The sequence below is a fragment of the Triticum aestivum genome, chromosome 2A (genome assembly GCF_018294505.1).
Source record: "Triticum aestivum cultivar Chinese Spring chromosome 2A, IWGSC CS RefSeq v2.1, whole genome shotgun sequence".
Taxonomy (NCBI): Eukaryota; Viridiplantae; Streptophyta; class Magnoliopsida; order Poales; family Poaceae; genus Triticum; species Triticum aestivum.
Window position 1 is genome coordinate 91,363,262 of NC_057797.1, and position 72,089 is coordinate 91,435,350.

General features: G+C 46.9%; 1 long non-coding RNA gene across 1 annotated transcript; it reads right to left on the bottom strand.

Moving 5' to 3' along the window:
* Positions 1-19,666: 19,666 nt before the first annotated feature.
* LOC123184879 (uncharacterized) lies at positions 19,667-38,808 on the bottom strand. Its single transcript, XR_006493103.1, has 3 exons — positions 38,629-38,808; positions 19,995-20,068; positions 19,667-19,912 (listed from the first exon to the last, which is right to left on the bottom strand). It is a non-coding gene; the product is annotated as an uncharacterized lncRNA (long non-coding RNA).
* Between the last annotated feature and the right edge of the window lie 33,281 nt (positions 38,809-72,089).

Here is a 72,089-nt window from a genome sequence, read left to right on the forward strand (position 1 = left end):
TCAACGTGTAATCCTACCGAATTACAAATAGTTCAGTTGTCTGCTTTGCTGTATTGCTTGATTCGAATGCTTATTTGTTGTTACGCTATACCTGAGTTGGCCAATATGTCAGCAGTGCCTGCTGTACTATCGTAAAGAAATGCATGCCTATTTCATTTGAGTCCTTAACTTTTCCTCTCAACTTCATCACAAGACTGTCTTCGTAGTTTATATGAGGCCACACTGTTAAGTGCTTTCTCAGATTATTTCAACTGCTTAGATGCCTTGGCAACTTAAATATAGCGGTTGTACACTCCCTTTCAACTAGGGATGTCAACTGGGTCCCGTTTAATCCCGATTAAAGTCCACTAGTGGTATGATAGTTCAAAAGAGTTTTTGTTTTTTGAGGAAAATGAACTAGGGAGGTAGCAAAAACTAACTAGATGGGACTGGCGGATGTCGTTTATTTGCCACTTACATCCCTAGTTTCATCTTACCATTTTAATTTCTTTTCGGCTGATGCTGCTTCGAACCATTTAAATATAGTTTGCCATGCTCGGCAATAATTCGTCCGTCGTTTACCATGTAAGCTTACTGCCTGGATCATACGATAACTATCTCTTACTGATGTCCAGCGGAAACCTTTCAGGATGCCGTTCACACTAGGACACAATGTACAACCCCGGAATCTATTTGTGGAAGCAGTGCGCCATCCATGTTACCAGATGGTAGCAGTTCAGAGGCAACACCGCCGGAGAGCAGTCTAAGCATAGATATTATAGTGCTTGAGGCTCTACTAGAGGCAGAAAGAGATGGTGTGGCTGCCATGAATGAGGTAATCTTTATCTTGAGGCTGGAAATTACGGAATTAGCGGCACGCATTATGCAAGCAACCCAAGAATTGGAGGAAGTAAGAATGTTGCATTTGAAGACGGAGGAGGTCCTGCTGTTTCTGCTATCTGAAGCCCAAGGTAATCCCGGTTATTCTTTAGATACCAGTTGAAATTGACATTAGATTGTTGTACTTTCATGTTGTGTCATGTCTCCAAATGGATTATGTTGCAAGACCCCCTATGTTGTCCATGTGTTGTAATGATCCGAATTTTTTAGGCGAGGTAATCCTCAGTACTTGTATGATTGACATAAGGTGAACTGTTTTTCGTGTGAGCATATTGTATTGGATGAAATAACTGTTTGACTCGGAGTGTATCCAACCTACTGAATTCGAAGATCACGGCATTTCTAAATCATAATCATATAAAAAGGTGGAATAAATCTTTGTTGTGGTTTTGAAAAAATAAATAACAAAATGTATAATTATCTGTGGATATCCGTAATCGAATACAAACTGGATTTGAATTTAGTTTGCCAGGTCCCAGGGCAAACGTGAATGCTAATTCTCCCAAGTTTTGAACGAAGCGGCTAAACACCCACTATAATTTGCGAGATGGAAATTATTGTCTACCCCTAACACTTGACATCCTTATCGACTGGATTTACACTGCTGTCGATAGGGGTAGAGTAGTAACTTCAATCAAACGTGACACGATGGCCTCTGAGCCCATTCAGACACGGTGGGTGCCAAACATGGGTGGAAAAACAAATTTGATTCAAGCTCGCCCGAAAGACATGTGTCTCTTCCTCCATTTCCCATTCATACACGGTGGGCGGCAAAACAAACTCTCCTCGTCCGAAATCGATGTAGGCTAATATTTTAAATAGGGGCAAATGTGTAACTTCCATCAGACGTGACACAACCGCCCTACCTGTCAGCCCCGTTCATACACCGTGGGCGCCAAGCGTGGGCGGCAAAACACCCTCTCCTCGCCCTAAATAGTTATCGGCAAATATTTGGGAGATGCGAGATTACCGTCCTATCCCCAACCGATGCGATGTCCGAAATTTTCAATGGGGGATAAGTTCTTAACTTTCCCCCATTTCAGAGAAGTGCATCCCAAAGTTTGAGATCCCCCTCCCCTCCATTTCCCCATTCATACACCGTCGGCGGCACGACAACCTCCGCACTGCGGCCAGCCTCCTTCGTCCGCCACCCCATCCTCCACCTTGCCGGAGCCGCTACCCCTACCCCGTCGTCCACTGCAAGAGATGGACGTCTCTCATCCACGGCACTGGACCAGGATCCTTTCATCGCCTCCTCTTGCTTCATCAGCGCCGTCGTCCACCTTGCCGTTGCCGCTCCTACGACCGCCTCGTCCACGGCAATAGGATATATCCCCCGACCCGGCCGTGTGCCATCTAAAGTCTTCTTCTCTGCCGCTGACAGCCATCGCACCCGCAGCACCCTCAACGTATCAGCATAGGCCTACACGGCGTCGCAAGAGAGGGGGTACTCTTCCATATGTGCTTAAGTTATTGTTCTCACTCGGAAAATAGATCGTAATTTGTTTACTGTACTTTTCTTGTCCATACCAAATCGTAGTGGCTAGTTGAAAGCAAACATTGGTTGTGAAGTAGCTTTGTCTGGTTTGCACCTTCAGATCCGCCATGGCACGGGCACTATACTCGTAAAGCTTATGGTTCCCCCCTTTATATTCACTACCATCATCGTAGGTGCTTCGTGTCGTGCTAGCACTGCTCCTCAAGACCTCAACCCAAAGCTTACGTGTTGAAATACGAATCTGATATGATGCTCATATCACTAAAACAGAGAATGTTTAATTGGTCACCTAATGTTCCTATATTCATTTCGAAAAGCATGTGCACCACCCACTGGTCCAGCTAGTTCCACTTTCCTGATTTTTCTCTTGATGCTTAGGGTTTTCCCCTTTTATCTACTCTACTATGATCTGTGTAAGTGCTTTCTGTCGTACTAGCATTACTCCACCCTTCAAGCTAAACAACACAACACTCAGAATTCGAAAGCTTAGTTGTTCAAATATGATTGTGATATGATACTGATATTAGTTAACCGACACATTTAATTGGTTATCTAAAGGTCCCACTTGAGTTTCCAAATGCATGTCGCGACATATAGAGAGACAGCATAATTGCATTTCTTTGTCACTTGTTGACCGTACTTTCTTGTCCATACCAAATCTTAGTTGTTATTTCAAAGAAAACATCAGTTGCTAACTGTCACATCCCTAGTTTCTGGCATTGCTCTAGGCTAGCTTCATGTGTGCATCATGTCTATATTTTTGAAACTTGAATTGAGGAATATTGGAAGCCTCAAAACCCTAAATAAAAGAGGGGCAAAAACCCTAGAAATCTCATTCATTGCTCCAAAAGGCTCTTCTTAAATGTTTGATAATTTTTGGTAAGGGTTCTGGTCCCAACCAAAATATTGAACATTTTTAAGGATTTATTTTTGGGACTTTGGATTTAATTCATTAGCTATTTGAATTTGAATTATATTCATATAATTAGAATATAATTTCAAATACCCCCTGAAATATTTTATAAGCTTTTGGAAAAGTCCATCTAGCAATATAAAATATTCAGAGGAGCTTTGGCATTGTTTGAATTATTATTTTAATTCAAAACAGTGGCAAAAGAATTAAAAAAAAGAAAACAGAACTGAAATAGAAATAAAAGAGAGAGAGAGAAGGAAGTACCTGGGCCACTTACCTGTAGCCGGCCCAGCTCCCCCCCCCCACCTGGCCGGCCCAGCCCACCTCCTCCCCCTTGTCTTCTTCCTCCCCTCGCACCGAAGCAGCTCGGTGGCGAGCGCCGATGCCGCCTCGGCCACCTCCTGCTTCCACCGAGGCGTTCCCGAGCCTCCCCCTCACGCCACGGAGACGCCCTCGCCCCCTGCACCTCCCCTCTCTCCCCCTGGACCCCATTCCCTCCTCTGTTTCCCTCTCGCGCACAGCACCGAGCGGAGCTCGCCGCCATCGTCGCCGTACCCATGGCCACCGGCCACCCCTAGCCTCACCGACGCCCCAGGAAGCTCCGCCGGTCCTCCCTCGACCTCCTCGCCGTGTCACGCGACCAGAAGAGCCCCGGAACGCCACCCCCGACGTTTTCCCCTCGCCGGCCGCCGAGGATCTTCTCCGTCGATTCGGCCACTCCGGCGCGCCCCCGAGCCGGCTAACCATCCCTACGGCACCGCTGTGAGCTCCTACGCCTCCCCTCCCTCTTTCCCCCTTCGATTGCGCCCTATAGCCGCCGCCCCACGAGCACCGAAGCCGCCGTCCGCCATGGCCGGTGAGCTCCGTGCTCCCGAGCTTCTCCGCCTGCGTTCGTTGCCTCCGGGTGTTCCTGGTGACCCCAGCATCCCGTAGAGCCCATCGGCCGCGCCCGCCGTGCCGTGTAACGCCGAAACCGAGCACGCCCGAGCTCCGGCCACCGCTGCCGAGCTCGAGGCCATCGTCTCCGGCCGCCCTAGCTGCTGCTGCTTGCTGAAATGGGCGCGGGTGAGCTCCAGCTCCCCGTAGCCGCTCTCCTCCGTCCATTTGGACGCCGGAGGAGCGAGCCCGCGCCCTCCGCCGCGCCTGTTGCCACCGGCGACGAGCCGCCGGCGGGTTAGGCCCTGCTGACCAGGGGTTTGACCCCCCCTGGGTCGATGACAGGTGGGGCCAGCCCCCCTGTTAATTAGTTAGTTTATTTTAATTTAATTACCCCCCTGCTGACACTGACATGTGGGCCCTAGTGTCTTAATCCTTAATTAAACTAAAATACCCCCCCCTGACGCTGACCAGTGGGCCCGACCCCCCCCCCTAACCTTTTAATTAAACTAAATAAACCCCTGTTAACCCCCTGTCACTGACGTGTGGGTCCCACACGTCAGGTTTGACCCGGACCAGCCCGTTGACCTGCTGACGTCACTATGACGTCAGGCTGGCGCATTAATTCAATTACTGGATTTATTAATAATCAGGAAATTCCAGAAAATTGTATAAACTTCAATAATTCATAGAAAATTAACCGTAACTCCAAATTAAATAATTTATATATGAAAAATTATCAGAAAAATTCAAGGAATCCATCTGTACCATTTTCATGCATGTTAGAACAACTTATAGCTGCTGTTTAGCACAAATCAATTAAATGGCATTTGAATAATCACATATGGAGTTTAAATTTGAATCTTGTATTCAAACCAACTTCATTTAATCTGTTGCTAGTTGCATTAGCTCAAAACACATTCATTTTGCCATGTCATGATCATGCATCATATTGTGCATTGCATTGATTGTGTTCCCTTCTGTGTTGCCGGTATTTGTCCCCTCTCGATAGACATGATACCGATGATGTGATCGTTGACACTGATGAAGACTCAATGTTATCTTCAGAAGTGCCAGGCAAGCAAAACCCCCTTGTTCATTCCGATACAATCCTACTCTCTCGCTCCTGCTCTCTTTTACTGCATTAGGACAACAACGATTCATCTGTTACTTGCTGCGGTAGCTGAACCCCTTTATCCTTTGCATGACCTGTCATTCCACAGTAAATAGATGAAACCCACTAGTATGAGTAGGAATTGTTTGAGCCCTGTTGTGCCTACTCATTCATGCTTGTTTGTCATGCCTGCTACTGCTTAGAGTTGAGTCAGGTCTGATTCATCGGGGATGAATCAGAGGCGTGTGAACATGTCCTACTGTGTGTGAGCTAAGTGTGTGAACACGATTTGGTAAAGGTAGCGGTGAGAGGCCATGTAGGAGTACATGGTGGGTTGTCTCATTGCAGCCGTCCTCAGGAACTGAGTTCTGTGTTTGTGATCCATGATTCAGCTACTACCATACATTGGGCCCTGAAATATGACCCCGCTCGACTTCTTATTCACCCTAGTCCTCTGTCCAGGAGTTGCAAGTAGTTTCTGGTGTTTGTAGCTTGCTGGAGGCCGTGGACAGCGCTGACCGTAGGGGTGGGCTGTGATGCGGTAGGCACGTGGCCGGGTAACCGGGCGCCCGTTTGGTGTCACGGAACCCTGTTCACATCGTTTGGGGCTGTGAGCGAAACTCCGGCCGGATCTCCTCATGGATGGAACCCGAATAGGCGATAAACCTGGACTAGAGACTTGAGTGTTTAGGTAGGTCGTGGTCTACACCCACGTCGGCTTTCGCTTGAAGTCTGCCGAGCACATGTCGTGTGCAGACGCTAAGTGGTGGAAACATGTATGAAGAAGTACACCCCTGCAGGGTTAACATCATCTATTCGAATAGCCGTGTCCGCGGAAAAGGACTTCTGGGTTGCTTATATCAGTTCATAGACAAGTGAAAGTGGATACTTTAAAATGCGCAAGATAAGCGTGAGTGCTATGGATGGCGTTCTCGTAGGGAGACGGGAGCGGATCCATAGTGGTGTATTGATATGGTGAATATGTGGACTCGTGTGCGCCACCTCAAAAGAGTCGCTTGCAGTCGTAGTTTAGGATAGCCACCGAGTCAAAGCTGGCTTGCTGCAGTTAAACCCCACCATCCCCTTTGTTGAAAATGATGCATATGTAGTTAGTTCTGATGTAAGTCTTGCTGGGTACATTTGTACTCACGTTTGCCTATTTTATGTTTTTGCAGAGAGACTTCAGTCTCACTAGTAGTTCCACGTGGACTTCGACGTTTAGCTTGTTACCTCAGCTACGATCTTGTGCCCTCGGCAGGATCTGATAGATAGTCAGGCTTCTCAGCCTTTTTCATTTATAGATGTCTGTACCCAGACATGATAGCTTCCGCTTGTGCTTTGACTTGTATGCTCTGATTGTTGGGTCGTGAGACCCATGTTTGTAATATCTCGCTCCTCGGAGCCTATTGATTAAATACTTGAGTTGTAGAGTCATGTTGTGATGCCATGTTGTATTTGCACATATCGAGCATATTGTGTGTATGTTATTGAAATGCTTGGTATGTGTGGGATCTGACAATCTAGTTGTTTATCCTTTAGTAGCCTCTCTTACCGGGAAATGTCTCCTAGTGTTTCCACCGAGCCATGGTAGCTTGCTACTGCTCCGGAACACTTAGGCTGGCCGGCATGTGTCCTTCTTCGTTCCTGTGTCTGTCCCTTCGGGGAAATGTCACGCGATGAATACCGGAGTCCTGTTAGCCCGCTACAGCCCGGTTCACCGGAGTCCTGCTAGCCCAGTGCTACAGCCTGGATTCACTCGCTGATGACCGACACGTTCGATGCTGGGTCATGGATGCCTGTCCCTGTAAGTCTGTGCCACTTTGGGTTTACGACTAGCCATGTCAGCCCGGGCTCCTTATCATATGGATGCTAGCGACACTGTCATATACGTGTGCCAAAAGGCGCAAACGGTCCCGGGCAAAGGTAAGGCGACACCCGTGGGAATACCGTGCGTGAGGCCGCAAAGTGATATGAGGTGTTACATGCTAGATCGATGTGGCATTGAGTCGGGGTCCTGACAGCGTTGGTATCAGAGCTTGACTGCCTGTAGGATTACCAAGCCAAACTGGTCGAAGTTGAGTCTAGAAATTCTTTAGTTATATAAGGGAATTGATTGTGGGATGGAACGTAAGGCTCTTTTTACTCCTTATACCTCATGCCTTCTGATCTGAGTCATCATCTTCTCTTCTGCGGGGATTAAGAACTAGGCTATCTCTTCTTTCTATTAGGATCACGTGTTACTAATCCGTAGACTTATAAGATTGTTGGATTAAGCCTCAGTTCAGTTTCTACTACTTCCGTATGTTAATTGTTGATCTCGAGATCTTGATATTGTGCTTCTGAGTGGTTATGCCACCATTTTTGTGAATGTCTCAAGTCTTTTCTGAGCATTTACAGCCGTTATGCTGTCCGAGTCATCCCAGGTTTCTAAATAGTCTGAAGCATTTGCAAAATCCCTTCCTCCCGTTCCGATGTTCTTTTGGGCCAGATTAACCACACTAATCGGTGAGTTGAGGTACTTTGTTACCTCGGCGTATATGTTGGAGATATTATTATGACCCTAGGTGTCTTAGGGGATCATCTAGTAATTTAGCCATGATTTGTGTTCCCAGTGTGATGATTCTGGCCATCATTCTCGAATGCATCCCGTGATGCTACTTAGTAGTAGGTATTCTGTTCCTGGGTTCTTGAACCCGAGATCCACCCTACTTACTTCATATTGATAGTAATTGCTAGCTCCCTTAGGTTATTAGTAACCTTTGCGATAGTCCTTGAAGTCCGTGGTATCTTCTTCTTCCAAATACCATGAACTACTTATGGCAGAAGTTCCTCGTTGAACTGAAATATCACAACAGGATTATTCTTGAGGAGTTCTCCATTCATAAATCGTGACTCTGCCAGTTCTACCTTTCTGCATGGGTTATCCGGAAGAAATATGTTGAACTTGGTTCGACATACTAATCTATGCATCCACAACTCAGAAAATTATATGTTCCTTTGAATTGCTCTCTTTAGTTGCATTTTGACCCTCGTCTATCAATTGATAGTCAAGAGTATGCGTGCGTTCGTTCATCGATGCCTATGACTCTTGTGGTCTGTCAAGCCATTCTATTCCGGAATGACTAGGAGAAACAAACTCCAGTACCTCTTCCATATCTAGGATTGGGTCAAAGTAGTTGTATTCCGCAGATCAAATGCCAATCCAGCTTTTGGTTCTGCTCTACCTTGGAGTATTACATATTTTATATCGAGATTGTTATAGGAATTGCACACCATCCCATGAACTCTTGGTACAGTGATACTTCTTGCCATCACTGTTCATTCCTCGGCCCTCGTGTTGATGCAACCGGAATACCGACAAATGAATTGTGATGTGTGAAATCAATACTGCTAGCAACTCTGTTGCTTGGTAGTTAAAGGATAATAATTTCATTCTTAGTATGTTGGTTTTCGAATCATCCTTCTAAGACTGATCGTGCTACCTAGTCCTTATTTCGGTGCACCCTTCGATTGATGAGTTAGGATCTTGTCAAGTCCTCACTCATTTGATCATATCGTCTTGCCCTCAAAAGCAAGATTGTTCTCGAGCTTAGTAACATACCGGTGGTTCGTGACTTTCCAAATATCTTCTTGGAGGTGTTACCGGGTTGTCACCTGACCGCTATGTTGAGTTCGTGATCAAGTTGGTTTCTTGTGAACCACCTTCTCTCCAAGAATCGGTGTTAGATATCCCTGAGCTAGTTGGTTAAGCTAAACGACAACTTGGAGGGTTGGAAGATAAAAGCTTGCCTGACTTAGTTCGTTCCAAAGGGATATTCTTGTGTAGTGTGTGTTGAAGAAAGATGATATCTTCATCGATTGGTCCTTGTGATCAGTTGCTGGACCTATTGTCTTATCAATCCTTTGATTTGAGTGTGGGCTATCGTCAAATCAAGTCGGAACCAACGATGTTCGTAATGTTGTCTTACTCGTGGTTGATCCCTCGAGCATACACCATTATATCCTTTGGGTCTGACCAATGCTATCACCGTGTTCACTTAACTATGGAATTCCTTTTAAAAGGAAACCTAGATGAATTGTTGTTGAGCCCATTGACAACATCCTTGTCTTCTCCATAATTTTGCTGAACATTAAGCTAGTGTTGGAAACTTTTGAAAGCATTTGTTCATGCTAGCTCATGAAGCATATGTTTGGATGAAGGTAGTGACTTCCTTTAATTCATGTGCATCTGATGCAAGTTGCCGCCGTGGATTCGAGAAAGTCAATGTTGCTTTCTTTGGAATCATTCCAAATCAGTCATGCACACGTGCGAAGAATGCTGTGGTTTGAAGACTTGCAACCTTCAATCTATATGTATCCCTAGCACACCAAGCCACTGATTGATTTGTTCAAGGAGAAGGAGTTCCTTCATAAGAGCTAATCCGGACTTATGAAAGAACTTCGATACCCTCGTTGATGGTTCCCCCTCCTGAACTCGGTAGTGTTTTATTATAAGACTACCACGTGGTCATGCTTGTCTGGGACAACGTGTTCACATGTTTGTAGCAGAACCAGCTCATGTTTTGGAGCTTGCTATCGTAGTTCATCTCCCGAGAATCCCGCAACGTCATCTCGTCGATTTGTGTTGCAAACTTTCATTTTTCTTCCTAAGACTCGATGAGCCTGGAATATCCTAACACCAACCAGAGCTGAATCTCAGGCAGATATGATGGTTGGAACATTTCCCTAAGAACTATAATATTGGTCTCTCGATAACCGGTAAGGTGGATGTCGTGGCCAACACACCCATCCGGTAGACCTATTATTATAGTATCTTGTTTGAGGAAGTTGGCCACCCCCCCCATAGGGATTTCGTAGGATTTACTCCCTAGTTGCCCCTATGGATTTTTGTGTTCCCGAAGTCCGACCTTTTACTTGATGTTTTAGATATCAAACCATATCTATGAATGGGTTATACTAGCACATCAAGGAGAACATTAGAAGCGGAGTGCTAAATGTCTCTCGGTCGATCATCCAGATTTTATTTGCTTGGCCTCGCTAAGGTGAAATCTGAGAAAGTGTTATCCTCCTTCGCATCTGCATCGTCCATCGCTATTCATCATGGTAGTATGTTGTGTTGTCAGCACCCTTGACGCGGTTGTTGATAAAACCTTGATGATTATGGAAATGCTCAAGTTCTTGAGAGCACGCACAAGCGCTACGTGTTATCATCGCTCTAACTGGGATTCCTCTCAGTTTCCTCGGCAAATGCTATGACCTTTCAAACAGTGAATTCACTCTCTATTGTTGGGTTCTTCCCCAGTTACCAGAATCATTCCCAGCATTTGCATTTTGTTCCTAGCTTGCACCGCCAATGTGCCATTCTACCATGGGTCTCTTCCATTTCCGGGGGTAAGCAAATTCATCCATTACGTTGTCTTCAACAAGGTAATCCACATCATCCAAGTCCGAGTATGCCATTCTACCGACCCCCTCCAAACGATCGTTGTGAATTGCCTTAGGCTGGTATGAAGAGTTTTCAATGATCTCTGAATCAAAGGTAATTCTTTTTGCCACTTAAGGAAATAATCTACGAATCACCCTCCTCCAGGATGTTTCGTCGTGGTTTCATGGCAACTAAACTCCTCGCTACGTGGACAATCGTTCACCACCTTCTTAGGTGTGGAATTGTGGTCTACCTAGTGAACCTTCGTCATCCGTCTCTTTCCACCCCTCTTGATGTGCTTCGTCTCTCAGCTCGAGAGATGCTGTTATGTCTCATTCCGGGAGTTAATCCTGAGTTGATCGATCTTCGAGAAGACCGATCCTTCCAGAGTTCTCCTTTCCTCTTCTTGTCATGATTAGTTGGAGTTCTCAGAGCAAGACTTCAAGACAATAATGGTGTTCAAATCAACGTTCATTTGAAGTGCACCCTGGATCGTGAAGATTATACTAGTTTGCGTTTCCCCTTCATCCTACCGTACGCTTGAATCTCGAGACGAGATTCTTGTTTAGCGGGGGTGAGTTGTCACATCCCTAGTTTCTGGCATTGCTCTAGGCTAGCTTCATGTGTGCATCATGTCTATATTTTTGAAACTTGAATTGAGGAATATTGGAAGCCTCAAAACCCTAAATAAAAGAGGGGCAAAAACCCTAGAAATCTCATTCATTGCTCCAAAAGGCTCTTCTTAAATGTTTGATAATTTTTGGTAAGGGTTCTGGTCCCAACCAAAATATTGAACATTTTTAAGGATTTATTTTTGGGACTTTGGATTTAATTCATTAGCTATTTGAATTTGAATTATATTCATATAATTAGAATATAATTTCAAATACCCCCTGAAATATTTTATAAGCTTTTGGAAAAGTCCATCTAGCAATATAAAATATTCAGAGGAGCTTTGGCATTGTTTGAATTATTATTTTAATTCAAAACAGTGGCAAAAGAATTAAAAAAAAGAAAACAGAACTGAAATAGAAATAAAAGAGAGAGAGAGAAGGAAGTACCTGGGCCACTTACCTGTAGCCGGCCCAGCTCCCCCCCCCCCCACCTGGCCGGCCCAGCCCACCTCCTCCCCCTTGTCTTCTTCCTCCCCTCGCACCGAAGCAGCTCGGTGGCGAGCGCCGATGCCGCCTCGGCCACCTCCTGCTTCCACCGAGGCGTTCCCGAGCCTCCCCCTCACGCCACGGAGACGCCCTCGCCCCCTGCACCTCCCCTCTCTCCCCCTGGACCCCATTCCCTCCTCTGTTTCCCTCTCGCGCACAGCACCGAGCGGAGCTCGCCGCCATCGTCGCCGTACCCATGGCCACCGGCCACCCCTAGCCTCACCGACGCCCCAGGAAGCTCCGCCGGTCCTCCCTCGACCTCCTCGCCGTGTCACGCGACCAGAAGAGCCCCGGAACGCCACCCCCGACGTTTTCCCCTCGCCGGCCGCCGAGGATCTTCTCCGTCGATTCGGCCACTCCGGCGCGCCCCCGAGCCGGCTAACCATCCCTACGGCACCGCTGTGAGCTCCTACGCCTCCCCTCCCTCTTTCCCCCTTCGATTGCGCCCTATAGCCGCCGCCCCACGAGCACCGAAGCCGCCGTCCGCCATGGCCGGTGAGCTCCGTGCTCCCGAGCTTCTCCGCCTGCGTTCGTTGCCTCCGGGTGTTCCTGGTGACCCCAGCATCCCGTAGAGCCCATCGGCCGCGCCCGCCGTGCCGTGTAACGCCGAAACCGAGCACGCCCGAGCTCCGGCCACCGCTGCCGAGCTCGAGGCCATCGTCTCCGGCCGCCCTAGCTGCTGCTGCTTGCTGAAATGGGCGCGGGTGAGCTCCAGCTCCCCGTAGCCGCTCTCCTCCGTCCATTTGGACGCCGGAGGAGCGAGCCCGCGCCCTCCGCCGCGCCTGTTGCCACCGGCGACGAGCCGCCGGCGGGTTAGGCCCTGCTGACCAGGGGTTTGACCCCCCTGGGTCGATGACAGGTGGGGCCAGCCCCCCTGTTAATTAGTTAGTTTATTTTAATTTAATTACCCCCCTGCTGACACTGACATGTGGGCCCTAGTGTCTTAATCCTTAATTAAACTAAAATAAACCCCCCCTGACGCTGACCAGTGGGCCCGACCCCCCCCCTAACCTTTTAATTAAACTAAATAAACCCCTGTTAACCCCCTGTCACTGACGTGTGGGTCCCACACGTCAGGTTTGACCCGGACCAGCCCGTTGACCTGCTGACGTCACTATGACGTCAGGCTGGCGCATTAATTCAATTACTGGATTTATTAATAATCAGGAAATTCCAGAAAATTGTATAAACTTCAATAATTCATAGAAAATTAACCGTAATTCCAAATTAAATAATTTATATATGAAAAATTATCAGAAAAATTCAAGGAATCCATCTGTACCATTTTCATGCATGTTAGAACAACTTATAGCTGCTGTTTAGCACAAATCAATTAAATGGCATTTGAATAATCACATATGGAGTTTAAATTTGAATCTTGTATTCAAACCAACTTCATTTAATCTGTTGCTAGTTGCATTAGCTCAAAACACATTCATTTTGCCATGTCATGATCATGCATCATATTGTGCATTGCATTGATTGTGTTCCCTTCTGTGTTGCCGGTATTTGTCCCCTCTCGATAGACATGATACCGATGATGTGATCGTTGACACTGATGAAGACTCAATGTTATCTTCAGAAGTGCCAGGCAAGCAAAACCCCCTTGTTCATTCCGATACAATCCTACTCTCTCGCTCCTGCTCTCTTTTACTGCATTAGGACAACAACGATTCATCTGTTACTTGCTGCGGTAGCTGAACCCCTTTATCCTTTGCATGACCTGTCATTCCACAGTAAATAGATGAAACCCACTAGTATGAGTAGGAATTGTTTGAGCCCTGTTGTGCCTACTCATTCATGCTTGTTTGTCATGCCTGCTACTGCTTAGAGTTGAGTCAGGTCTGATTCATCGGGGATGAATCAGAGGCGTGTGAACATGTCCTACTGTGTGTGAGCTAAGTGTGTGAACACGATTTGGTAAAGGTAGCGGTGAGAGGCCATGTAGGAGTACATGGTGGGTTGTCTCATTGCAGCCGTCCTCAGGAACTGAGTTCTGTGTTTGTGATCCATGATTCAGCTACTACCATACATTGGGCCCTGAAATATGACCCCGCTCGACTTCTTATTCACCCTAGTCCTCTGTCCAGGAGTTGCAAGTAGTTTCTGATGTTTGTAGCTTGCTGGAGGCCGTGGACAGCGCTGACCGTAGGGGTGGGCTGTGATGCGGTAGGCACGTGGCCGGGTAACCGGGCGCCCGTTTGGTGTCACGGAACCCTGTTCACATCGTTTGGGGCTGTGAGCGAAACTCCGGCCGGATCTCCTCATGGATGGAACCCGAATAGGCGATAAACCTGGACTAGAGACTTGAGTGTTTAGGTAGGTCGTGGTCTACACCCACGTCGGCTTTCGCTTGAAGTCTGCCGAGCACATGTCGTGTGCAGACGCTAAGTGGTGGAAACATGTATGAAGAAGTACACCCCTGCAGGGTTAACATCATCTATTCGAATAGCCGTGTCCGCGGAAAAGGACTTCTGGGTTGCTTATATCAGTTCATAGACAAGTGAAAGTGGATACTTTAAAATGCGCAAGATAAGCGTGAGTGCTATGGATGGCGTTCTCGTAGGGAGACGGGAGCGGATCCATAGTGGTGTATTGATATGGTGAATATGTGGACTCGTGTGCGCCACCTCAAAAGAGTCGCTTGCAGTCGTAGTTTAGGATAGCCACCGAGTCAAAGCTGGCTTGCTGCAGTTAAACCCCACCATCCCCTTTGTTGAAAATGATGCATATGTAGTTAGTTCTGATGTAAGTCTTGCTGGGTACATTTGTACTCACGTTTGCCTATTTTATGTTTTTGCAGAGAGACTTCAGTCTCACTAGTAGTTCCACGTGGACTTCGACGTTTAGCTTGTTACCTCAGCTACGATCTTGTGCCCTCGGCAGGATCTGATAGATAGTCAGGCTTCTCGGCCTTTTTCATTTATAGATGTCTGTACCCAGACATGATAGCTTCCGCTTGTGCTTTGACTTGTATGCTCTGATTGTTGGGTCGTGAGACCCATGTTTGTAATATCTCGCTCCTCGGAGCCTATTGATTAAATACTTGAGTTGTAGAGTCATGTTGTGATGCCATGTTGTATTTGCACATATCGAGCATATTGTGTGTATGTTATTGAAATGCTTGGTATGTGTGGGATCTGACAACCTAGTTGTTTATCCTTAGTAGCCTCTCTTACCGGGAAATGTCTCCTAGTGTTTCCACCGAGCCATGGTAGCTTGCTACTGCTCCGGAACACTTAGGCTGGCCGGCATGTGTCCTTCTTCGTTCCTGTGTCTGTCCCTTCGGGGAAATGTCACGCGATGAATACCGGAGTCCTGTTAGCCCGCTACAGCCCGGTTCACCGGAGTCCTGCTAGCCCAGTGCTACAGCCTGGATTCACTCGCTGATGACCGACACGTTCGATGCTGGGTCATGGATGCCTGTCCCTGTAAGTTTGTGCCACTTTGGGTTTACGACTAGCCATGTCAGCCCGGGCTCCTTATCATATGGATGCTAGCGACACTGTCATATACGTGTGCCAAAAGGCGCAAACGGTCCCGGGTAAAGGTAAGGCGACACCCGTGGGAATACCGTGCGTGAGGCCGCAAAGTGATATGAAGTGTTACATGCTAGATCTATGTGGCATTGAGTCGGGGTCCTGACACTAACTACCCTTTGCGAGGTTTGCAGCTTCAGATCTGCCATCCCACTGCCACGGTCAACACTGTACTTGTCATGCTTATGTTTTCCCCATTTTATGATGACCACAATCAGCCTACATGGATCGTGTCATAATAGCACTGCTCCACCCATCGAGCTAAACAAGCTTAGTTGTACAAATTCATATCTGATATTATTGCTGATATTAATAAAACTGAGAGATGTTTAATTGGTTAGCTAAATGTTCCTACTTTAGTTTCGAAATGCATGTGAGCCACATATGGAGAGACTGGAAAGAATAGTATTTCTCTGTGCGCTCTGGTTCATCATGGGTGGACAACCGACATCGTATTGAAAGACTTGTAATATCTTCCATCTGCTTGCTCTTCTGCTCTTCTTTAAGATGATACTCTTCTCTTGCGGTCGACTGGTCTGGTCGAGTTCTTCTCCCTTAGTATATTTTGAATCTGTCAGGTCAGGTCGACTTGTTCTTCTTTACTATATGTTGAAGCTATCATCTGCGAAGTGTCATCACTTCTGGAGCTCTCATATTTTGAGCAGTAGGCCACATTATATTAATGCACACAACAAATTACAGCATGCATGACATCTTTTAAAAGAATTGCAGAGATAGCACAAAGGGGTTTACAGGGAGGCAGTATTGGATTAGAACTAGTTGTTGGGTCCCGCCATTGCGGGCCTCCTGAGTGTGTGTTTGTGGCGCACTTGCTTGGCTGAAGCACCTCATTGCACCTTTCGTGCATCCATTTTCACACGAATTCACAAACATTTGTTCTCCCGTGACAATGAACTAATGATTGTTAGGCTCAATTTTTCTTGACAAGGACAAAGAGCCACCATCAGTTAGCACAACACCACAATATTTCAGCATTAGAGATCCTCGGATATCAGAACCAAGCAACACAATCAATCCTAGTGTCCCAAGGTTTTGCAAAGCAATGTTGTGGACACTAAAGGATTCAATCTTGCGCCATCTAAGCAGCAAGATGAGAATTAGCTAAACATCAACCTAATATTTAGAAGCGACTGACATGATCTTGAAATATCAACATGTAAATTCTAAAAATCAAATTCACAGTTAAGAATAGCTGCACAAAATAAGAATTATAGATTCATTTTTTTTACGGGTGAGAATTATAGATTCTTACATGGATGATATATATTCTAATTAACATCTAGTTAGCATAAGGATGAAAATCCATTTGTCTGACAAGTATTTCTAGACTATAATACCTGTAGATACATCCATTTCTCCGACAAGTATTTCCGGACGGAGGAAGTATATTCTAACATCCAATTAGGATAAGTTCTATAGCGAAAATATCCATCACAAGAGGTGGACACCCTTTTAATTGCCAGCTTCTGTAAGTACTAACAATAATGCTTCATGCAAATAGCTTAGTGCGGCATGCACATTTCTTGTACCATCTTCCAACATAGGAGAGTGCTGCAATCTGTAAGTTCAAAATGTTTGCATCAACCAAAGGTCACACGCATGGTTTTTTCTACTTGTGTGTCTAACATAACAGGTACGAAGCAAACTGAATGTCAGCAAGTTGATTGGCTTCCCTTCAAAGGAACATTGACACCAAACCATCTCAGGCCATCATCGCTACCAAAACAAGTAAATATGCCATGCGCCCCCATGCTGTGAGCAAGCTAGTCCGAAACAGGTCCGCAGGAGTACGCAAACCACACACTGATGAAGTACCAAAGCATAGTAAGATAACAATCACGAAGATCATATCAAAAACTGCATTTGTACTGACTTATGTTTCTCAATCCAAACCACTAGTCAGAAGAGAAGCTTGGGAAGTTGGGATACTGTTATGGGAGCAGAATGCCCTTGGCCTAGCCAACATATAAGAGATGCGCATATCATTACAGTCATCAATGTTAACTTCCACGGACAAGCTCATGCAATGTTTAGCTGAGAACTGCACATGTTGCAAGATTTATGGACTGTGGTCGATAACAAGTTTATAGGAAACAATCCATTGTCATTGCTGTTGATTGGCTACAAAACATTATACCAGCAATTCTTCTGTAACACATCACACGGCAGTATTTCAGTAGAAAATATATGGGCATGCACAAAGAAAGCTACAATCCTAGGATACGGCTAATATGATGCAACGGAGATGCTATTGTTAAATGTGATTAGTTCGGCAAGAAGGCATACCTGATGAATTGGAGGATACATGTGAACCAAACACACAGGGCATTCCAATAGCTCACGCACATTGGTAGAAACTATGACATTTCATTTCCGTGAATGCTCGATAACATCACCGACGAGTTATGCGACATCGAACATCTCATTCTTTGGAGGGTCGATAATTTCAGCGTCAATGTCGTCAAGACAGAAAGTTAATGACACGACCAAACCTATAGATACAGAATCATCTATGGATGATAAATATTTAGGCTTGGAAGTAAATGAGAAAGATTATCATCATTTTAAAAGACAGGAAACGAATGGCACAAGCAATCGAAGAATAGTGGTGAATAATGGTGACGCTGCTCTGCTCCTAATCGCAAAGCAAAGATCAAACTACTGCAACCAAAGAAGCTCTTCTAACTATCAACTCATTTCAAATGCCAAAGGATCTGGACAGCGGGCCTTTTCTTTGTGAAGAACAACACTGAACCAATGAATAGACCACAATAAGAACGAAAAAAGAGGGCCAAAACAAAAAGGAAAGGAAGGCCCAACCCAAACAGAGGCACTCAACTCCCGAATGGAGGCATGCCGCTATTGCCTGGGTGCAATCAGTACCTGATGACAACACCAGCTATTGATGCATCTGACAGAGAGCCACCACATGCCACGGCGCTCAAATCCACACAAGAACGCTGCATGTCCACTAACATCATACCCGGGAATAAAGCAGGCCCCACATGCAAACACCCATACCCAACACCCAATCAATAACTCGAAATAGAACGCTGGTGAGCATACAACAAACCGAAAAAATAACCAGAGATGAGATGACCCGAAAAATTATTGAGCTTGTAGTACAAATACCAACTACAAACGCCTTATCACAACTTATAAGGAAATCATTTTGTCAACCAAGTAGTACAAAAACTAAATACTGTGTAGAAGCTTCTAAGATTGGAACAACTTCCCTGTGTTGTATAGCCTTTGCACTGGGTAATTTGGAACAACTGGTTCAACTTCCATAATTTGGCCCTGCTAACAAATGATTTAATGGATAATTTGGAAGACTGGTGTATCAAATTTACGAGTGGAACAAATTAAAATTTTCAAGACCTGCACCAAAAGATAAATATGACATCATGTACAGGTGTATCAAATTTAACAGTGGGACAAATTAATTTTTTCATAATGATGATACTATAGAATAATCATGACATGATGTACATATTAGCATATGATGTCCACACAGGATACCCGGCTAATAGGATAGAAGCATGTCGCGTACTTTGTATCTCTGGAATTAAACATGGCAATGCTATACAACACAATAAGGCAATAGACTGGAAATCTGATCGGTCTACATGAATACAGTCCAAACTGGACCTACATAGGTAGCTTATACTTCCTCCGGTCCTTTTTACTCTGCATATTAGAATTCTCTGAAGTCAAACTTTACAAAGTTTGACCATATTTATATGAAAAAATATCAACATCTGCCATGCTTAAGTTATATAATATGAAACTTAAGTCATGACACATCTATTCATATTGATTTCAGATTGTGAATGTTGGTACTTTTTTCTATAAAGTTGGTCAAACTTTACGAGGCTTGACTTCGGTCAAATCTTATGTGCGAAATAAAAAGGACCGGAGGGAGTATGTACATAGCACATCATTTCAGAAGGTGGGTGGCACGAACTCTGTATTTTCATGACATCTCCAATAGTAAGACACCTTAATCTTTTATCCCCTGTTTTAGGGAGCTTTATGTGGTAACCAAACTTTTGTGTGTACTAAATGCAGATATGAAATTGGTCTTCATGGATGATTTTAACTACGCTCTTCTTTGCACTTTGTACTAAATCTAGATATAAAAAGGTTCCGCTGGATAATACTCTTGCAATACCGGTAAGTTGACATGTACCATTTGTAGAAAATCTGATATTTTGTAAGGTTAGGTGGTCACATGAATATTTGTTCCAGGAAAGTATTGTCAAGATATTTTTGTTCAAGAAAAAAGGTAGTGATATTTTAACTACGCAATAACAAGATCAAATCTATAGATGGTAATATCAATGAATTATGACAATTTTCCTCTGTGGGTCTTCTATTAATAATGAACCGTGTAGAGGATACATCTGAATTGTGCTGACAAGCAGTCCAAATAGTCCAAGTATTGCGATAAGCTCTACCCAATCGTTCTTCTTGATGTAGTATTCCTACATATTCAAGGAACATGCTTATGAGAATTTTGAGAAAATATTGTTGATAGTAGCAAGATACATATAATACATCAAAAACCTCCCCAACATTCCTAAATGCAAAACAGACTGTCCTGGCAATAACAAGAGCATCCCCTAGAAGTGATGTTTTACCTGGTGAGGGAGTCCTGGATTAGGGGGTGTCCGGATGGCCGGACTATACCTTCAGCCGGACTCCTGGACTATGAAGATACAAGATTGAAGACTTCGTCCCGTGTCCGGGAGGGACTTTCCTTGGCATGGAAGGCAAGCTTGGCGATACGGATATGTGGATCTCCTACCATTGTAACCGACTTTGTGTAACCCTAACCCTCTCCGGTGTCTATATAAACCGGAGGGTTTTAGTCCGTAAGCCAAGATACAGAACAACAATCATACCATAGGCTAGCCTCTAGGGTTTAGCCTCTCCGATCTCGTGGTAGATCTACTCTTGTACTACCCATATCATCAATATTAATCAAGCAGGACATAGGGTTTTACCTCCATCAAGAGGGCCCGAACCTGGGTAAAACTTCGTGTCCCTTGCCTCCTGTTACCATCCGGCCTAGACGCACAGTTCGGGACCCCCTACCCGAGATACGCTGGTTTTGACACCGACATTGGTGCTTTCATTGAGAGTTCCTCTGTGTCATCGCCGTTAGGCTTGATGGCTCCTACGATCATCAATAGCGATGCAGTCCAGGGTGAGACCTTCCTCCCCGGACAGATCTTCGTCTTCGGCGGCCTCGCTCTGCAGGCCAATTCACTTGGCCATCTGGAGCAGATCGAAAGCTATGCCCCTGGCCGTCAGGTCAGATTTGGAAGTAAAAACTACACGGTTGACATCCGCGGGGACTTGATCTTCGACGGATTCAAACCACTGCCGAGCGCGCCGCACTGTCACGACGAGCATGATCTAGCTCTGCCGCCGAACAGTGCCCTGGAGGCCGCACCCGCATCGGCTTCGACCCTTAATTCGGAGCCAACTGCGTCGATCGAGGATGGGTGGTTGGACGTCGCCTCGGGGGCTGCGATCCCAATGGTGATCGAGCCGAATACCAGCCCCGCACTCCGCGAGACTCGTGACTCCAAGGAGCCGGACTCCTCTCCGGACTCCGAACCCTCCGCGCCCCTGCCGATCGAATCCGATTGGACGCCGATCATGGAGTTTACTGCCATGGACATCTTTCAGCACTCGCCTTTCGACGATATTTTGAAGACACTAAAGTCTCTCTCTTTATCAGGAGAGCCCTGGCCGGACTACGGTCAGCAAGGTTGGGATACGGATGATGAAGAAATTAAAAGCCCACCCACCACCCACTTTGTAGCCACTGTCGACGATTTAACCGACATGCTCGACTTCGACTACGAAGACATCGACGGTATGGACGCCGATGCAGGAGATGATGAAGAACCAGCGCCTATTGGGCCCTGGAAAGCCACCTCGTCATATGACATATACATGGTGGACACCCCAAAAGAAGGAGATGGCGATGGAACAGCGGAGGATGACCCCTCCAAGAAACAGCCTAAGCGCTGGCGTCAGCGGCGCCGCTCAAAATCCTGCCGAAGCAAATACGATGATTCCAGCACGGGAGATAATAATACTCTAGAGAGTGCCGAAGAAAACCCCCTCTAGCAAGATTCAGCACAGGAGGATGGAGAAGCCAGCCCTCATGAGAGAGCAGCAGACAGAGAGGTCGAGAACGATAATTATATGCCTCCCTCCGAAGACGAGGCAAGCCTCGACGATGACGAATTCGTCGTGCCAGAGGATCCCGTCGAGCAAGAGCGTTTTCAACGCAGCTTATGGCCATGGCAAGAAGCCTCAAGAAAAAACAGCAACAGCTTAGAGCTGATCAAGATTTGCTAGTCGACAGATGGACTGAAGTCCTTGCGGCCGAAGAGCATAAACTCGAACGCCCCTCCAAGAGCTACCCAAAGCGCAGGTTGCTACCCCGATTAGAGGAGGAAGCACTTAAACCTACATCACCAGCACTTGATACGGCCGACCGGCCACCTCGTGGCCGCGACAGAGAGGCCTCTCGGCCCTCCACTCAAGCCGCACCCCGTACCAAGGCACGGGAAAATGCGCCTGACCTGTGAGATATGTTGGAGGACAAGGCAAGGCAAACAAGATCGATCTACGGATCGCGTGGGCACCCCACGACTCGAGACGGTAACCGTCATGCCGGACACAAATCCGGTAGGGCCGAACACAGCAGACAAAGCTCATCGGAGCTACGTCGTGATATAGCCCAGTACAGAGGCGCCGCACAGCCACTATGCTTCACATACAAAGTAATGGATCATCAAATCCCCGAGGGTTTCAAACCCGTAAACATCGAATCATATGATGGCACAACAGATCATGTGGTATGGATCGAGGATTATCTCCTTCATATCCACATGGCCCGTAGCGATGATCTCCACGCCATCAAATACCTCCCACTCAAGTTTAAAGGACCAGCTCGGCATTGGCTTAACACCTTGCCAACAGGATCAATCAGTTGTTGGGAGGACCTGGAAGCCGCATTCCTCGACAATTTCCAGGGCACTTATGTGCGACCACTAGACGCCGATGACCTAAGCCACGTAATTCAGCAGCCAGAGGAATCGGCCAGGCAATTCTGGACACGTTTCCTAACAAAGAAAAATCAAATAGTCGACTGTCCGGACGCAGAGGCCCTAGCAGCCTTCAAGCACAATATCCATGACGAGTGGCTTGCCCGGCACCTTGGACAGGAAAAGCCAAAATCTATGGCAGCACTCACGACACTCATGACCCGCTTTTGCGCGGGAGAAGACAGCTGGCTTGCTCGTAGCAACAATATGACCAAGAACCCTGGTAATTCGGATACCAGGGACAGTAGTGGCAGGTCGCGTTGCAACAAGCAGAAGCGCCGCATTAACGGCGACAATGCTGAGGATACGGTAGTTAATGCCGGATTCAGAGGCTATAAATCCGGTCAGCGGAAAAAGCCATTCAAAAGAAATCCTAGGGGCCCGTCCAGTTTGTACCGAATACTCGACCTCTTGTGTCAGATACATGGCACCCCCGAAAAGTCGGCCAATCACACCAACAGGGATTGTCGGGTGTTCAAGCAGGCAGGCAAGTTAAATGCCGAAAATACCGACAAGGGGCTGCATAGCGATGACGACGAAGAGCCCCGGCCGCCGAACAATAGTGGACAGAAGGGTTTTCCCCCACAAGTGCGGACGGTGAACATGATATACGCAACCCACATCCCTAAGAGGGAGCGGAAGCGCGCGTTAAGGGACGTATATGCGGTAGAGCCAGTCGCCCCAAAGTTCAACCCATGGTCCTCCTGCCCGATCACCTTTGATCGAAAGGACCATCCCACTAGCACCCGTCATGGCGGATTCGCCGCATTGGTTCTAGACCCAATTATTGACGGATTTCATCTCACTAGAGTCCTTATGGACGGCGGCAGCAGCCTGAACCTGCTTTACCAGGATACAGTGCGGAAAATGGGCATAGATCCCTCGAGGATTAAGCCCACCAAAACGACCTTTAAAGCCGTAATACCAGGTGTAGAGGCCAACTGTACAGGCTCAGTCACAATTGAAGTGGTCTTCGGATCTCCGGATAATTTCTGAAGCGAGGACGACATAGTCCCATTCCGCAGTGGCTATCACGCACTGCTCGGGCGAACCGCATTCGCCAAGTTCAATGCGGTACCGCACTAGCATACCTCAAGCTCAAGATGCCAGGCCCTCGAGGAGTAATTACGGTCAATGAAACACCGAACGCTCCCTCCGAACGGAGGAGCACACGGCGGCCCTTGCAGCGGAAGTACAAAGCAGCCTCTCCAGGCAGTTCTCCAGTCCGGCCATTAAACGTCTGGACACTATCAAGCGCGCCCGGAGTAACCTACAACAAGACCGCCTGGCATGTTCCGAGCAGGTGTAGCAATGCGGCCCCAACCCCAGCCCTCACAAAAATGCAACACCAGTGCTTCGCGTACATAACTACGCTCTAGAAATACCATGGGTACAGGGGGAGAGGCACCATCATGGCACGCCCTAAACACGGCTTAAACCGCACCAGGGGCTGCCGATTTTTTTAAATTTCTCTTACTTTCAGGACTCCACTCTTCGGAAGGCCTATTCGGCAGTTCAATTGCCGCACAAATGATGCAAGAACCAGGGAAGCAGACAAGCCATGCCGCATTACGGAACTCCCAGGTGGTCTCTATCACGAGCAGTATACCTGTTTCGCATACCATTCCGCAGCTTGCCCCTGGAACGGACATGTTAAATAGTCCAACCTTTTGCTTATCACATTATTTGTATCATTCTGCTTTGATCGCAGCCCTTTTTAATAAACAATGCATACCTTTTGTCTATTTTTGCATTACTCTTTTTTTACAAATATATGTTCCTTAACGACATGTTGCACCCGTACACTCTGGTACGGCCAAAATACGCCAGGGGCTTTAGTACCCCTCAATATGGTGTGAGAAGTCCGAACACTTTAATAAGTGCGGCACCCCGAACTTATAGCATTATATGCATCGGCTCTGAATCATGTCTTGGGTCAATAGTTGGGTTTGCCCGGCTCCTATGTTTTGGTGCCTTACGTTCCGCTATGTCGGCTAAGGTAGCACTAGGAGAACTACTGCGATTGTGCCCCAGTTGAGCTGGGTCGAGCACCTCAGTAGAGAAAGCTAAAACTGACTGTCATGATGAAGCGAGAGCTGGTCACTGTTCGAGAGGTTTTTTGAGTCCCTAAAGACTTATGCCTCTTAGAGCGAGGAGTCGGCTCTGTCCGGCCAAGGCGTGGATAGCGCCCCGAACTCGGTCTTCCGAATACCAGGGGCTTCGCCGAAATTTAAAATTATAGAATTCTATGGTTAAGTGAGAGTGTTCACGCATTATAGTCCGATTGCCTTGTTTGTTGTGCTGAGCGCCTCCCTCGAAGGACCCAAACATGGGGAAAAGAGCGCTCAGGTTTATCCCCAAACACCCCAGCACTAGCGGCACAGGGGCAGAAGCCGACGACTCCCATCTCTCTGAATTGATAAACAGCCGACAGAAGGTAATATTTTAAATTCCAACAGCATTGCTTAGCGCATATGAACAAGTTTTCAGCGCACAGGACAAAACGAGCGAGTTTTACTCAAAAATTACATCCCTGGAACATTCATCCGCCACAAGGCGGGCACCCATCAGAACATCCGTATAATAATTCTTGGGCTTGCGATGCTCTTTCCCCGGCGGTGGCCCATCCTTCACAAGCTTCTCAGCATCCAGCTTGCCCCAGTGCACCTTAGCACGGGCAAGGGCCCTACGGGCACCTTCAATGCAGATGGAGCGCTTGATGACTTCGAGCCTTGGACAGGCCCCCACCAGCCGCCGCATCAGCCCAAAATAGCTCCCAGGCAGAGCCTCTCCAGGCCACAGCCGAACTATGAGGCCCTTCATGGCCTGTTCGGCCGCCTTGTGGAGCTCGACCAGTTGCTTCAGCTGGTCGCTCAGGGGCACGGGGTGTCCGGCCTCAGCATATTGAGACCAGAACACCTTCTCTGTCGAGCTGCCCTCCTTGGCTCGATAGAATGCGGCGGCATCAGACATGCTACGGGGAAGATCTGTGAATGCTCCTGGAGAGCTCAGGATTCAGGTAAGTAACAAGTAACTCACGTTTATGTGTTTGCTTTGTATAAAGAATGCCTTACCCGCCGCTATCTTTTTCACCGCATCCAACTCCTGCAGGGTCTTCTGGGATTCGGCCTTGGCAGACTTGGCATTTTCAATAGCCATCGCGAGCTCGGACGCTCGCGTCTTTGAGTCAAGCTCCAAACTCTCATGTTTTTTCATGAGAGCCTGGAGCTCTTGCCGCACCTTGCCAACCTGGGCCTCATACTTCTCCCGCTCGGTGCGCTCCGTGGCCGCCCTCTTCTCGGCCTCGACCAGCTCTTGCTTAAGGGTCGCCACCTCAGACGTGGCCCCTACAATAGCCACGATAATCCTGTCATTTTTTGCAATTGCACCTTTTTTATTTATATTTAAACAAGGTATTTCTTACCTTCCTTGTCCTCAAGCTGCTTCTTGGCACGCCCGACCTCTTGCTCGGACTGCTCGAGGTTCTGCTTTAGCGTGTCCACTTCCGCAGTCAGTGCGGCGGACGCCAGCAGAGAAGCCTGCATACGCATATTGACTCCTTTTTGTTAGACTCCTGCAAATTTTATTTGATCCTCTATTCGGCTTTTCTTCCCGAATGCCAAACAGAGCATCAGGGGCTACTGTCTATGCGGTAATATTATTTACACATTCTTTACTTACCTCAAAGCCTGTTAAAAGGCTAGCACAAGCTTCAGTCAGTCCACTCTTGGCGGACTGAACCTTCTGGACCACCGCACTCATAATGGTGCGGTGCTCCTCGTCGATGGAGGCGCCTTTGAGCACCTCCAACAGATTGTCCGGCGCCTCCGGTTGGACGGGTGTCACCGGCATGGCAGGCTTGCTCCTCTTGGAAGGAGGTCGCCCGCCGGACTCTGGAACCTTTGAAGGTTCTGGAGCGGTGTCCGACCTAGGGCCGGACTTGGAGCCCTGGGGGGTTTTATCCCCTTTACTCCTGGAGTCCGGGAGGTCGCCTTGCGGTGCCTCCAGGACCACCTCCTCCTGGCTTGGAACCTGTTGGGACAATACTTCGGCGTCGTCCGTAGGGCAGGGGGAGGTGGCCGTCGGAAGCGAATTCACATCCGACGAGTCCAGTGAACCGCTCGACGACGCGTCGAGCTGGTCTTTGGGTGGCCTGCATAATCATATTCGACATAAGGGAAAGCTGTGCAATAAAGGAATACTATGAATTACTCTGGTATCCGGATACTTACGATTTCGCCAGGGGCTTGGCCCTGAGCGGCCACTCCTCTCCGCTGTCGTCGGCGTCGGTGGAGTAGTCCGGAGGAAGGGTTTTACCATTCTTGGACCCTTCGGCCTCCCCGGTGAGGGCGGATTTCCTTTTCTTCTCTCCCCCCACTGGAGGGGGAGATGTCTCTTCTTCCTCCTCCTCGTCTTCACGAGAGGAATGCACCTTGGAGCCGTCGGATGATGAACCCGACACCTCCTGGCGCCGGGCACTTTTTCGAGTCCCCGTGGCCTTCTTCGTGGCCTTATTCTCCGGCACCACATAGGGTGCCGGAACCAGCAGCTTCGCCAAGCGGGCATCGGCTGGGTCTTCGGGCAAAGGAGCCGGACAGTCGATCTGTCCGGACTTCGCCTGCCAAACCTGTCAAAGGTAAGGGAGCTTAGATCCCGCATAGAGTTAAACTATGAAAAACTAATACCCTGTAAAAGGTACAAACAACTTACCGCGCTAGCGTGATGCTGCGTGCTGAATCCGTGATCCTTGGTAGCGGATGCGGGAGTCTCGGTGTCGACGTCAAAACCGGCGGATCTCGGGTAGGGGGTCCCGAACTGTGCGTCTAGGCCGGATGGTAACAGGAGACAGGGGACACTTTGTTTTACCCAGGTTCGGGCCCTCTCGATGGAGGTAATACCCTACTCCTGCTTGATTAATATTGATGATATGGGTAGTACAAGAGTAGATCTACCATGAGATCAAGGAGGCTAAACCCTAGAAGCTAGCCTATGGTATGATTGTTGTGTATGGAGTTGATTGCCTACGGACTACAACCCTCCGGTTTATATAGACACCGGATAGGGTTAGGGTTACACAGAGTCGGTTACAATGGTAGGAGATCTTGAATATCCGCATCGCCAAGCTTGCCTTCCACGCCAAGGAAAGTCCCATCCGGACACGGGACGAAGTCTTCAATCTTGTATCTTCATAGTCCAGGAGTCCGGCTGAAGGTATAGTCCGGCTACCCGAACACCCCCTAATCCAGGACTCCCTCAGTAGCCCCTGAACCAGGCTTCAATGACGACGAGTCCGGCGTGCAAATTGTCTTCGGCATTGCAAGGCGGGTTCCTCCTCCAAGTCCTTCATAGAAGATTTGTAAACACCAAGAGTAGTGTCCGGTTCTGCAAAATAAGTTTCCACATATTGCCATAGAGAGAATAATATTGACAGCTGACGTATTCCACAGTGCGCTATCACACTACGGCCAAGCCCTTTACTTGAATCGTTTTTACTTTTCCACCTCAGCATGTTTTGCGAGGCAGTTTCCTTGGCACGTCTTGTCAAAGCAGAGATCGCGTGCCCTTTTTACGGGTTTCTCATCAATACGGACATGGGTAACCCTAACCGTGCCATATACCATGGCGCTTGGGAGGCAAGCGAGTTTTATTAGGCAGGTGGGGACGCACAACCACATCCGCCCATATAAGGGGATAAGGATCCGCCTTTTTACCTACGCCTTCTTCCTCCTTTGCCTACCCATCTCCTGCGCACTCGAGCTCCAGCGCCCAAGCCCGCACTTCCCACCTCAACCTTCTCCAGCGATGTCCGGAGCGGGAGGCAAGTGGAAGGTCTCCTCCGTCACGGAAGGTGACGTCAAAAAGCTAAGGAAGGCCGGATACTTGTCCAAAGACATCGCGCACCGGCTTCCCGAGGAGGGGCAGCTTCTCCCCACCCCAAGGCCCCATGAGAGGGTAGTATTCCTTCCCCACTTCCTCCGCGGACTGGGTTTTCCACTTCACCCATTCGTCCGGGGGCTCATGTTCTACTACGGCCTGGATTTTCATGATCTGGCCCCGAACTTCATCCTCAACATCTCGGCGTTTATCGTCGTGTGCGAGGCTTTCCTCCGCGTCCGCCCCCATTTCGGCCTCTGGCTCAAGACCTTCAACGTCAAGCCCAAGGTGGTGCGCAGCAACCAGGCGGAGTGCGGAGGCGCCATGGCGGGAAAGATTGCCAACGTCCTGTGGTTCGAGGGCTCCTTCGTAGAGATCCTAAAGGGGTGGCAAGCCGGGTGGTTTTACATCACCGAGCTACGCGATTCGAAATGGATCACAGCCCCCGAGTTCCGATCCGGACCCCCCACGCGGCTCATGTCCTGGAAAGAGACGGGCCTATCGTGGGGTAACGAGAAAGAGGTGACCGGACTGAAGACATGCATCCAGTCCCTGGTAAACAAGTTAATCAGGCTTGTAAATGTAGTCCAGGTCATGCTCGTTCGCTGAATCCTCCCGTGTTAACAACGGGACTTTACTCTGTGGGAGTTCGACCCGGCACGACACCGAACCCTTAACAGGCTCTTCGACACGACATATGAAGACATCTGGAAGGCGCTAATCAAAGGTGCCGAGGCTCCCGCATCCGCTTCCGAGGACCGCGGATACAGCTCGCAGTGTCACGCTAGCGAGGTAAGCTATTTTCACCTTTTACAGGATGTTCAGCTTTTTCATAGTTTAACTCTATGCGGGATCTAAACTCCCTTACCTTTGACAGGCTTGGCGGGCGGTATCCGGACCGATTAGCTGTCCGGCTCCGCTGCCCGAAGACCCAGCCCCAGCTCTACTAGTGAAGCTGCTGGCTCCGGCGCCTTACGTGGTGCCGGAAAAGAAGGCCAAGAAGAAGACCACGAGGACTCGAAAGAGTACCCGCAACGTGGTGTTGTTGGACTCGTCATCCGACGAGTCCGAGACACCCTCCTCCCATGAGAACGAGGAGGAGGAAGAAGAAAGCTCTCCCCCCCCCAGCGGAGGGAGGAAAGAAAAGGAAGGCCACCCCAAGGGGGAAGGCCGAAGGGTCCAAGAAGAGGAAGACCCCTCCGCCGGACTATGCCCCCGACGCCTACGAGGACGAAGAGGAGTGGCCAGACAGGGCCAGGCGTCCGGCGAAATCGTAAGTGTTCGGATACCAGAGTAACTCATGATATTCCTTTTGTCGCACAGCTTTCCCTAATGTCGAATATAATCATGCAGCCCGCCCCGAGCCGAACTCAACGAGTCGTCGAGCGGCTCCCTGGATTCTTCGGACGTGAACTCAGTTCCGCCCGATGTCTCCCCCCGCATTGCAGATGACACCGAAGTGGCGTCACAACGAGCTCCGGTGCAGGAGGAGGTGGTCCTGGAGGAGCCGCAAGGCGACCTCCCGGACTCCAGGAGTAAAGGGGACAAGACCCTCCAGGGCTCCAAGTACGGCTTTATGCCAAACACCGCGTTGGAATCTTCAACAGTTCCGGACTGCGGTAGGCAAACTCCTTCCAAGAGGAGCAAGTCTTCTGAGCCGGCAGCCTCCGTCCAACCGGAGGTGCCGGACAATCTGCTGGAGGTGCTTGAAGGAGCCTCCATCGACGAGGAGCACCGTACTATTATGAGTACGGTGATCCAGAAGGTTCAGTCCGCCAAGAGCGGACTGACTGAAGCTTGCGCTAGCCTTCTAACAGGCTTCGAGGTAAGTAAAAATATTACCGCATAGACAGTAGCCCCTGATGCTCTGTTTGGCGTTCGGAAAGAAAAGCCGAATAGAGGATCTAGTAAATTTCTCAGGAGTCTAACAAAAAGAGTCAATATGCGTATGCAGGCTTCACTGCTATCCACCGCCGCACTGACTGCGGAGGTGGGTGTCCTGAAGCAGGACCTCGAGCGGACCGAGCAAGAGCTCGGCCTTGCCAAGCAGCAGCTCGAGGAGAAAGAAGGTAAGAAATACCTTACTGAAAAGGGTGCCTATAGAGAGGCGTGATTGCAAAAAATAACAGGATTGTACTGCTTATTGTAGGGGCCACGACTGAGGTGGCGACCCTCAAGCAGGCGCTATCTGAGGCCGAAAAAAACGGCCGCGGAGTGCACCCAGCGAGAGAAACTTGGGGCTCAGGTCGGCGAGGTGCAGCAAGAGCTTCAGGCTCTCATGAAAAAACATGAGAGTTTGGAGCTTGAGTCAAAGACCCAAGCGTCCGAGCTCGCGGCGGCCCTTGAGACTGCCAAGTCTGCCAAGGCCGAAGCCCAAAAGGCCCTCCAAGAGTTGGAGGAGGTGAAAAAGATAGCAGCGGGTAAGGCATTCTTCATGCAAAGCAGAAATATAAAAGTAAACTACTTGTTACTTACCCGAATCCGGAGCTCTCCAGGGGCATTCGCAGATCTTCCCCGCAGCGTATCCGATGCCGCCGCATTCTACCGAGCTGAAGAGGGCAGCTCGACGGAGAAGGTGTTCTGGTCTCAGTATGCTGAGGCCGGACACCCTGTGCCCTTGAGGGACCAGCTGAAACAGCTGGTCGAGCTCCACAAGGCGGCCGAACAGGCCATGAAGGGCTTCATAGTTCGGCTGTGGCCCGGAGAGGCCCTGCCTGGGAGCTACTTCGGGCTGGTGCAGCGGCTGGTGGAGGCCTGTCCAAGGCTCGAGGTCATCAAGCGCTCCGTCTGCATCGAAGGTTCCCGTAGGGCCCTTGCCCGTGCAAAGGTGCACTGGGGTAAGCTGGACGGTGAGAAGCTTGTTAGGGACGGGCCGCCGCCGGGGAAGGAGCATCTCAAGCCCGAGAACTACTATAAGGATGTTCTTGCGGGTGCCCGCCTTGTAGCGGATGAGTGCACCAAGGATGTAATTTTTGAATGAACTCGCTCGATTTTATCCTGTGCGCTGAAAACTTGTTCATATGCGCTAAGCAATGCTTATTGAATTTAAAATATTATTTTCTGTGCAGCCGTTTATCAAAAATTGAGAGATGGCCAGTCGTCGGCTTCTGCCCCCATGCCACTAGTGTTGGGGTGTTCGGTGATAAACCTGTGCACTCTTTTTCCCATGTTTGGGTCCTTCGAGGGAGGCGCTCAGCACGACGAACCAGGCAATCAGACTATAATGCTTGAACACTCTCACTTAGCCATAGAACTTTATAATTTTAAATTTTGGCGAAGCCCCTAGTTCAGAAGACCGAGTTCGAGGCGCTATCAACGCCTTGGCTGGGGTTATCCAGCTCCTCGCTCAAAGCGGCATAAGTCTTTAGGGACCCGAAAAACCTCTCGAACAGCGACCGGTCTCTCGCCTCATCATGACAGTCAGTTTTAGCTTTCTCCACTGAGGTGCTTAACCCAGCTCAACCGGGGCACAATCGCAGTGGTTCTCCTAGTGCTACCTTAGCCGATATAGCGGAACGTAAGGCACCAAAACATAGGAGCCGAGCAAACCCAACTACTGACCCAAATCATGATTCGGAGCCAATGCATATAGTGCTATAAGTTCGGGGTGCCGCACTTGTGAAAGTGTACGGACTTCTCTCGCCATATTAAAGGGTACTGGAGCCCCTGGCGTACTTTCCGTACCATAGTGTACGGGTGCAACATGTCATTAATGAACATATATAAAAGAGAGTAATGCAAAAAATAGACGAAAAGCTATGCATTGTTTATACAGAGGCTATTTATCAAAGCCGAATGATACAAATAGTGCGGTAAGCAAAAGATATTGGATTATTCAGTATGTCCTGACCAGGGGCAGGCCGCGGAATTTTATTTAAAACAGGTATAGCGCTCGTAACAGAGACCACCTGGGATTCCATAATGCGGCATGGCTTGTCTGCCTCCCTGGATCTTGCATCGTTTGTGCGGCAGTCGAATTGCCAAACAGGTCGTCCGAAGTATGGAGTCCTGAAAGTAAGAAAAAATTAAAGAAAGAATCCGGCAGCCCCTAGTACGTTTTAAGCCGTATTTTGGGCGTGCCGTTATTGTGCCCCTTCCCCTGTGCCCATGGTATTTCAAGGGCGTAGTTATGTACGCGAGGTACTGGTTTCGCTATGTTGCGAGAGCTGGGGTTGGGGCCGCATTGCTACGCTTGCTCAGAGTGTGTCAGGCGGTCCTGCTGTAGGTTACTCCGGGCGCGCTTGGCAGTGTCTGGCTTTTTAATGGCCAGACTGGAGAATTGCCTGAGAAGGCTACTTTGTACCTCCGCTGCGAGAGCCGCCGTATGCTCCTCCGTACAGAGGGAGCGTTCGGTGTTCCCATTGACCGTAATTACTCCTCGAGGGCCTGGCATCTTGAGCTTGAGATATGTGTAGTGCAGCACCGCATTGAACTTTGCGAATGCGGTTCGTCCGAGCAGGGCGTGATAGTCACTGCGAAACGGGACTATATCAAAGATTAACTCTTCGCTTCGGAAATTGTCTGGGGATCCGAAGACCACATCAAGTGTTACTGAGCCTGTACAGTTGGCTTCTACACCTGGTATAACGCCTTTAAAGGTCGTTCTTGTGGGTTTAATCCTTGAGGGATCTATGCCCATTTTCCGCACTGTGTCCTGATAAAGCAGGTTCAGGCTACTGCCGCCGTCCATGAGGACTCTTGTGAGATGAAATCTGTTGATGATTGGGTCGAGAACCAATGCAGCGAAGCCGCCATGACGGATGCTAGTGGGATGGTCCCTTCGATCAAAAGTGATCGAGTAGGAGGACCATGGGTTGAACTTTGGGGCGACTGGCTCTATCGCGTATACGTCCCGTAGCGCACGCTTCCGCTCCCGTTTGGGAATGTGGGTTGCGTATATCATGTTCACCGTCCGCACTTGTGGGGGAAAGCCCTTCTGTCCATTGTTGTTTGGCGACTTGGGCTCCTCGTCGTCGCTGTGCAGCCCCTTGTCTCTGTTTTCGGCCCTTAACTTGCCTGCCTGCTTGAACACCCAACAATCCCTGTTAGTGTGATTGGCTGGCCTTTCGGGGGTGCCATGTATCTGGCACAAGCGATCGAGTATTCGGTCCAAGCTGGACGGGCCCTGAGTATTCTTTTTGAATGGCTTTTTCCGCTGACCGGATTTATAGACTTTGAATCCGGCATTGACTGCCGTGTCTTCATTGCTGTCGCTGTTAACGCGGCGTTTTTGCTTATTCCGACGTGTCCTGCCACTTTTGTCCTTGGTATCCGAATTACCAGGGTTCTTTGATAAGTTGTTACTACGAGCTAGCCAGCTGTCTTCTCCCACGCAAAAGCGGGTCATGAGTGTCGTGAGGGCTGCCATGGATTTCGGTTTTTCCTGTCCCAGGTGCCGGGCAAGCCAATCGTCGCGGATGTTATGCTTGAAGGCTGCTAGGGCCTCTGCGTCCGGACAGTCGACTATCTAGTTTTTCTTTGTTAGGAACCGTGTCCAGAATTGTCTGGCCGATTCCTCTGGCTGCTGAATTATGTGGCTTAAGTCGTCGACATCCGGCGGTCGCACATAAGTGCCCTGGAAGTTGTCGAGGAATGCGGCTTCCAGGTCCTCCCAAGAACCGATTGAGTCTGCTGGCAAGCTGTTAAGCCAATGCTGGGCCGGTCCTTTAAGTTTGAGCGGGAGGTATTTGATGGCATGGAGATCATCGCCGCGTGCCATGTGGATGTGAAGGAGGTAATCCTCAATCCATACTGCCGGATCTGTTGTGCCATCGTATGATTCGATGTTTACAGGTTTGAAACCCTCTGGGATTTTATGATCCATTACTTTATTCATGAAGCATAGCGGGTGTGCGGCGCCTCTGTACTGGGCTATATCGCGACGCAGCTCAGAAGAGCTATGTCTGTTGTGTTCGGCCCGGTCGGATTTGTTGTATCCGGGGTGAAGATTATTGTCACATGTCGTAGGGCGCCTGCGCGATCCGTAGATCGATCTTGTTTGTCCTGCCTTATCCTCCAGTATGTCTCGCAGGTCGGGCGCATTTTCCCGTGCCTTAGTTGAGCGGCGTCGGGGCATGGCTTGGGTGGAGGGCCGACAGGCCTCTCTGTCGCGACCGCGAGGTGGCCGGTCTACCATGTCATGCGCTGGTGATGTAGGTGCTTCCTCCTCTGATCGGGGTAGCGGCCTGCGCTTCGGGTAACTCTTGGAGGGGCGTTCGAGTTCATACTCTTCGGCCGCAAGGTCTTCAGTCCATCTATCAGCTAGCAATTCTTGGGCAGCTCTAAGCTGTTGCTGCTTTTTCTTGAGGCTGCTTGCCGTAGCTAAAAGCATGTGTTTAAAACGCTCTTGTTCAGCGGGGTCTGATGGTATGACGAATTCGTCGTCATCGAGGCTAGCCTCGTCTTCAGAGGGAGGCGTATAGTTATCATCCTCGACCTCTCGGTCTGCCACTCTTTCATGAGGGCTGGTTTCTCCATCTTCCTATGCCGAATTTTGCTGAGGTGGGTGTTCTTCGGCGCTATCCGGGGTAGTATTATCTCCCGTGCCGGAATCACCGTTTTTGCTTTGGCGGGATTTAGAGCGGCGCCGCTGACGTTGGCGCTTTTGCTGTTTCTTGGGGGCGTCATCCCCCACTGTTCAATCGCCATCTCCATCTTTTGGAGTATCCACCATATATATGCCATATGACGAGGTGGCCTTCCAGCGCCCTACAGGTGCTGGTTCTTGTTCGTCTCCTGCATCGTCGTCCATGCCGTCGATGTCTTCGGAATCGAAGTCAAGCGTGTCGGTTAAGTCGTCGACAGTGGCTACGAAGTGGGTGGTGGGTGGGCTTTGAATTTTTTCGTCGTCCGTATCCCAACCTTGCTGACCATAGTCCGGCCAGGGCTCTCCTGATAAAGAGAGAGACTTTAGAGAATTCAGGATGTCGCCGAAGGGCGAGTGCTGAAAGATGTCCGCGGCGGTGAGATCCATGATCGGCGCCCAATCAGATTCGATCAGCAGGGGCGCGGGGGGCTCGGAGCTCGGAGAGGAATCCGGATCCTCGGAGTCACGGGCCATGCGGAGTGCGGGGCTGGAGTTCGGCTCAATCGCCTCTGAGATCACAGCCCCTGAGGCAGCGTCCAACCGCTGATCCTCGATCGGTGCAGTAGGCTCCGAATCAATGGTCGGAACCGATGCGTGTGCGGCCTCCAAGGCGTTGTTCGGTGGCAGAGCTATATCATGCCCATCGAGACAGTGCGGCGCGCTTGGCTGTGGCTCGAATCCGTCGAAGATCAAGTCCCCGCGGATGTCAGCCGTGTAATTTAGGCTTCCAAACCTGACTTGATGGCCAGGGGCGTAGCTTTCGATCTGCTCTAGGTGGCCGAGCGAATTGGCCCGCAGAGCGAAGCCGCCGAAGACGAAGATCTGTCCGAGGAGAAAAGTCTCACCCTGGAGCGTATCGTTGTTGATGATCAAAGGAGCCATCGGACCTAAAGGCGACGACACAAAGCAACTCTCAATGAAAGCACCAATGTCGGTGTCAAAACCGGCGGATCTCGGGTAGGGGGTCCCGAACTGTGCGTCTAGGCCGGATGGTAACAGGAGACAGGGGACACTTTGTTTTACCCAGGTTCGGGCCCTCTCAATGGAGGTAATACCCTACTCCTGCTTGATTAATATTGATGATATGGGTAGTACAAGAGTAGATCTACCACGAGATCAAGGAGGCTAAACCCTAGAAGCTAGCCTATGGTATGATTGTTGTGTATGGAGTTGATTGCCTACGGACTACAATCCTCTGGTTTATATAGACACCGGATAGGGTTAGGGTTACACAGAGTCGGTTACAATGGTAGGAGATCTTGAATATCCGCATCGCCAAGCTTGCCTTCCACGCCAAGGAAAGTCCCATCCGGACACGGGATGAAGTCTTCAATCTTGTATCTTCATAGTCCAGGAGTCCGGCTGAAGGTATAGTCCGGCTACCCGAACACCCCCTAATCCAGGACTCCCTCACTCGGCGCCCTGGAAAAGCACCTTCCAGGCATCTTCGTACGTCGTGTCGAAGAGCCTGCTCAGAGTTCGATGCTGCGCCGGGTTGAACTCCCACAGATTGAAGGCCCGTTGTTGACACGGGAGGATCCGGCGATGAGCATAACCTGGACTACGTTGACAAGCTTGAGCTGCTTGTCCACCAGGGTTTGGATGCATGTTTGCAGTCCAGTCACCTCTCCTTTGCTGCCCCACGACAGGCCCGTTTCTTTCCAGGACGTGAGCCGCGTTGGGGGTCCGGACCGGAACTCGGGGGCTGCGACCCACTCAGGGTCGCGCGGCTCGGTGATGTAAAACTACCCCGATTGCCACCCCTTCAGGGTCTCCACAAAGGAGCCCTCAAGCCATAAGACGTTGGGCATCTTGCCCACCATGGCGCCTCCGCACTCCGCCTGGATGCCGCGCACCACCTTTGGCTTGACATTGAAAGTCTTGAGCCATAGGCCGAAATGGGGCGGATGCGGAGGAAGGCCTCACACACGACGATAAACGCCAAGATGTTGAGGATGAAGTTCGGGGCCAGATCATGGAAATCCAGGCCGTAGTAGAACATGAGTCCCCGGACGAATGGGTGGATAGGAAAGCCCAGTCCGCGGAGGAAGTGGGGAAGGAACACTACCCTCTCATGGGGCCTTGAGGTGGGAAGGAGCTGCCCCTCTTCGGGAAGCCGGTACGCGATGTCGTTAGACAAGTATCCGGCCTTCCTCAGTTTTTTGATGTGTCCCTCCGTGACGGAGGAGACCATCCACTTGCCTCCCGCTCCGGACATGGCTGGAGAAGGTTGAGGTGGGGAGTGCGGACTTGGGCGTTGGAGCTCGAGTGCGCGAAAATGGATAGGCCAAGGAGGAAGAAGGTGTAGGTGAAAAGGTGGATCCTTATCCCCTTATATGGGTGGACGCAACTACGTGTCCCCACCAGCCTGGTAAAACTCGCTTATCTCCAAGCGCCGTAATCAATGGCGCAGTTTGGTTACCCACGCCGGTATTGATGAGAATCCCGGAATAAGGGGACACGATCTCTGCTTTAACAAGACGTGCCAAGGAAACCGCCTCGCATGACACGCTGAGGTGGGGCAATGAAACGATTCGAATAAAGGCTTGGCCGTGGTGCGATGTCACACTACGGAATGCGTCAGCAAATTAGATTTGTGTAAATATTATTCTTTCTATGGCAATATGCGGAAACTTATTTTGCAGAGCCGGACACTATCTTTGTGTTCAAAATCTTCTATGAAGTACTTGGAGGAGGAACCCGCCTTGCAATGCCGAAGACAATCTGCGCGCCGGACTCGTCGTCATTGAAGCCTGGTTCAGGGGCTACTGAGCGAGTCCTGGATTAGGGGGTGTCCGGATGGCCAGACTATACCTTCAGCCGGACTCCTGGACTATGAAGATACAAGATTGAAGACTTCGTCCCGTGTCCGGGAGGGACTTTCCTTGGCGTGGAAGGCAAGCTTGGCGATACAGATATGTGGATCTCCTACCATTGTAACCGACTTTGTATAACCCTAACCCTCTCCGGTGTCTATATAAACCGGAGGGTTTTAGTCTGTAGGACAAGATACAGAACAACAATCATACCATAGGCTAGCCTCTAGGGTTTAGCCTCTCCAATCTCGTGGTAGATCTACTCTTGTACTACCCATATCATCAATATTAATCAAGAAGGACGTAGGATTTTACCTCCATCAAGAGGGCCCGAACCTGGGTAAAACTTCATGTCCCTTGCCTCCTGTTACCATCCGGCCTAGACGCACAGTTCGGGACCCCCTACCCAAGATCCGCCGGTTTTGACACCGACACCTGGGTCTGCAGAAAAGGAAGTTTTTTGTAAGCTGATAAAACTTGAGAAACGGAAGTTAGGTTCTTATCTGAGCACATCATACAACTTCTTGGTGCCAATTTGATATATTATTCAGTTGTAATATTTTTTTAGCAGAAATTCAGCAGTAAATTTGGTATCCTAGACTACTGTACGATCATGAGTTTTTCTAAAGAAAGAGGATAAGCATGATACATACTATCACAAATTTCTTCCTGTGTGTATCCTAGGTTCCTCACTGAGATTCTTCGCAACTGGCACTCTATCATGAGCACTTCCATGCACTATAAATGAAAATCAAAACTATGTCACGGTTGCTTGAGGTTCGATTAGAGCTCACCTTATTGCCCTTAGTTTCACTAGAACAGATGCACATCTGGAATTGGTCACCATGCCACTCCGCCTTGTTCCCCTTCTGGTCAGGAATCTCGTGTTGTAAACCTGTGGAAAATGCATAGAGGTAAAGATTCATAGAAATCACCCAATCCAAAGGGAACAAATAGTACATGCCTTGTTCTTTCCCCTAATAACATATCAATAGTTTAATAGTACTATTTCCGGTCACCGAAACAGAGATAAACTAATTTGCCATACAGCAGATCAACTCGATCGTGTGCGAATTGACCACAACTGTACTTCAAAGATGGCCCGCTGCAACAGAGTCATCCATTCAAGTTACAATTTCAGAATAAATAACCATGAAATGATATAGCCGCCAATGAATAAAGAAACAATCATTTATTTGATTCAAAAAATGTCAAGGATCTTATTTGAATCGACCAGAACAACGAGAAAGAAATCGGTCAGGCAAAGAGAAGATAAGTTGCCTGCTGGGGATCTGAAGCGGCCAGGGGAATAGTCCTCACCTGGTGGAGAAAGAAATTGGCCAGAAGTAGTCCTCTCCAAGCGGATCCCCAAAAGCAGCAGTCGTGCTTCAGGGTGGGGAAGAGTGAAGTGGCGCGGGCGTGGCCATGAGAGGCCTCGAAATCAAGCCTAGATTGACTTGCCCCCGCCTAATTTCCTAGGTTCTTCATCTCCAACACTAGTTTTGCCTACATCGTCGACGAGATCATCGCCACACAGCTCGACGGGGGAGGGAGGGAGTGGGCAATGGAGAAGAGGAGCGACGGCTAGAAGGCACGGAGGGAATCGGCCACGGGAGAGAACGAGAGGACGGAGAGGTTGGTTGCGTGTGTGGGAGAGTTGAGGGGTGGGGCTCGAGGCGAGTTCCTCTTCTCTTTGTTGTGAAGGAAGGAAATCTGCCTACGTGGGCCAATGGCACACAACGTCGGCCAATTGCTGGCTTGGATTGTTTTATCCTCTCTCGTCCAAGCGATGTATCTGAACAGAACAGTACCGATGAGGATGAGGACGTGGCTATCACGAGCAAACGACCTTGATGCACACCTTATTGTTTTGGATAGCATGGAGAGTAATTACTTAACATAATGACATTGTAGGTAAATCGTAAAACATGTTTAGTATGCTGGAGGGACGTAGACCATCAGATTGAATGTCTTGACGGATAGGATGTTTTGGTTCTCCGCCTTCTCGTGCTTTTATAGGGGTACTCTCTCCTTTCCGGTTTATAAGGCTCAATTCAAAAATCTCACCAACCAGCTTGATGCGAAAGTCTCAAAGACCGTGAGAACGGTACTGGTGTTCTCGGGCTGGTTTTCTGCGGCCTCCAGAATTAAGAGATCCTCGCCAATTTTGGCCACCTGCCGGAGTATCCAACATGCTCTAAGGCTGTGAGTTGGTGAGGCGTCTTCTGTATTGTGAATTCTACAGGGTCCATCAAGGCACCTTTCCAGTACAGTTCCATGCCCTGTAGAGGGTTTTGGCTTTTTGGTGTTTATCCCGGGTGTCCTATGATGATGCACCCTCTTAGTTCGGACGGGATCACTATTCAAGGCCGGATTATCCCAAAATTTTATTTTGGTTTTCCAGGCGCTTTTCATCGCACAGTATTTTTGTACTATGGACGCCAAGTCAGCGAAGAGTGTAATATCACGGCGACTTACGGCGTTAAGGATTCCCTCGTCCGTGCAACTACTGCAAAAAATTGAGATTGCGTCTCCCTCGCGGCAATCCTTTATCCTGTTCATAAGCAGGAGGAACCTGGCCCAGTAATGATGTACTGTTTCCTCGGGCCTCTGCCTGATTTGGGAGAGATCGCTTATATTCGGGTGGGCGGGTGTCGTTGAATCTGAAACCTCACCCAATCCAAGATTCGGAGGCCGAAGAGTTTCCGAACTCTGAAGTTCGGATTCTTGGACGTTGTTCAACGAATCTAGCCCGTTGCCTGATCCTAAGCTCAGGCCTTGAGTTACATCCTCCTCTCCGCGGGTATCCGGCTTGGAGGAGTCGGGATTTCAGACGTAGCTAGTCCTTAAAATAGATGAAGGGTCGCCGCACTGCGCCTCTACCACGGCAACGTGGTGGGTGACTTGGGGAGAGTTAATTTCTGTTAGATCGGGTTTAAGTCCAACCTGGTCGTAATCCGTAGCGACCCCCAGGGCGGCGATGCGATCCAAGAGCTCGTTTACGGAAGAGAGCTCCATTGGATCTAGCTGCTCGACGAGCTCCGAGCTGACGTGTAGGTTGCTTTTGATGACCCGAGAGGTCACCATCGGCGCAACAGCCGAACAGGCAGTCATGAGAAAACCACCTAGCCGGAGGGTTTGGCCGACAGCCAAGGCTCCCTTAGCAACGGCACCGTCTTTAAAGACGGGAGGAGGCATCCTTCCTGATTGTGACGGCACGGAGGAACTCTCAATGAAAGCACCAATGTCGGTGTCAAAACCGGCGGATCTCGGGTATGGGGTCCCGAACTATGCGTCTAGGCCGGATGGTAACAGAAGACAGGGGACACTTTGTTTTACCCAGGTTCGGGCCCTCTCGATGGAGGTAATACCCTACTCCTGCTTGATTAATATTGATGATATGGGTAGTACAAGAGTAGATCTACCACGAGATCAAGGAGGCTAAACCCTAGAAGCTAGCATATGGTATGATTGTTGTGTATGGAGTTGATTGCCCACGGACTACAACCCTCCGGTTTATATAGACACTGGATAGGGTTAGGGTTACACAGAGTCGGTTACAATGGTAGGAGATCTTGAATATTCGCATCGCCAAGCTTGCCTTCCACGCCAAGGAAAGTCCCATCCGGACACAGGACAAAGTCTTCAATCTTGTATCTTCATAGTCCAGGAGTCCGGCTGAAGGTATAGTCCGGCTACCCGAACACCCCCTAATCCAGGACTCCCTCAACCAGGTCTCACGTTTAACAGACGAGACTCGTCCTAATGAATGCCACGTGTCATCCATCAAGATGGATCTCGCGTGAGACCTGGTCTCATAGAATTCTTTTTCCAATGCATGCATGCATAAAATGCATGCATTGGTCAATTTTCTTTTAATACATGCAATGATTTAATGCACCTTGAAGTTTGAATATGTGATAGGGAACAACCAAATTAAGTCTTATAAAATGGAAAAACTAAAATTTTGAGATAAGCGCTATAAACCGCAAAGAAGGGAGTAGTAGATAAAATGCTTACGTACAAAAACAGTAATCGAGTCGGACTCGGACTCGGATACGTACGTGCGGCTACTTACATACTCGCAATCGCAAGCCAACAGAGACAAGCAGAGGATCCAAAATCCAAGTTAGATTGATCGATGAGGATCGGCGGTCGGCGTCCATGGCAGGACCTCGCGCCGGAGCTGCTGGAACTCGTCTTCCTGCGCGTGTCGTCCCACGTCGCGCGCGTCCGCTTTCGCGCTGTCTGTCGCCCGTGGCGCGCCGCCGCGGCTGCCGCGGCCGCGCCGCCTGTTCCTCTGCTTCCGTTGCTGGCCCTCCGTAACGCCGCCTGCGTCCTCAGCCTCCCTGAAGGCACCGTCCACCGCGTCCCCGTGCCAGTTCCCGACGACGTCATCCAGAGCGTCTCCACCGGCGCCATGCTCTTTCTCGTGCACCGCGACGGCGGGTGCTCCCTCATGGACCCTCTCTCCACGACGATCACCCCTCAGCACATCAGCCCCGACTGCCTCTGGCCCTCGAGGCCGTCGAAGAGGCAGAGGGCAGCGGTTCCCCCCTTCGCTGGCAACATCTCCAAGGTGGTGGTGGCGGACCACGTCGTGGCCGTCCGGACTGGCGTCAACCTTGGGTCAAAGAAGGTCGCTCTCTCTGCCCGCGGACCCAGAGGCCGCCGCTACATGGCGTGGGAGTGGGACCCGCCCCACTACTTGGACAGCGTCGTCGACATTGCGCTCTTCAGAAGGAAGCTCTACGTTCTAACGAGAGTACACAATGACCCATGCCGGACTGAGCTCTACGTCCTGGAAGACAACCTCCCCGCCGGCGATGTCACATACATGCAGTGCATATGCAGTGAACCCCCGGCCAGGCCGGAGCAATCGTACTACCACAGGGCTGACCCGTCCTACTACTACTACCTGGTCTCATCAGGCGATCGGCTTCTGATGGTGATGGAGCACGCCGCCGCGCCGGCCAAGTTCGAGGTCTTTGAGGCGGCGGGGCTAGGCAGTGGCCACGGACGGTGGAGCAAGATCGAGACGCTGGATGGTCGTGCTCTGTTCGTGAGCAAAGGCTGCTCGAAGTCGCTTCCCGCTGGTGAGCTGGTTGGAGCTCGAGAGGACCACATCTACTTCATCAGTAAGCGTGACGACTCGGACAACGAGTCCAGCGAGGAGCTCCACTCCGGCGTGTACAGCATGAAGGAAGGGAAGGTGGCACCGTTGCCGTTGGAGACGACAGGCGCATGGCAAGGTCGTGCATGGCCGCCGACCTGGTTTTTCCCGACCCGAACTTGATCAAACCATGAATTCTTTTGAAAGTTTTTATGAGGAAACTGTAAGTTGGTCACCAATCAACGGGTATTGCAACAGAAGGTTGGCAAATAACAAGTACAGCCAACAAATAATTAAGCTACGTGCAACAGCAAGTAACTGGCTTTGAGTCACAGTTCGATGCGTGCAAGCCAGCAATGTTAGCATTATAGTAGCAGATAACAACTACTTTCCTGTAAAAAGAAAAAGGTTGGAGTGGTAGCATCGGCACATATATTGGCGCTTTTCTTTAGCTATTTTTATATGATTAATTTGGGATGATTCATGTGATCTTGCCACATACTCTACTTTTTGTTTCCGAAGCCGAGGGAGCCGACGCCTGCACCATGGCCTCCTCCGCCGGCCAGGTGGATGGCCCTCTCGGTGGATGGATCATGCTCAGATCATGATGGAGCTGCAGCTGCTGGCATGGTTTTGCGCCGATGGTTCTATCATCTTTGCGGCTTATCAAGTAATACTAGTGGTTGGGGCGTGCCATTGGCACGCCTCCTGAGCGTTTATGTGTGCACTTATCTAGCTTACGCACGTTCGCGGGTCTAGGTTGATCATTGATGACAAAGAGAGTTCCAAAGCAGCGACAGGTTGAAGTGAAATAGATAGATAAACGAATTAGATTATGGAATCAATTCTGAATACTGTAACTTTGTAACCATGTTTGCAATTAAATTTTCAGACAAATGTGATGATGACCATATAATCAGACACCATACTTGTTTCTCCGCGTCACACTCATAAATCTCACTATGCAGTACTCTATCTGTCAATCCAAAATAGGTTTAGGGGTCATCAGGTTTATATTCAGAGAAGAACACCCAATAAGAGATGTTATTTGCAAAATAAAGATTATTTACCACTAGATGCATGATGGGTTTTGCACCATTCATTCATATTATGTAAGCAAGCCTTGATTTGATTTATAACCAAGCTAGGACCCTAAATGACAGCACCTAAAATCGGCCTAGTGATCTGTTGAGACAGTTATTTTGGGACGGAGGCTACAACTCATGGGCTAGTGATCTGTTGTAGTCACTATAAATACAAGTCATCCTAGTTTGTAAGCTTCATAGAAAGTCCAACGAAATGCAGGTGATCCTATGAGATCCAGAACAACATCGTTTGGTGAGACTGATGCATCAATTGCACAGTAATGTATCTACCACAGATAAATGGGTGTCTAACAACATGATATTTTCTTTTTTATCAGCAGTTTGCAGTCTTGTTCACCAAGACCTGCCATAGCGTGAGTAATTTCAGTTGATTCAGCTTGTTGTTCCAAGCAATGAATATAAAAGTATGCTGACTGACGGTTGATTTACTTGCAGGAGCTTGTAGGCGTGAAAAAGAGGGGCTCGCTTCTAAAATACAGCACCTAAAATCGGTGTGTACTCTTTCTGTCAAACCCCATATCTACATTCTGGCTCTGTGTGTGTCCTAAAAAAATTCAAGCTGACATTGTGGTATTTGCTTCAAGGACATAAAGGAAATCAGGTCTGCTCTTTAGGAAGAGAGGGCAAGTTCAGTAACAGAGCAAGCTGGGCAGGCACAAGAGCATGTACTCAAGACTGACGATGCACAGATGGAGAAATAAACTATAGTGCAAGCATGAAATATGTGATACCTGATTAGAACCAAATATGTGCTCATGGATGTTCGACTTAGTACAATGGAACACACAGAAAAGTTTGTGAATACATACTATATATGACTTGCAAATCACACTTGCTGGACACATAGCGGTATGTCAGTATCAGCAAACTGAAGTGAATTCACCAAGTTTATACATTGCCTTCACATCATTACTCAAATAAATCCTACAGTACATAGTCTCGCAATATACATCATTCTATTTTGCCGAATATTTCATTTCAATTGGAAGGAAAAATTGATTGAGAAATTTGATCTGAAATAAATAGCAATCAACTATGGTGCTCAAGCAATAGTCACCTTAAAATCCCAAAAATAAAAGAACTCATTAAGCAATCTGACCACGCCCTCAATGAGCGGGGGACTTGCACCTGCAGTCTGCAGAGGAGAAGAGATCAAACAATCCATATGGGCATACCATCGAGTAGATGGTGCGCGGAAAATGTTGTTGGATTCGAGGTTCTTTTAAGCTTAGAATTATTCGAATCACAATTGACTGTAGTATTTGGACTCTATCAGTATCAATTGCTTGTGATAGGTGTCTGATATACATGACCAGTTGCTAGCTTCCCTTTCAACTCTCAGTTTCAACACACAATAATTCTTCCTAAGTCCCTTGCAGTTTGGTGTCCCATATTCTAGACCGTGCTACCTCTGTTTTGGTAAGAACTTGTGCATCCGCATATTGTTCCATTGCAATCAGTCGCACATCTTAGGAACAACATGTCATGGATCTTATTTCCATTATCATCTCAATTCTTCATCACTCCAGAATGAGCGTGAGTAGATTCAGTGAGTATGTTGCTTATAAGTGGTAAAGAAGACTCCATCTGTAAAATAATATAAGACTTTTTAGATCACTACTTTAATGATCTAAAAGATCTTATATATTACCTCACACAGGGAGTATGAGTTTGCCAAGCACCTAGAAGAGATCATAGATAACCATAGGAAACTATTATGGGTTTCCAGTTTCTTCGAAAGTGGGAAACTTCAGGACACAGTTCCTGAGGAATTCCATAACTATTTAACCATACTTTATCTACAGGCGAAACAGGAATCTATGTGTTTTCTAAATCAATCAGTCAATGACAAGCTGCTTAGGGCACCTAGATGCCTAACATTGAAGACTATGACAACTCAGAATAGCTATGACCAGAACGAAGATGATCTGGAAGCATTATGTAATCCAATAAGAAACTTCCTTCAAGCGGAAAGTATTGTTATTGGAAATAAGGAATGTTCAGCCATCATCTCTGACCGTAAGTACAGGCCTGCAGTTTGTATTTGAATTGTCATGATATTTGAAGCAGCAGAGCACTTTTCAATCAATTACGAGAGGCATTCGCTTCTCTGATCTTCATCCCACCAATGCGTTGTACGACTCTCCACCCCCTTTTCCTCCCTCGTGAAATCTTAATTTCCCGCAATGAAATTCGATTTCGAGTTCTATTCGATACTGGTAGGAGAAGAACCCGACTAGGCATTCTTAAAAAAAGAGGGGAAGTTTCAGCTCCACTGTCTATTATGTGGTTAAGGAGGCTGATGGATGCACCCCAAGTGAAACTAATTTACATGACCACCCAGTTCCACTAAGATTGATTAAACAGTGGGGAAATGCTATGGGTATCCCTAGTTCCTTCTTGACACCTGTCCTCATGATGAGTAGGAATGTACTTCTGCACACATGCTTGACTGGTGAGTTGGTGAATCCTTGACTGTTTGTAAGATATTGTATACCCTGAATCAAACCGGTGCTGCTGTTTTACTAAAAGTTATTATCCCTATGCGAAGGGCACATGCTCTACTGGCTAAATCTAAAGTAAGGCTTTTCTGTACATTCTCTTGCGTGTTTTTAGCTCCAGTCGTCAATCTTTTTTGCAACACTCACCCTCTGCTGTTACCTCATTATTTTCATGATTCCTTATTCTGTGATACTGTTCTTCAAACTGAACTTATAGAAGCTCAAACCAGTTCCGAAAGAGAACCTTGAAATTTCTTCACTGAATGAGTTGGGCCCATTCCGTCGAAGAACTTGAATCACACGCCTGCACAACTCTTCTATTTCATGGGTAAAGTATTGCATGAACGCGCAACCTGCATGAACGCACAATTGACAATCAGTGTCATACTTCTGATTGTATTGAAAATGAACATTGTAATAGTAAAGTATTGCTCGCCTCCTGCCATGAGGAAACATGGTTCTACAAACGACTTTTAATTCTTGCTCTTGTGGCATCATCAAACTCTTTCTTAACAATGCAGCCCAATGTAGAAAACTCATTGAATAAATCCACAAAGAAAGATATACCAGACATTCCCTTTCTGAAAAAGACAACAAAGATTCATCTATGGAACTAAGGTTAGAACATCAGTTTCCATAGCTGAAATACCAAGTTAGTTTCAGAGAAACAACACAGTTTAATATTAATAATATATCATGTAATTATCATCCGTGTTTTCCGTAACAAATACAATATCCTGCTAGAACAACTACCCTGGAAATTGCGGTTGAATCAGAAAGCCTTGTACGTGCTCAATATCACCATGCATTCAGAACATGACACCAACCAAATTGTCTGACCATGGAGAGTTCAAGCAGTAATGAATTATCATTGGGTGAAAAAAGTTCTAAAAAATGTGCGTAAACTGAAGAAGCATATATCATCTTGGGGAGCCTCTTCCTATGCTTGGCATTCTATTAGTGCAGTAGATGCTCCCACCCGGCGCGCGCGCACGCACACACACACACACACACACCAGAGAAGGAATCAAGAAATACCCAAGGCAACAAATGGATATCAAAGAGAAAAACCAGAAGAAGGCGAGAAGAAACCTTGTGCGTCGCTTCATCTTGTAGCCGTTCCTGGGGGCGGTGACCATGAAAATGTAGCAGGGGGCGGGGCTTCCAGGGAGAGTGGGATGGCTACATTTAAAAATAGAGAAGATGTACCAGTACTTTGTTCTAAGTAAAAGGTATTCAGGCTTGAAAATTAGCCCTGATTTGAAGTGCCTTTTCATGTCAGATGTTACTCTGATTAAATAATCACCATGCATAGTAAGCATTTCGCAATTTCTTCACTAATAATGGGTGCAATATAAGAAGCAATATACTCCAAGGCACATACAGTTTGATGCAAGATGCATGGCTGAGAGCCTGAGACAGATGGATTAGAAAAAGATTGGAATTAATGGATGCAGGTACTACACAGTTTTATATGCTGACAATTATGCACAATGTAATGAATTGTCAACAAACATCAAGAGGTCTTCTGGTGTTACTAATTTTCAATGAGGTCATCCACGTTTTCAGCGGCATAAACATTCATTGAGATCTACTAAAGAAATCCATGACACATACTGAACCCCAGTATTCACCCCAAAAGCATGACTTGGACAATTGGACATGGATAGTAACAGCATGACCCAGATTTATACATACCCACGCTCAACTCTGACATTCCAAATAACCACACGGAAAAGGAAACGACCCCCCAAATTAAGAGACAGCTTCACTGAAGCAACGCTAGCTGTGACGTAATCTATAAGGTGTCGAGGGGGCTAGTGATTGATGCACACCTATTTAACTCACCTAGCATTTTGATAAGTTCACCCAAGAGATCATTGAGCAGGACGCGCTTATGCTTCTGCCTCTTGGATTTGTGGATTTTCCTTGGTGCTTTCTTCTTGCACTTGCCATCGGTGACATGCCTGCGAATTGAAAGCTACTACATCAGCAACAATGGAACACAGGCACAGCTCTCTTGCACAGTAGGTACGGTACACATTATGTTCATGCTAACAACATCTGCTATTGAGATGCTTAAATCACACTTCATGTTTCTATTTTCTAAATTAAAATAGACATCGGTACAGCAGAAAAGAAACACACAAATAGGTAGCCAAATTACCTCACAAAGCTATTAGCAAGGTAGTAGCAAAATCCTGAGCTCCATCCAGTTCTTGCTTCGTTTCCACTATGGCAAGCACTCCCTGCCGCTGAAATTGCTGATGAATATGACAGTGAAAAAACAGGGGAATTGACCCAAGGAAGTATCCAGACTGTGTGTTGTTCATTGGGAGGCGGCTGACTAACTAACTATTGATGGAGTGGAAGAAGACCGGTGGCTTTCGAGCGGTGGTGCAGCCTGCTGTTGAGAAAGCCTGTTGATGGAGTGGAAGAGGACGGCGGTCCGGCCCTGCTACACCACCTCTTCTCTCTCTCCCTCTCATCTTCTCACCCCTCGCTCCTCCCCAGACACCCCCACACTCTCCTCCTCCTCCTCCCCCGTCTCATCCACCCCTCCTCGTCCCGGATCCGAGGCTTGTGGGCGCGGAGGCGAGCTTCTCTGGCGCCGGCGCCGGCGGCGGCAGCAGCGGGAGAGGAGGCGGGGGTCGTGGGGGAGACACGCGGGCTAGGTCACGGGCATCGGCGGCGGCGGTAGGACAGGAGGCGGGGGTCGCGAGGAAGACGCGCGGTAGCCAACGCGCTTTTTTTGTCGGTACCTGTGATGGCGCGGATAGAAGAACGAGGCGCCCGTGCCGCCACTGTTAATGGGTTTAATCACTTCTACATTACAAAGAAAATTTCATTTATTTTTATGTTTTCATACATGTCAGATATTGAACATTATTAAAATGAATATGAGAATGGGCGTACGAAAGGAATATTGCGGAACGATCCACTGGCTAACAAACTTGGCATGGTGGAGGATGCATATCTTATTCACCCATCAAGGTGCTTGCTCTAACTTTGCAAAGTTGTATTGGTCGCATATATTTTGCATCTGACCTCTTGCATTACTTCTACTTTGTTACACCATCTACTTAGTTTAAGCATCATATATGAGTATATGTCATACCTATCCATTTTCTGTACCTATTCCATGTGTCGTCACACTATATTTTTCCAGTCAAATGTTGTTCTTTCGTAATAGATGTCCAAAAGGAAGAGGGTGAGTGCAGATTCTCAAGGAGTACAAAATAGGTATTTAGAAAAGGTAGTGATACCTGTTAAATCAGATAGATCAGCAGCCACAGAACACATAGGCTCAACTGTACCACACTTTACCCCTACTCCAGTGGCCAAACCCCTATTAGAACTGCTGGGAGCCCAGCGTCAGGTACTGTCTATGATATCAATTCAAAATTTGAACTCCTAAATTTCTGCTTGTGTCTTACCTTCTCTCTTGTATGAAAACTAGTTTCAGATGAATTTCCTTGCTCAAAGGATCATACAATTTTAAAACAATAATGGGCTCTGCATTGCTCTTGTCAGTACCTCTCTCCCTTTTGCCTTGTAACGATGTACTTAATTAATTGCTATTTGATTATGTATCATCAGTCTGCACCTGAGCTTCATTATCCTCTGTTTCTTTCAATATTATTTGATCTGTATTTACTCTTTGCAAAATGTAGAATAACGGCAACGCTTATAAAGAATTTTCTTTGGGGAATTTATTGAATTATCCTTCCATCAACATGGAGAAGGGCTTTGTCCAGCCCGTGTTAACATGTAATGTAAGTTCATCTTTCTCAAGCCTTCAAACTTTGTTCTAGTATAGATTTGGATAGACATCATTTCCTTCACTTTTGTTTGCTTTGCTGTTTACATCTGATTGGATGTTTGCAACAACTGCCAGTTTCAAATTGTAGTTGTAAAAACATGCTTCTTATACAGAACAGATCCATTTATTTGCTTATATAATTGTGAAACCTGTTACGTGTCTCCTTGTTTCTCTTTCAGACTTGTATCTCTTACGCCAGGCAGAACTTTAGGAAAGATAGTGAGCCAAACCATCTTGAGGACAGCGAGATGACCCCAAGGTCCTGTCTTGATGAAGACAGTGAGTTGAAGCTACTCACTAGCAGGTGTGAGACAACCTCTGTGCAGTCGCTGCCTCAATCAGTTCGACTTCTTCAGTCTCAACTTAAAGCGGAAAGGCTTACTTCAGCTCAGCTCCGACTTGAAGTCAAAGATGCAATGAAGATGTCAGAGGACTGCCGTGCGCACCATCATGCCTTAAATCTAGTGTTGATGCATCTATCGTTGACACAACTGAGGTCTACTCAGCTTCTTCAGCTGTTTGGGGGGCCCGACCTGGCTAGGCCTAGTGCCTTCTGAAGTGCTCTCAGTTTTGTATATTTTTTTGTCGGCGCGTTTATTTGCACTGGTGGCGAACTTTGATGCCCAGTGGATGTAATATGTGTGATAGCCATGATAGCCTAGCGTAAGTTGCTTGCTTATTTATTTCCTTGTTGTCTTGTTTATTTGTTTGCTTGTAGTCATTGCAGTTTTTTTTCCGCGGTTTGCTAGTGGCTGCAATAACCTATTTTTTAAAACTAGGTCACAATAACCATGGGCTAATATTTACTATAGTGACACTAGGCCTCCTACGGGCCGTAGAAATAGTGGGCCTTCTACGGGCCATAGAAATAGTGGGCCTTCTACGGGCCGTATCATCAATGGGCCTTATACGGGCAGTATGATCGATTGGCCAAACATGGGCCAATAACAGGCCGCATTATGGCCGTAAACGGGCTAGAGTTGGAATCGTCCGTTCATGGGCCGACCATAACGGGCCATCATTAATAGGTCGTATTTGATGACACTATGAAAACGGCCCAACGTATTAACGGACCACAAACGGGCCGACTGTAACCACAGGCTGAATTTGGCCCACAAGCAGAAAATGACAGTAACGGGCCGTAAGTAAACGAATGCTGGAAATGAGCCCAAGAATAAATGGGCTCTGAGAAGGCCGAAAGATAACATGGGCTGGAAACGGCCCAACGGAATAACGAGCCGTTAATGGGTATAAAGTGATACACTGTTCATTACGGGCCAGTTTCACCATGGGCCATTAATGGGTGTAAAGTGATACACTGTTCATTACGGGCCAGTTTCACCACGAGCCGTTAAATAGGCCAAGAGTTACATAGGGCCTCATATGGGCCGAAAGACATCATAAGCCATACATGGGCCAGAAGTGAAAATGGACTGGAATCATATTGGGTGGCCCAGATGACGCTACTAGGCCTAATTCGGATAGGGCATAACGGGGCTTGGGTTAGCGGGCTGTAAATGAGCTATATGCGAACAGGCCGTTAACATGCATTACATGGGCCGGCCCGCCACCTTTTGACCAAGTCAAATGGGCCGGCCTTTTTACAGGAATGGGCCTCTTTTGGGCCGTGCCACGTGTCGACGTATCATAGGCACATTCTGTCCAATGAGTGGATGACATCTGTCCCAACGATGAGCCGACACGTGTTTCCTCCAGCCAATGATGATTTTACACGTGGAAAATCCCCATTGGTCGGGGCTGTTAACAGGTTATCGGATCCAAAACCCGACCCGATAGCTTAACGACGTTCCGTTACGGTGGATGCCACGTGTCGGTCACCCTTGACGGAAGCACTTCTGTGACGCGGGATTTATCGTCATGGAAGTGCACACTTCCGTGATGATAATTTTGGTAATGTCATGGAACACTTCTATGACAACACATGTATGACTATCTTGATTCTGTCATAAAATCGTCATGGATGTACATGCATGACAAAAAATGCGACCTACTGTGACAAACACGTATCATCACAGAAGTGTATTTTTTGTAGTGGCATTGCATACATGATAGAGCCTATGGCTGAAGCATAGGAAACATCTTTCTTTTTCTCTCTATCTTCTGCAGTGGTCGGGCATTGAGTCTTACTCAACTTCGTACCTTGTAACACAGGCAAGAACCCTTTCTTTGCGTGATCCATTTTGAACTTCTTTAAAACTTTGTCAAGGTATGTGCTTTGTGAAAGTCCAATTAAGCATCTTGATCTATCTCTATAGATCTTGGTGCCCAATATGTAAGCAACTTCATCAAGGTCTTTCATTGAAAAACTCTTATTCAAGTATCCTTTTATGCTATCCAGAAATTCTATATCATTTTCAATCAAAAATATGTCATCCACATATAATATTAGAAATGCTACAGAGTTCCCACTCGCTTTCTTGTAAATACATGCTTCTCCAAAAGTCTGTATAAAACCATATGCTTTGATCACACTATCAAAACGATTATTCCAACTCTGAGAGGCTTGCACCAGTCCATAAATGGATCACTGGAGCTTGCAAACTTTGTTAGCACCTTTTGGATTGATAAAACCTTCAGGTTGCATCATATACAACTCTTCTTTCAGAAATCCATTCACGAATGCAGTCTTTACATCCATTTGCCAAATTTCATAATCATAAAATGCAGCAATAGCTAACATGATTCAGACGGACTTAAGCATCGCTACGGTTGAGAAGGTCTCATCGTAGTCAACTCCTTGAACTTGTCGAAAACCTTTCGCAACAAGTCGAGCTTTGTAGACAATAACATTACCATCAACGTATGTCTTCTTCTTGAAGATCCATTTATTCTCGATGGCTTGCCGATCATCGGGCAAGTCAACCAAAGTCCACACTTTGTTCTCATACATGGATCCCATCTCAAATTTCATGGCCTCAAGCCATTTTGCGGAATCTGGGCTCATCATTGCTTCCTCATAGTTCGTAGGCTCGTCATGGTCTAGCAACATGACCTCCAGAACAGGATTACCGTACCACTCTAGTACGGATCTTACTCCGGTTGACCTACGAGGTTCAGTAGTAACTTGATCTGAAGTTTCATGATCATCATCATTAGCTTCCTCACTAATTGGTGTAGGTGTCACAGGAACCGGTTTCTGTGATGAACTACTTTCCAATAAGGGAGCAGGTATAGTTAACTCATCAAGTTTTACTTTCCTCCCACTCACTTCTTTCGAGAGAAACTCCTTCTCTAGAAAGGATCCATTCTTAGCAACGAATGTCTTGCCTTCGGATCTGTGATAGAAGGTGTACCCAACCGTTTCCTTTGGGTATCCTATGAAGACACATTTCTCCGATTTGGGTTCGAGCTTATTAGGTTGAAGTTTTTTGACATAAGCATCGCAGCCCCAAACTTTAAGAAACGACAACTTTGGTTTCTTGCCAAACCATAGTTCATAAGGCGTCATCTCAACGGATTTTGATGGTGCACTATTTAACATGAATGTAGCCGTCTCTAAAGCATAACCCCAAAACGATAGCGGTAAATCAGTAAGAGACATCATAGATCGCACCATATCTAGTAAAGTACGATTACGACGTTCAGACACACCATTATGTTGTGGTGTTCCGAGTGGCGTGAGTTGTGAAACTATCCCGCATTGTTTTAAATGTAAACCAAACTCGTAACTCAAATATTCTCCTCCATGATCAGATCGTAGAAACTTTTTTTCTTGTTACGATGGTTTTCCACTTCACTGTGAAATTCCTTGAACTTTTCAAATGTTTCAGACTTATGTTTCATTAAGTAGATATACCCATATCTGCTCAAATCATCTATGAGAAAATAACGATATCCGCCGCGAGCCTCAATATTCATTGGACCACATACATCAGTATGTATGATTTCCAAAAAATCTGTTGCTCGCTCCATTGTTCCGGAGAACAGCGTTTTAGTCATTTTGCCCATGAGGCATGGTTCGCAAGTACCAAGTGATTCATAATCAAGTGATTCCAAAAGTCCATTAGTATGGAGTTTCTTCATGCGCTTTACACTAATATGACCTAAACGGAAGTGCCACAAATAAGTTGCACTATCATTATCAACTCTGCATCTTTTGGCTTCAACATTATGAATATGTGTGTCACTACTATCGAGATTTAACACAGATAGGCCACTCTTCAAGGGTGCATGACCATAAAAGATATTACTCATATAAATAGAACAACCATTATTCTCAGATTTAAATGAATAACCGTCTCGCATCAAACAAGATCCAGATATAATGCTCATGCTCAACGCTGGCACCAAATAACAATTACTCAGGTCTAAAACTAATCCCGAAGGTAGATGTAGTGGTAGCGTGCCGACGGCGATCACATCGACTTTGGAACCATTTCCCACGTGCATCGTCACCTCGTCCTTAGCTAGTCTTCGCTTAATCCGTAGTCCCTGTTTCGAGTTGCAAATATTAGCAACATAACCAGTATCAAATACCCAGGTGCTACTACGAGCTCTGGTAAGGTACACATCAATAACATGTATATCACATATACCTTTGTTCACCTTGCCATCCTTCTTATCGCCAAATACTTGGGGCAGTTCCGCTTCCAGTGACCAGTCTGTTTGCAGTAGAAGCACTCAGTCTCAGGCTTAGGTCCAGACTTGGGTTTCTTCTCCTGATCAACAACTTGTTTGCTGTTCTTCTTGAAGTTCCCCTTCTTCTTCCCTTTACCCTTTTCTTGAAATTGGTGGTCTTGTTGACCATCAACACTTGATGCTCCTTCTTGATTTCTACCTCCGCTGCCTTTAGCATTGCAAAGAGCTCTAGAATTTTCTTATTGATCCCTTGCATATTATAGTTCATCACGAAGCTCTTGTAGCTTGGTGGCAGTGATTGAAGAACTCTGTCAATGACACTATCAACAGGAAGATTAACTCCCAGTTGAGTCAAGTGATTATGATACCCAGACATTTTGAGTATATGTTTACTGACAGAACTATTCTCCTCCATCTTGCAGCTATAGAATTTATTGGAGACTTCATATCTCTCAATCCGGGCATTTGCTTGAAATATCAACTTCAACTCCTGGAACATCTCATATGATCCATGACGTTCAAAACGTCATTGAAGTCCCGGTTCTAAGCCGTAAAGCATGGCACACTGAACTGTCGAGTAGTCATCGGCTTTACTCTGCCAGACGTTCTTAACGTCATCAGCAGCATCTGCAGTAGGCCTGGCACCCAGCGGTGCTTCCAGGACGTAATTCTTCTGTGCAGCAATGAGGATAATCCTCAAGTTACGGACCCAGTCCGTGTAATTGCTACCATCATCTTTCAACTTTGCTTTCTCAAGGAACGCATTAAAATTCAACGGAACAACAGCACGGGCCATCTATCTGCAATAACATAGACAAGCAAAATACTATCAGGTACTAAGTTCATGATAAATTTAAGTTCAATTAATCATATTACTTAAGAAGTCCCACTTAGATAGACATCCCTCTAATCATCTAAGTGATCACGTGATCCATATCAACTAAACCATAACCAATCATCACGTGAAATGGAGTAGTTTTCAATGGTGAACATCACTATGTTGATCATATCTACTATATGATTCACGCTCGACCTTTCGGTCTCAGTGTTCCGAGGCCATATCTGCATATGCTAGGCTCGTCAAGTTTAACTCGAGTATTCTGCGTGTGTAAAATTGTCTTACACCCAATGTAGATGAACGTTGAGCTTATCACACCCGATCATCACGTGGTGTCTCAGCACGACGAACTTTGGCAACGGTGCATACTCACGGAGAACACTTTTACCTTGAAATTTAGTGAGAGATCATCTTATAATGCTATAGTCAAACAAAGCAGAATAAGATGCATAAAGGATAAACATCACATGCAATCAATATAAGTGATACTAGCAAATGAGCCCGTGCGTTGCAACGGGTGGAAAAAACACTTCCTAATCTAATAACCATGAGTCCAAACTTCAGTAGGTCCATGTTCATTATTTCAACACATGCCATTCCATTTGTGTTTCTATTTATCTTTCTTCCCACTCTTGTCGACTGGCTTCAGCGTTGACATCAGCACAACACATATGAATGTTGTCAATCTTAAGACGTCTCCCTCTCGGCATACGATGCAAATGAGCCCGTGCCTTAACAGGTGAAAAAACACTCACTAATCTAATAACCATGAATTCGTAGGTCCATGTCCTTTATTTCAACACATGGCATCCCATCTGTGTTTCTATTTATCCTTCTTCCTACTCTCGTTGGCGCTGGCCTCAGTGTTCACACCATCACAACATGTTTGAATGTTGTCCATCTTAAGACGTCTCCCTTTTGGCATAGGATGATAAATCTATTTTCTTCTGTGAAGTTTTGACAAGGCATGCATGCGTGGTTATAGATATTGTTTTTGTTCCCCATCCTGGTTCTGCCGAAGTGTTCATTTTCAATTCGGAGCGGCACCGGTATGAAGGAAAGACTGGTCATGCGCTATTGATTAAGGTTTCATCGTAAATATCATTTTTTAGGGTTAATTTCATAAATGCCACTCTAAATTTGGCGATTCCGAGAAATGCCACTGCAATTTCCAAACTTTGGAAAATGCCATTTCATGCCATTTCCATTGGCATTTTTCGAAGTCTGGAGTGGTGTTTTTCAAAGTTTGCAAAATTTACAGTGGCATTTTTTAGAGTTGGGAAATTGTAGTGGCATTTTTATGAATCGACATAATTGGAGTGGAATTTATCTAATTAACCCCTTTCTATGTGGTTAATAGTTAAAATTAAAATTATATTGAGATTCTACATATTTTTATAATCAAATTTCATATATAACATGTTAAATTTGGAGTTGGGGTTAAAAAGCTATGGATTTTCATAAAATCAATTAGTATGTATTAAAATGCGAAAATTTTCTATATTTTTTAATAAATTCCGAAATGGGAAGAAAAATCTAAAATTTGGAAAGAAAATTCAAAATGGTAAAATATAATAAATTCCGGAGATTTTACAAAAATTTAATCAAAAATTAAAATTCTGAAAAAATAAATTTATGAAAAAAAGAAAAAACAAAAAGAAACTTGGAAGAGAAAAACGAAAAAGGAAAGAGAAAAGAAAAGTGAAAGAAAAGAAAAAGGGAAAAGAAGCAGAATAGAGAAAAAAAATAAAAACGGGTCGTCCCAATACTGGGCGCCATATGCGAAACATCATCTATTTCCCGCCCAGTGCGGTAAATAATTGTTCTCAGCTGCATGGATAGGAAATAAATGGGTTGGGCATCAGCACGCGCGGCCACGTACGAAATTTTGGATAAAACTGTTTCTTTTATGGCAGATGGACACACAAAAAATTAGTACCACCTTGGATAGAACAAAAAATTTGATGGTGAACGGATGAAAAAATCGGAGAAACGCACCTTCCTTTATTAGTAGGTATAGATGATATGGCCACCATCATCCTGTGCCTTTGATCTCCATCTCCAAAGCACCGTCATGATCACCATCGTCACCGGCGCGACACCTTGATCTCCATCGTAGCATCCTTGTCGTCTCGCCAACTATTGCTTCTACGACTATGGCTACCACTTAGTGATAAAGTAAAGCAATTACAGGGCAATTGCATTGCATACAATAAAGAGACAACCATATGGCTCCTGCCTGTTGCCGATAACTCCGTTACAAAACATGATCATCTCATACAATAAATATAGCATCATGTCTTGACCATATCACATCACAACATGCCCTGCAAAAACAAGTTAGACGTCCTCTACTTTGTTGTTGCAAGTTTTACATGGCTGCTATGGGCTGAGCAAGAACCGTTCTTATCTACGCATCAAAACCACAACGATAGTTCATCAAGTTAGTGATGTTTTAACCTTCACAAGGACCGGGCGTAGCCACACTCGGTTCAACTAAAGTTGGAGAAACTGACACCCGCCAGCCACCTGTGTGCAAAGCACGTCGATAGAACCAGTCTCGCGTAAGCGTATGCGTAATGTCAGTCCGGGCCGCTTCATCCAACAATACCACCGAACCAAAGTATGACATGCTGGTAAGCAGTATGACTTGTATCGCCCACTACTCACTTGTGTTCTACTCGTGCATATAACATCTACGTAATAACCTGGCTCTGATACCACTGTTGGGGAACGTAGTAATTTCAAAAAAAATCCTACGCACACACATGATCATGGTGATGCATAGCAACGAGAGGGGAGAGTGTGTCCACGTACCCTCATAGATCGAATGCGGAAGCGTTAGCACAACGCGCTTGATGTAGTCGTACATCTTCACGATTTGACCGATCCAAGTACCGAACGCACGACACCTCCGAGTTCAGCACACATTCAACTCGATGACGTACCGCGAGCTCCGATCCAACAAAGCTTCATAGGAGAGTTTCGTCAGCACGACGGTGTGGTGACGGTGATGATTATGCTACCGACACAGGGCTTCGCCTAAGCACCGCTACGATATGATCGAGGTGGATTATGGTGGAGGGGGGCACCACACACGGCTAAGAGATCAATGATCAATTGTTGTGTCTATGGGGTGCCCCCTGCCCCCGTATATAAAGGAGCAAGGGGAGGAGGCGGCCGGCCAGGGAGAGGCGCGCCAAGAGGGGGAGTCTTACTCCCACTAGGAGTAGGACTCCTCCTTTTCCTAGTAGGAGGAGGGGAGGGAAGGAAAGGGAGAGGAGGAGAAGGAAAGAGGGGGCCGCCCCCCTTGCCCTAAAACAATTTGGTTTGAGCCTTGGGGGGCACGCCCCACACTCCCCTTTCTGCCCTCTATTTCCACTAAGGCCCATGTAGGCCCATTAAGCCCCCTGGGGGGATCCGGTCACCCCCCCGTACTCCGGTATATGTCCGAAACCTTTCCGGTGTCCGAGCATAGTCGTCCAATATATCGATCTTTACGTATCGACCATTTTGAGACTCCTTGTCATGTCCGTGATCATATACGGGACTCCGAACTACCTTCGGTACATCAAAACACAAAAACTCATAATACCGATCGTCACCGAACTTTAAGCGTGCGGACCCTACGTGTTCGAGAACTATGTAGACATGACCGAGACACGTCTTCGGTCAATAACCAATAGCGGAACCTGGATGCTCATATTGGCTCCCACATATTCTACGAAGATCTTTATCGGTCAAACCACATAACAACATACGTTGTTCCCTTTGTCATCAGTATGTTACTTGCCCGAGATTCGATCATCGGTATCTCAATACCTAGTTCAATCTTGTTACCGGCAAGTCTCTTTACTCATTCCGTAATACATCATCCCGCAACTAACTCATTAGTTACAATGCTTGCAAGGCTTATAGTGATGTGCATTTCTGAGTGGGCCCAGAGATACCTCTGACAATCAGAGTGACAAATCCTAATCTCGAAATACGCCAACTCAACAAGTACCTTCGGAGACACCTGTAGAGCACCTTTATAATCACCCAGTTACGTTGTGACGTTTGGTAGCACACAAAGTGTTCCTTCGGTAAACGGGAGTTGCATAATCTCATAGTCATAGGAACATGTATAAGTCATGAAGAAAGCAATAACAACATACTAAACGATCAAGTGCTAAGCTAATGGAATGGGTCAAGTCAATCACATAATTCGCCTAATGATGTGATCCCGTTAATCAAATGACAACTCATGTCTATGGCTAGGAAACATAACCATCTTTGATCAACGAGCTAGTCAAGTAGAGGCATACTAGTGACACTCTGTTTGTCTATGTATTCACACATGTATCATGTTTCCGGTTCATACAATTCTAGCATGAATAATAAACATTTATCATGATATAAGGAAATAAATAATAATTTTATTATTGCCTCTAGGGCATATTTCCTTCCATATATACCTACATACCCTGAAAACATCGAAGAGCACCACGAAAACCTAATTCCACCGCCGCAACCTTCTGTACCCGTGAGATCCCATCTCGGGGCCTTTTCCGGCGCTCCGCCGGAGGGAGCATTGATCACGGAGGGCTTCTACATCAACACCATATCCTCTCTGATGATGTGTGAGTAGTTTACCTCAGACCTTCGTGTCCATAGTTATTAGCTAGATAGCTTCTTCTCTCTCTTTGGATCTCGATGCAAAGTTCTCCTCGATTCTCTTGGAGATCTATTCGATGTAATCTTCTTTTGCGGTGTGTTTGTCGAGATGCGATGAATTGTGGGTTTATGATCAAGATTATCTCTGAATTCTTTTATGTATGATTGGTTATCTTTGCAAGTCTCTTCGAATTTTCAGTTTGGCTTGGCCTACTAGATTGATCTTTCTTGCAATGGGAGAAGTGCTTAGCTTTGGGTTCAATCTTGCGATGCTCGATCCCAGTGACAGTAGGGGAAATGACACGTATTGTATTGTTGCCATCGAGGATAAAAAGATGGGGTTTATATCATATTGCATGAGTTTACCCCTCTACATCATGTCATCTTGCTTAAAGCGTTAGTCCATTCTTATGAACTTAATACTCTAGATGCATGCTGGATAGCGGTCAATGTGTGGAGTAATAGTAGTAGATGCAGGCAGGAGTCGGTCTACTTGTCACAGACGTGATGCCTATATACATGATCATACCTAGATATTCTCATAACTATGCTCAATTCTATCAATTGATCGACAATAATTTGTTCACCCATCGTAATACTTATGCTATCTTGAGAGAAGCCACTAGTGAAACCTATGGCCCCCGGGTCTATCTTCCATCATATCAATCTTCCGTCAACTAGCTATTTCTGGCACCGTTTATTTTGCAATCTTTACTTTCAATCTATATCATAAAAATACCAAAAATATTTATCTTATTATTATTATCTCTATCAGATCTCACTCTTGCAAGTGGCCGTGAAGGAATTGACAACCCCCTTATTGCATTGGTTGCGAGGTTCTTATTTGTTTGTGTAGGTATGAGGTGACTCGCACGTGGTATCCTACTGGATTGATACCTTGGTTCTCAAAAACTGAGGGAAATACTTACGCTACTTTGCTGCATCACCCTTTCCTCTTCAAGGGAAAACCAACGCATGCTCAAGAGCTAGCAAGGAGCAGGAAGAAGCGGAGAAAGTAGCACGTCGGTCTGCTATGTATCAGTACGTTGATGACGTCCTGTACAGGAAAAGGCCGAACGGTGTGAAATTGAAGTGCATTCCCCGGGAGGAAGGACTGGAGCTATTCGTAGAGATACACGGAGGCATCTGTGGCTCCCACATAGGGTCGAGGGCCCTTGCCGGCAAGGTTTCTTCTGGCCCACTGCCCTCTAGGATGCAACGGCACTAGTAACCAAGTGTGAAGCGTGTCAGTTCCATTCGAAGAAGCTTCATCAACCAGCTCAAGCCCTTCAAAAAATTCCTCTCTCCTGGCCATTCTCGGTCTGGGGGCACGACATACTGGGCCCTTTCCCCTGCGCTGTCGGGGGCTTTGAGTACTTGTACGTTGCAGTCGACAAGTTCACAAAGTGGCCGGAGGTGGAGGCCGTGAGAAAGGTGACAGCACAGTCAGCCGTCAAGTTCTTCAAGGGGCTAGTCTGCCGTTTTGGTGTGCCCAACAAGGTTATCACCGACAACGGCATGCAGTTCACAAGACATGCCTTCATGCAGTACATCCAAGACCTCGGCAGCAAGGTCTGTTTTGCTTCCGTGGCACACCCACGGAGCAACAGCCAAGCGGAGAGGGCAAATGCTGAAGTACTGCGAGGCCTGAGAACAAAGACTTTTGACAAGCTGCACAAGAGCGGAAGGTGCTAGATTGATGAGTTGCCGGCGGTTATTTGGTCGATCAGAACAATGTCAAATCGAGCCACCGGCCAGACACCCTTTGCCCTGGTATACGGGGCAGAAGCAGTTCTCCCCACGGAACTCACATACGGGTCACCTCGACTGCTCGCTTATGACGAGCTTGAGCAAGAGCAATTGCGGCAAGATGACGCAACGCTCCTTGAGGAAGATTGTCTTCGGGCGGCTGTGAGAGCAGCACGCTACCAGCAAGCCTTGCACCGCTATCATAGCCGCAGGGTTCATGCCTGAAGCTTTGAGGAAGGCAACCTTGTTCTTTGGCGCGTTCAATCGGCCAAGAATTCCAACAAGTTGACGCCAAAGTGGGAAGGCCCTTATCGGGTAATACGAGTCACCAGGCCTGGCGCAGTTCGCTTGGAGACCGAAGATGCTATTCCAGTGAGTAATTCCTGGAACATTGAACATCTTCACAAGTTTTACCCATAAGGCGCAGTTGCCGCCCCCCCGGCAAACCACCTTTTGTACAAGCCTTGCCGACAAGGCATGTAACCCTCTGTACATAGCCAGGCACAGACCCTGAGCATAAATAAATGAAGCGCATGCACCCTAAGTTTTAGCATGCATGCTAGGTTAAGTCTCTCCCTCGGTTAGGGTTGATAGTTCTTAGCAGCGACTAACCCCTAGCATAGAGGTCGAGTGTGCGTTCCTCTGTTCCTTTCCATCCTCTTTGGTTCGCAGGGTACTTGGACGTTTCTGCCGAGCTGTTTGGAAGAAAGAGAACGAGCCGGTGCTCCAGCCTCGGCAACCCAAGGTTGTCGGGGGCTGCAGATTCAGATAAGTCTTTCATCCTCTGTTATGCATTTTCATATGAAGATTGGGGCGTATGAAACCTCATTTTGCCCCTTGACCACCGTGCTCCCCCTTTTTCCCTGTACCCAAGTCCCTGGGTCGGAACCGGGTCGTAGCCGCGGCGGCGAGGAAATGAATGAGGGGCCTAACTCTACTTCGCCCCTGCCTCCGCCAAGAGCGTGAGGATGGTCGGCTGAAGCAAGAGGATGGCAAGGCCTGTTGCCGGGCGTCAGTGTTTATCTTAAAAATAACAAGGATTCATTCCTTGGCATGAGCCTGGCTCACGCACAAAGAACCCGGCAGGCACCCCTTTTCATTAAAAACGTCCCATACAGGTACATTTGATATGGGATGAAAAACATGAGTAAGGGGATTACAAATTTTAAATCTAACAAGTGCCCGCAGGCTTACAAACTAAAAGGAGATAAGATGCCCATAATCCCTTTCTTGTCCCTCTCCTCAGAAGGTGGAACAAGATAGAAGGAGGGAAAAAAGAACGCCTAGGCAAGGTGCGAGGAGCAAAAGGCACCAAGAGAACGTCCCGGTGCCGGGAGGGGAGCTGGAAGATGAGGCAGCGGGCCGGCAATACGCGACGAAGGCGTCGGTGCCCACGTACTCCGACTTGACGGCTTCCACCCACCTTCTTCACCTTCTCCAACCCTCCTACGCCAACCGCCCAAGGAGGCGACGGGGGACGCGCCGATGGAGAGCTTGACGAGGAAGGCCCTCGGCGGGCCGACGACATAGGGGGGGGCACGCGGTCAGTCGGAGACGAGGTCGATGTGACCTCGCTCGGCGCTCTCGTCATCGCTGTCGCTACCCTCCTCATCACTCCCGCTTGAAGAGGAATCTTCATCATCGGAGGAGCTCTTCATGTAGCACTTCAGGCGAGTTCCAAGATCTCCAAAGACCTTGACAGAGAGAAGGCCGCCCTCCATTAACTTGAAGTAGAGGACAAGCCCCGCCGTCAGGCTATGGACATGAGCGAATGTCTTCCATCCGCGACAGAGGTACATGACGTGAGGAGAGGGGAAGTCGACATCGACCCGCGTGCTATCGTTCCTGCAGCCCCTCATCTGCAACCTGAGGGTTTGGGGTGGATTGAGCTCCATCTCCCGAGCAAATGGGGTAGGGAGACAGAGGCGGCGACGCGGTGGCCAGCAGCCTGATGAAGAACTCGCGGGGCTGGTCCCCGACGTGGCCCTCCATCGGGAGAGGCATCACTGGCGGAGGCGAGGCTGGTGCGCCGCCCCGTCCCCCTCTCCCCCGAGCACCACTGCGACCTCGACCTTGTCCCCTCCCCCTTCCTCTCGTGGCTGGCTCCGCCGCCACGAGCTCTTGAGAAGGAGGGATGTGTTGTCGAGCAGCAACCCTCACCGCCACCGTTGAAGGGCTGGCGCCTCCTCTCGCCATGACAGATGGAAGAAAGGAGCCGAAGTGAATGGAGACGGACGATGAAAGGATGTGGGATGCCGTCCCCTCCCCCTCCTTATAAAGGAGCGGGGTTGGTGCTCGGCCGCCCCACTCGGCCAATCCAGCCATCGGGAGCGCAGGGGATCAGGACCGACCCGCTGCCCCAATCAGTGACGGCCCAGTTTCTCGCCTCCACCGCCTGCCACCAACATGGGGGACACGTGGCGAGCAAGTAGAGTCGAAGGGACGGGTGAGGCGACCTGTTCCTCACCCCGTGATCATGGGGCACTGGCGCCTTAAAGACCATGACCGGAGTCCGCCCAAGTAAATGAGCCGCGCCTCTGCGCCTCCCTTTTTTTTGGGAAGGCGCGGGCTGCCTCTTTACCATAATGTGACGCATGCGTGCGGGAACCGCCCCACGCATGACCCCCACGTCACACACGCTCCTCCACATCGCGCGTTCAACACAGGTCGTGGGGAAGCGCAGCGGACGAGAAGTTACTGCGACAAAATCCGCCCCACCTGCCTGTGCACCGTTCTCGGCCTAGCCCAACAACGCGGCGCGCTTATGTGTGGCCCAGGCCCGGGGGCTCCAGTCGGTGTACAAAAGTAGGGGATCTCCTTTTGACCCCTTTACTTGTACACGGGCAGTCAGAGCCGCGCCCGTGGCCTCACTTAACAAGGCAGAGAAGGGAAGCCGGAGGGAAACCGAAGCATAAGACAAACAAAGCAACGCCAAGGCTAGAAACACTGAAGAACAAAGGGGCAAGGTGGACTCCCCCGGCAAGATCCTTGACGATGCGACCTCCGCAGCCCTGACAAGAGCCTTGCCGGGTGATACGTCTCCAACATATCTATAATTTTTGATTGCTCCATGCTATATTATCTACTGTTTTGGACATTATTGGGCTTTATTATCCACTTTTATATTATTTTTGGGACTAACCTATTACCGGAGGCCCAACCCAGAATTGTTGTTTTTTTACCTATTTTAGGGTTTCGAAGAAAAGGAATATCAAACGGGGTAAAAACGGAATGAAACCTTTGGGAACGTGATTTTCTCACCGAATACAACTCAGGAGACTTGGACCCTACGTCAAGCCAATCAACAGGAGGCCACGAGGTAGGGGGGCGCGCCTGCCCCCCAGGCGTGCCCTCCACCCTCGTGGGCCCCCTGTTGCTCCATCGACGTACTTCTTCCTCCTATATATATCCACGTACCCCTAAACGATCAGATATGGAGCCAAAACCCTAATTCCACCACCGTAACTTTCTATATCCACGAGATCCCATCTTGGGGCCTGTTCCGGAGCTCCGTCGGAGGGGGCATCGATCACTGAGGGCTTCTACATCAACACCATAGCCTCTCCGATGAAGTGTGAGTAGTTTACTTCAGACCTACGGGTCCATAGTTAGTAGCTAGATGGCTTCTTCTCTCTTTTTGGATCTCAATACAATGTTCCCCCCCTCTCTTGTGGAGATCTATTCGATGTAATCTTCTTTTTGCGGTGTGTTTGTTGAGACCGATGAATTGTGGGTCTATGATCAACTCTATCTATGAATAATATTTGAATCTTCTCTGAATTATTTTATGTATGATTGGTTATCTTTGCAAGTCTCTTTGAATTATCAGTTTGGTTTGGCCTACTAGATTGATCTTTCTTGCAATGGGAGAAGTGCTTAGCTTTGGGTTCAATCTTGCGGTGTCCTTTCCCGGTGACAGTAAGGGCAGCAAGGCACGCATTGTATTGTTGCCATCGAGGATAACAAGATGGGGTTTTCTTCATATTGCATGAGTCTATCCCTCTACATCATGTCATCTTGCTTAAGGCGTTACTCTGTTTTAACTTAATACTCTAGATGCATGCTGGATAGCGGTCGATGAATGGAGTAATAGTAGTAGATGCAGGTAGGAGTCGGTCTACTTGTCTCGGACGTGATGCCTATATACATGATCATACCTAGATATTCTCATAACTATGCTCAATTCTGTCAATTGCTCAACAGTAATCTGTTCACCCACCATAGAATACTTATGCTCTCGAGAGAAGCCACTAGTGAAACCTATGGCCCCCGGGTATATCTTTATCATATTAATCTCCTACTACTTAGTTATTTACTTTGCTATTTACTTTGCCTTTATTTTACTTTGCATCTTTATCATGAAAATACCAAAAATATTATCTTTATCATATCTATCAGATCTCACTCTCGTAAGTGGCCCTATAGGGATTGACAACCCCTATTTGCGTTGGTTGCGGATTTATTTGTTTTGTGCAGGTACGAGGGACTTGCGTGTAGCCTCCTACTAGATTGATACCTTGGTTCTCAAAAACTGAGGGAAATACTTATGCTACTTTCCTGCATCATCCCTTCCTCTTTGGGGAAAACCAGCGCAGTGCTAAAAGAGGTAGCAAGAAGGATTTCTGGCGCTGTTGCCGGGGAGGTCTACGCAAAAGTCAACATACCAAGTACCCATCACATACCCTTATCTCCCGCATTACATTATTTGCCATTTGCCTCTCGTTTTCCTCTCCCCCCAATTCACCCTTGTCGTTTTATTCGCCCTCTCTCTCTCTATCCCCCCCTCTTTTGATTAATGGAACTATATTAACTTTGGAGCATGTAATGCAAAGGCTTAAAATTATTGAAAATAAGGTTGCTACCATAGAGTTAATTGAAAATTTGGATAAAAAGATCCACAGCCGAATCTCTCAATATGGATCTAAAGTAGGAGTTACTTTGAAAGATATTAAAGAAAAAGAACCCATAGTTAATGAGAAAATAAATCACGATTCCGTTAGGATCGATAAACTTGAGAATATTATTACCAATTTGGGAACCGCTTTTTCTTCCGTAAAGAATACTCCAAGTTCCTCCACTAAAGTTTCCAAGCTTATGTATGTTCCTAAAAATAAGGGTGAATCATCTAGTAAGGAAAATGCGGATCTTAAATCTATAAGTGTTCATCCCAATCTTTTTGCTATCATTAAGGAACCATTTGTTACAAATGAATTTTTTGATCTTGTTCCTAAAAGTTTGATAATTAATAAAAATAAATAAACTCCTAAAGATGGTAGATGCCTCATTGAAGAATTTCCTACCTAAGATGTCAATACCTAGATCTATTCTTGCTTGTTATGCCTAGCTAGGGGCGTTAAACGATAGCGCTTGTTGGGAGGCAACCCAATTTTATTTTTATTCCTTTATTTTTGCTCCTGATTAGTAATAAATAAATTATTTAGCCTGTGTTTTTTTGTGTCTTTGTGTTTAATTAGTGTTTGTGCCAAGTAGAACCGTTGGGAAGACTTGGGGAAAGTCTTGTTGAACTTGCTGTAAAAAACAGAAACTTTAGCTCTCACGAGAACTGCTGTCATTTTTATTTGCAAAGTGCTATTTAGTTAATTCTTTTTGCAGATGATTAATAGATAAATTCCTCACGTCCAGCAATTTATTTTAGAACTTTTGGGGTTCCAGATCTTGCGCTAGCTACAGATTACTACAGACTGTTCTGTTTTTGACAGATTCTGTTTTTCGTGTGTTGTTTGCTTATTTTGATGAATCTATGGCTAGTAAAATAGTTTATAAACCATAGAGGAGTTGGAGTAAAGTAGGTATAACACCCATATAAATAAAGAATGAGTTCATTGCAGTACCTTGAAGTGGTATTTTGTTTTCTTTCGCTAACGGAGCTCACGAGTTTTCTACTTTATGTTTTGTGTCGTGAAGTTTTCAAGTTTTGGGTAAAGATTTGATGGATTATGGAACAAGGAGTGGCAAGAGCCTAAGCTTGGGGATGCCCATGGCACCCCCAAGATAATCTAAGGACACCTAAAAGCCAAAGTTTGGGGATGCCCCGGAAGGCATCCCCTCTTTCGTCTACTTCTATGGTAACTTTACTTGGAGCTATATTTTTATTTACCACATGATATGTGTTTTGCTTGGAGCGTCTTGTATGATTTGAGTCTTCGCTTATTAGTTTACCACAATCATCCTTGCTGTACACACCTTTTGAGAGAGCCATATATGATTTGGAATATGTTAGAATACTCTATGTGCTTCGCTTATATCTTTTGAGTTATATAATTTTACTCTAGTGCTTCACTTATATCTTTTAGAGCACGGTGGTGGATTTGTTTTATAGAAACTATTGATCTCTCATGATTCACTTAGATTATTTTGAGAGTTTTAAATAGCATGGTAATTTTCTTAAAATCCTAATATGCTTGGTATGCAAGATTAATAATAAAAATCCTCTTATGAGTGTGCTGAATGCTATGATAAGTTTGATACTTGATAATTGTTTTGAGACATGGGGATGGTGATATTAAAGTCATGCTAGTAGAGTAGTTGTGAATTTGAGAAATACTTGTGTTGAAGCTTGTGATTCCCGTAGCATGCACGTATGGTGAACCGTTATGTGATGAAGTCGGAGCATGATTTATTTATTGATTGTCTTGCTTATGAGTGGCGGCCGGGGACGAGCGATGATCTTTTCCTACCAATCTATCCCCCTAGGAGCATGCGTGTAATACTTTTCTTCGATAACTTGTAGATTTTTGCAATAAGTATATGAGTTCTTTATGACTAATGTTGAGTCCATGGATTATACGCACTCTCACCCTTCCACCTTTGCTAGCCTCTCTAATACCGCACCTTTCGCCGGTATCATACACCCACCATATACCTTCCTCAAAACACCCACCATACCTACCTATTATGGCATTTCCATAGCCATTCCGAGATATATTGCCATGCAACTTTCCACCGTTCCGTTTATGACACACTCCATCATTGTCATATTGCTTAGCATGATCATGTAGTTGACATAGTATTTGTGGCAAAGCCACCGTTCATAATTCTTTCATACTTGTCACTCATGCATCATTGCATATCCCGGTACACCGCCAGAGGCATTCATATAGAGTCATATATTGTTCTAAGTATCGAGTTGTAATTATTGAGTTGTAAGAAAAATAAAAGTGTGATGATCATCATTATTAGAGCATTGTCCCAAGTGAGGAAAGGATGATGGAGACTATGATTCCCCCACAAGTCGGGATGAGACTCCGGACAAAAAAAGAAAAAAATGAAAAGAGGCCATAAAAAAGGCCCAAATAAAAAAATAAAAAAAGAGATAAAAAGAGAGAAGGGACAATGTTACTATCCTTTTACCACACTTGTGCTTCAAAGTAGCACCAAGTGCTTCATAGAAGAGAGTCTCTCATGTTATCACTTTCATATACTAGTGGGAATTTTTCATTATAGAACTTGGCTTGTATATTCCAATGATGGGCTTCCTCAAATTGCCCTAGGTCTTCATGAGCAAGCAAGTTGGATGCACACCCACTTAGTTTCTTTTTGAGCTTTCATATACTTATAGCTCTAGTGCATCCGTTGCATGGCAATCCCTACTCACTCACATTGATATCTATTGATGGGCATCTCCATAGCCCGTTGATACGCCTAGTTGATGTGAGACTATCTTCCCCTTTTTTGTCTTCTCCACAACCACCACTCTATTCCACCTATAGTGCTATATCCATGGCTCACGCTTATGTATTGCGTGAAAATTGAAAAAGTTTTGAGAATGTCAAAAGTATGAAACAATTGCTTGGCTTGTCATCGGGGTTGTGCATGATTTAAATATTTTGTGTGGTGAAGATAGAGCATAGCCATACTATATGATTTTGTAGGGATAACTTTCTTTGGCCATGTTATTTTGAGAAGACATAATTGCTTTGTTAGTATGCTTGAAGTATTATTATTTTCTATGTCAATATGAATTTTGTCTTGAATCTTTCAGATCTGAATATTCATACCACAATTAAGAAGAATTACATTAAAATTATGCCAAGTAGCACTCCGCATCAAAAATTCTGTTTTTTATCATTTACCTACTTGAGGACGAGCAGGAATTAAGCTTGGGGATGCTTGATACGTCTCCAACGTATCTATAATTTTTGATTGCTCCATGTTATATTATCTATTGTTTTGGACATTATTGTGCTTTATTATCCACTTCTATATTATTTTTGAGACTAACCTATTAACCGGAGGCACATCACAGAATTGCTGTTTTTTTGCCTGTTTTAGGGTTTCGAATAGAAGGAATATCAAACGGAGTCCAAACATAATGAAACCTTTGGGAACGTGATTTTCTCACCGAATACAACTCAGTAGACTTGGCCCCTATGTCAAGCCAATCAACAGGAGGCCATGAGGTAGGGGCGCGCCTGCCCCCCCAGGCGCGCCCTCCACCCTCGCGGGCCCCCTGTTGCTCCACCGACGTACTTCTTCCTCCTATATATATCCACGTACCCCCAAACGATCAGATACGGAGCCAAAACCCTAATTCCACCGCCGTAACTTTCTGTATCCACGAGATCCCATCTTGGGGCCTGTTTCGGAGCTCGCTGGAGGGGGCATCGATCACGGATGGCTTCTACATCAACACCATAGCCTCTCCGATGAAGTGTGAGTAGTTTACTTCAGACCTACAGGTCCATAGTTAGTAGCTAGATGGCTTCTTCTCTCTTTTTGGATCTCAATACAATGTTCTCGCCCTCTCTTGTGGAGATCTATTTGATGTAATCTTCTATTTGCGGTGTGTTTGTTGAGATCGATGAATTGTGGGTTTATGATCAAGTCTATCTATGAATAATATTTGAATCTTCTCTTAATTCTTTTATGTATGATTGTTTATCTTTGCAAGTCTCTTCGAATTATCAGTTTGGTTTGGCCTACTAGATTGATCTTTCTTGCAATGGGAGAAGTGCTTAGCTTTGGGTTCAATCTTGCAGTGTCCTTTCCCGGTGACAGTAAGGGCAGCAAGGCACGTATTGTATTGTTGCTATCGAGGATAACAAGATGGGGTTTCTTCATATTGTATGAGTATATCCCTCTACATCATGTCATCTTGCTTAAGGCGTTTCTCTGTTTTAACTTAATACTCTAGATGCATGCTGGATAGCGGTCGATGAGTGGAGTAATAGTAGTAGATGCAGGCAGGAGTCGGTCTACTTGTCTCGGACGTGATGCCTATATACATCAGTATACCTAGATATTCTCATAACTATGCTCAATTCTGTCAATTGCTCAACAGTAATTTGTTCACCCACCGTAGAATACTTATTGTAGCGACCAGACCTGAAACGGTCCAACCTCTGTGCTCAGGTGTCATCCCTGGATCAGTAATGCTAACACCACACAGTACTTGAAGGATTTATAACAGAGTAGCAATCACACACTTATTACATCAAGTGTCTCAAAAGAGAACTTATTACATTAAATATGGCTTAAGGCCATCTAATAACGATAATAGCGGAAGGCTTGGAAGATAAGTGAGTCCATCAACTCCAATGGCATCACTGAGTATAGAACCACGACCTAAAAGCACCTTAATCATCATCTGAAAAGTCTGCAACATTAACGTTGCAGCCCGAAACGGGTCAGGACATGGAATATGCTGGCAATGTAACACATAGAGAGCAATGAAATAATAAGGCTATGCTATATGCATATTTGGCTGGTGGAAAGCTTTATGGTTACAGTTTTGCGTAAAGCCAATTTTTCCCTACTACAAAGGAATACATTTTATTTAACTATCATGGTAGTTGTTAAACATTGAGAATGGTTGACAGCATTCTCAATCCCAATTAAGCATCATCATTA